Source organism: Lineus longissimus, chromosome 15 (assembly GCF_910592395.1).
Source record: "Lineus longissimus chromosome 15, tnLinLong1.2, whole genome shotgun sequence".
In the NCBI taxonomy this organism is placed as follows: Eukaryota; Metazoa; Nemertea; class Pilidiophora; order Heteronemertea; family Lineidae; genus Lineus; species Lineus longissimus.
The window spans coordinates 2,106,179-2,177,940 of record NC_088322.1 but is presented as its reverse complement, the minus strand read 5'-3'; the positions used below and the strand labels follow the sequence as shown (position 1 = coordinate 2,177,940).

Genomic DNA, 71,762 nt, shown 5'->3' with positions numbered 1-71,762 from the left:
AGGAAGTACTTTATGATAGTTTGCGAAATTTTGATTAATTCTAGGTGGAAAGTAATATTTTTCGCATATTTGTTGGGAAAAAAATTGAAAATCCTCCAATTTTCAACCCCCCTATGGACACTATGAATTTTTCTCCAATAAAGCTGAAATCTTGGGAATATAATCCAAAGAGTTATATCAACCACGTCTGAAGTCGGGAGTTTGTATCAAATGTATAGTTTCGGAGCTAGCGCAGCTAGAAAAGCCCCCAAAACCCACTTTCTCAGGAATTTACACTACGGGCTACGAGTGAAGCATTACAGATTTACCAAAATTTTCAACCTATAGATGGACACATCGAATTTCCATCCAAATCACTCCAAATTTTGCCAGTAAATACCTAGACATATATAGAATTATGTCAGAAGTCGGGAGTTGGGATTATTTTAACACCCCGCCCAAAAAGCCAACTTTATTGATATTTCCTATGCATTTTCCATTAGGCTTGCCAGGACCAATTAAGCAGGTGCACTAATTGGCTTAATTGGCTAGGCCCGCAATAGCTGGTAATGTCATATTACAAAAAGGGATTACCTTGACCAAAATGGTAATAGAGACCATCACAAAATTAGGGTTGGTCTTAACCGCATTTCTAAGGGAGAGTGTACTGCTAATTCATCATTCAATCTAGGATGTACAGACAGTTTCTTCTCACAGTGGTTAGAGTACCAGAGGAGTCTATCTCCAATAGGACAAAGTCCCGAGAACAGAGTTCGAATAGTAGAAGAAGAGTTGGATCATGTCTTACCAATCAAGGAATTCAAAGATAAACCTGAACTGTGCTTTGCTTGGTTTAACATTCGACCAATGTCTAAAACACAAAACAGGCAGAAGAGTGCTACAGTAGACTACACACTATTTAAGGATCAATTGTGCTGCTCATTTAACTTTATGGTCAATAAGCTTAATGAAAACTGGTTTGACTATCGAGACCAAAACGTGATAAACGAGTGGAGAAGGATAACAAACAAGTATTTTTGGGATAACCCAGAATTTAACGATATCCTTCTACTTAATTAATTTTCATCTTTATCTTCATCTGAATAAATGAATAGTTACACAAAACGACCACGTAATTGGAAAGAAAGATTAGAACGATTTCATAGAGAATTAGAGGCAGAAGTAGAGTCAAAGTTGGAGCCTGGTCCCGAAAAACCTTTAAAACCTGCTGGGTCAGAAAAACCTGCTGGGTCAGAAAAACCTTTAAAATTTAATGTACTTCAAAAACCTGTAGTGTCTGCAAGATCAACACTAAACACTAGAAATGTCAGAACAACTGATTCTAGTTATTCCCACTAATTAAATGGATGGAGACAACAAGGTTTATCCAGATTTAAGTAATTTAAACTCTGAAAGTCAATTAAACTATGAAAGGTCTGAAAAGCATACAGAAAGTAACCCTCAGGCTTTCAGACTACAACAAATATGTGATGTTAAGAGTTTCTTAGAAAGCGAGATTCAATTTAGAAGAAAGATATTTTCAAAGTACAAAGAAGCATTTAGCGTAATTACTGGCATTAGTCATAGTCTTAATTTTGTAAGCGTTGCGGCTGGCTCAGTTGGTGTGTCTGCACTGGCTGGTGTCATCACCGCACCGATAGGTTTAGCTTTGGGTGGTGTGACAATAGGAAGTGCCCTTTTTTCCTCATTTCTAAATTGGCAGAAGAAAAGCATACTTAAGAAAATTGAAAAGCATGAGAATATCAGAATGTTGGCCATTTCAAAACTGAACACAATCAATGATTTGGTCAGTAAAGCCTTAACCGATTCTCACATATCTACAGAGGAATTCGGTTTAATACTCAAGGAGAAGGAGAAATACATTTCGATGAAAAATGCCATTAGGAAAAAACAAAGGGAGACCAATTCCAATGTCGATGTGGAATCTTTAAAGAAGACTTTTTTAGAAGAAGGAAAAAAGATAGCTCAGATAGAGATGCTAGAAAAACTAAAAGTTCAGTAAATCAAACAGGACTAAATAGTCCTAATCCTAATGTGGTGTATCACTATCACTATCACCATGACTTCGGTGTTAGGGGTGAATTTCCGCCAGTGCCACTACCATCAGCGCCACCATATTCATTAGTTTAATAAAGATTTTGCACTCAAGCGAAGTTTGAATCGCTGTAATCTATGTAGCCTTCATAATACATTCCAAATGGTAACGTTCTTATTCCATCTTCAAGTATGAACCTCTTATCATCAAAAGGACTGAGGCTTTTTTTGTCAACTTCTTCCAAATAGATTTGGTGTTTATCTGATCTTAAGTGTCTCATCTTGTGGTAAAATGACATACTCTTTTCAAGACAATCAACATAGTCATCAAATGAGATATCTCTCTTTACTACATTCTTGGCAATACCCTTTAATTTCTTAGAATCGTAATCTTTTGACCTGTAAGCATACATCTTACTTCTCAGGGCAATGAATTCAGTCATCTCGACTCCTCCTAACTCATCCTTGAAATAACCTGGCACCTTCTTCTTACTGGTGTCATAAGCCCCTTTTCCACTATCAAAAATTGCCGGGCCTTGACCCGGGTCGAGCATGGCTCGGTTAAAAAAAGTGTAATGGAAATGGGTCGACCGGGCTCGGCACGGTGCCATTTCCATGTGGGCCGAACCCCCCAAAAGGACGTGAGCTCGACCCGGGTCGAGCACGGTTCGGCAATAAAAATCAGCAGTGGAAACGCGAACTGGGCCGGGCCAACTTATCTGAGTAATAGTGCGCAAGCTCACTAATGACCTTGACCGTTGTCATTCCCCGGTATTTCTGTCACTGTGCAGTTCTGTCGTAAGTTATTGATTTATATCGCTACAACATGCCAGCAGCAGCACCTTCAGCAACAACAAGAGGGGCAACATGGAGCGTTCCGTAAACGCTCCAGTTGATTACTATTTGGGGCGAGGAGACGATACAGGCTCAATTGGAGGGGGCTCGCCACAATAACCAGATATTTTCGCAAATCGCCGTGTCCCTCTCAATGTCAGGATTCGAAGGATGTGATGGCAAGCAGTGCCAGGAAAAAGTGAAAAAAATGAAAAAAAAGTATCGTGAAGTTCTTGATAACAATGGCCTCTTTAGAGAATTTTACTTACATTCCTCACTCAAAAAATAGGAGAGTAGCGCTGCTGACAGCGGCCGATGTGGACACCAGAATTTGGCCTGGATATTATTGCGCGCAATGGAAATGGTACAAAACAAGTGGGCCGGGTCCGGACCGAGCACGGCACAGTTGAACATTAACAGATTGTGCGGTAGTGGAAAAGGGCCTATAGAGTGGATGATCTTTTGGATAATTACTGAAGTCAAAATAGTGTTTCAACTCCTTTAAGTCTTTAGTTAAGTCATCAGTATTAATGTTAAGTACAAAGGAATCTGTATCTAGATACAGTAGTTCAATATTTTTCTCACCAAAGTACGGTTGAAGAACTTCATAATAGAATTCATACATTAATAATTTAGAAATTCAAGTACTGAAGCTCCTATGTAGATTGGTTTGTTGAATTTCATTGATGTTTTCCTCATGCTAATAGCAGCATTCTGTTCGTCAAATACGCATATCGATGAAAACCTGGGATTGGCCATTACACTCCTGGCTCTCTCCCCGTCCGTTACCAATTCTATTTCCACCCTGTTCCTTACATTCTCACAAGTCTTTCCGTAGAAAGCATTATTCATGAGCTTGAAATAGTCTTTCTCAAAATCAGTCTTAGAATCCATACGTCTTTTAGTATTAAAATCAATGTATGGTGCTAACTGTGTCGTGTCTACTTGCTCAGCTATGTCACAACCGGTCCTCCTGGAATTGGTCCTGGAGGAGACTACTTTATGTAACAACGACAACAGACACATTTATCGGAAAGCCAAGGGGTTTTCCTTTTTTCTGATGCTGTATAAGACAGCTTGATTTGAGGCTCCTGCATGAAAGGCATGCATTGTTTATTGGCGGGTTGAGGAGCAAAGTGATGTAAGTCATTTTGGCGGTATTGTTAAATGTATATTTACACCTCAGATGAGGTGTTTTTGCCTGCCAAAGGGGCAGCGGTTTCATGTAAAAATGGTGTTCGTCTGTGTTGTTCCCGGGTTTTAGTCACGTGCTTCGTGCGAACTGATTTGTCATCTATTCGGTCTTTATTGTCTAAATACCTCTGTTAGTACATTGATTAACATAAGTTAAACCATAGATCCTGTAATTGGAGGAAGTTCCTCTTGTTTTTAGGCTCAAGTAAGGGCACAACCCCTGTCCAATTTCTATCCTGTGTTGCATGTGCACAGTACAGTGTACATTGTTATAGTGCGTGGTGTTTCTCGCAGGTGGCAGCACCGTATGGTGTCTTCAAGACGTCCTGTCTTCAGGTTGTGACTTGATGAGATTTGTTTTTAGTTGTAGTTTAGAGATGTATTGACGCTGTCATGTTATTTGTCTTTACAGTTTCACCTCAGGCAATAGAGGTAAAATACAAGAGTTTACCAAATGAGAGTTATCTTCCTTTATAATCCTACGAGACCCGCAATAACGTCGTGAGCGGACGTTACAGTGAAAATCACTCCATACGAAGGGTGAAGAAGAAGATTGAAGATGGCGACTGCCAATCCTCTGGATCTGCTCACGCGAGCTGCTGCCCAGGAGATGGAGCGGTTGGATAGAGAAATAGCTGATCTAACACGTGAAATTACCATCAGAGATGTTAGTCCCATAGCTGCGACACCAGGACGTCGGAGACCAGTACGTCTGGAAGAGGAGGGGGTGGTCGCTGAACCGCCCAACTCAACACGGAATGACGATGCTGCGACTGGAACAGCTGCATCACCAACTCATCCAGCTCCTGCGAATGAGGCGGCTGCAGGGAGTGTTCCTGCTGCCGAGACCGAGCTGTTAGTGGCAGTAAAGGAACTTTGCACTATGTTGTGTCAGACTCAGAGAACATCCGGTAATGTCACAACCGGAGCAAACGAAAGCATGACTTCTGCAATTGAGCAATTGGCACTAAAAAGCGCACTACCACCACTTGAGGTAGTTAAGTTTACCGGGGATGCTACCGAGTATTTCCGCTTCATAACAAGATATGAAACGATGGTTGGGTCTCAAAACCTAACTGAGGCTCAAAAGATGGCGAGACTGTTGCAATTTGTTGATGGGCGGGCCAAGCGTTCCATAAGCGGTTTTGATGGTGTCCTAGGTGGTCTTGCCCAAGCATTAGAGACTTTAAAGAGACGCTTTGGTCAACCACATGTAGTGGCCGAGGCCTGTGTAGAAAAACTGATCGGGGGACCAAACCTTGATACAAACGATGTGCAGGGACTCTGTGACTTTGCTGATAAGTCGAGAACCTTGTTTGAGACTCTGAAAGGACTCAAGGCTGTTGGTGAAATGAACATGTCTAACATGCAGAAAATGTCCAGAAAAATGCCCGTTCGGCTGCAGGTGAAGTGGCGTGATGAGGCACAGCGTGTAAAACGAGACACGGGCAAGCTGCCTGGTGTAGAAGTCCTTGTCAGGTTCATCGAGAGGGCGGCGGAAGCTGTGAGTGACCCCGTCTTTGGTAAGATTGCTGACAATCGGTCAAATAGTGGTAAGCCGAAGACGACACAAGGAAAGCCGACATTCGGGGGTAAACAGGACAACGCTAGACCTGTTGCCTCTACGTTTGCTACCAGTACCAGCACCTCCTCATCACATCTGAAATGCTATGATTGCGGAGACAACCATAGGCTGGGGGACTGTGAAGTTTTCAAGGCCAAGGACCTGAAACAGCGTGCCGCTTTTGTTAAGACACACAACCTGTGTTTCAACTGTCTGGGAAGGTCCCATGTATCCAAGGACTGCAACGTTAAGGTGCAATGTCAAGTTTGTGGTAAAAAACACTCTACGTTACTACATCGCTACCAGGTGAGCGGAAATGCCAATTCAACTCGGCCTCAGCGAGTACAGCAACCAGTGAATGCCAATTCTACTGGGGTGTGCACTATAAATTCGAACGTCCTGCAACGCAACAGTGGGCAAGTGGCCCTTCAAGTGGTTCCGATAAGAATATACGGTGAAAGTGGTACAAGTCTTACTACTCTGGCCCTGCTTGATTCTTGTTGTCAGGACACATTTGTCAAAAAATCCCTAGCAGACAAACTACACCTCCACGTTGCAAGTTATGAGCCAATTGAGATTCAGACAATGACTGGCATTGGTACGGTTCTCAGTGGACATGTCGATTTTAGTGTAGAGGGGGCAAGTAACCCCATGAGAAGAGTTCAAATTCGAGGCAGGGCAGTAGAAGGCCTGACTGTTAACTCTGTTCATCCTGGTGACCTACAGAGGTGGGACCATCTCAAGGATATCAAAATGGTGGACGTGGAGATTCCTGAAGTGAACCTCATCTTGGGCGCCAACATCCCTGAGGTGTTGGTGCACATCGAATCCAGACTTGGAAGAAGTGGTGAACCATAAGCCGTAAGAACGATCCTTGGTTGGAGCGTCATTGGTCCGACTGGGAATGGTAAACGTAGTACATGCAGTGTGAACTTTGTAAGTAGCACACGCAATAGTTTTGCTGTCAGGACTGAGTTTGAAAAGGACAGTCAGTTGTCTCAATTTTTGGAATTATATAGCCTCGGTGTCAAGGAGAGCCCTGGGATGTCTGTTGAGGATAGGAGAGCTCTGAACATCCTACAAGAGAGCACCAAGCTGGTTGATGGCCGATTTGAAGTCGGGATGCTGTGGCGAGAGAAAGACTTGTGGCTCCCCAATAATAGGAGCACCGCTGAAGCCAGGCTGAACTCCCTAAGGCGCAAGTTGGGAAAGGACCCCGAGTTGAGTAAGAAGTACGCAGAGTTCATGGCTGGGCTGATAGAGAAAGGCTATGCAAGAAAACTTACCGTAGAAGAAACACAGACTACCACTGACAAGACTTGGTATTTGCCGCATCACTCGGTTGTGAATCCAAGAAAACCTGGAAAGGTGAGAGTGGTCTTCGATGCAGCCGCATCCCATCGCAACGTCGCCCTCAATGACCAGCTAATGCAGGGACCGGATTTGATCAGTAGCCTATTGGGAATCTTGATACGGTTCAGAGAGAGACCGGTGGGTCTCGTCGGAGACATTGAGGCAATGTTTCTCCAGGTGGCTGTGCCGGAGGAAGACACCGATTCGTTACGCTTCTTATGGTGGCATGACGGTAATGTGAATGGCCCGGTGGAAGAGTATAAGATGCAGAGACACATCTTCGGTGCCCGAGACTTTACCGGCATGCTGCAATTTTGCGTTGAAGGAGACAGCAAAATCATGCACTGGCTTTAGTGAGGGAGCCCGTGAAGCCGTCTTGAAGTCGTTCTATGTTGACGACAAGGTAGGATCTGTAGACACTGAGGACATTGGCATAGCTAGGATCCAAGAAGTTAGCGAAATAGTTGCTACTGGTGGGTTTCACATTCGAGGATGGATAAGCAACAGCTTGGCTGTCATGAAGTCTGTACCGGAGTCTGTTAGAGCAGGATCAGTGGTCAACCTGAACTTTGATGAGTCACCAGTAAATAGGACACTAGGCATGGAATGGGAGGTGAGACGAGACGTCTTCAAGTTCAGTGTAACGCTAGCTGAGAAACCAGCAACAAAGAGAGGTGTCCTGTCAACTCTCAGTTCCCTCTTTGACCCCATGGGACTCATCTGTCCTGCTGTCTTGAAGGCGAAAAACATCATGCAGAATCTCTGGAGACTGCAGATTGGTTGGGACGAGGATATTCCCCCAGAGGCGCAGCGAGTTTGGGATGAATGGAAAGCTGAATTGTCCAATTTAGCTAAGATAAACATCCCCAGATGTCACCTGTCACAATCCATGGACCACCTGCTGGAAGTATCCCTGCATAGCTTTTCCGACGGTTCCACCATTGGTTATGGGATGTGCTGTTATCTCAGAATGGTCTATGAGGATGGGACCATTCATTGTTCTCTCTTGTTGGGGAGAGCCAGGTGTGCTCCAGTGAAGACAACTTCAATACCAAGATTGGAGCTACAGGCGGCCAGGCTAGCAGTAAGGATCTGTCAAACCATCCAGGATGAGATAACGTACAACATCAGCTCCCTGGTGTTTTGGACTGACTCACAAACTGTCTTGAAATACATTGCCAATGACAGCAGACGTTTCAATGTCTATGTTGCTAATAGAGTGGCAGAAATCAGAGATGTGACGAGCGTTGATCAATGGAGACATTGCCCAGGAGTAGAAAATCCAGCCGATGACGCCTCCAGGGGACTGAGCCCTATGGACATGAACATGCAGCATCGTTGGTTTCGAGGACCGGAATTTCTATTGATGTCAGAAGATAGCTGGCCCCAGAACCATGCCGATGTGACAGACCTTTCAGCACAGGATCCAGAAGTAAAGCACTGTACAGCAGTCCATGTGACCAGTGTGACTGAAAACACTGAAGGAGAGGCTGTCCTGCAGTTGGTTGAAAGATCTAATTCCTGGCAAGAGCTGGTACAACAAGCAGCATTGGTCATGAGAATGGGACAAATATATGCCACCGAAGACGAGTGTACGCCCGAGACTGTGAAAGAAGCCACAGAATGGATCGTCAGAAATGTACAACGCCAATATTTCGCCGAGGAAATAAGAAGACTGCAGGAAGGGAATAATGTGAAGGCTAGTAGCAAAATTCAGAGCCTAAGTCCGGTGTTGATAGACGGCATTCTACGAGTGGGCGGGAGATTGGAAAATGCGCCGACACTGACTTCAAACGAGAAATATCCCATCATCTTACCCAAGGATAAGACTGGTCGATTGGTAATGCTTGATGCTCATCAGAGGCTGGCACATGCCGGGAGGGAACAGACCTTAGCAGAAACCAGAAAGGAGTTTTGGATATTAGGAGGACGTCATCTGGCTAAGAACATTATTAGAAACTGTTGCGATTGTCGTCGTAGAAACGCCAGACCAATGAAACAGGTGATGGCAGCGTTACCAGAATTCAGACTCGTTCCCTTCCAACCAGCTTTCACCACGACTGGATGTGACTTGTTCGGTCCCCTAGAGATCAAATGGGGCCGCAATACGACTATCAAGAGATGGGGCTGCCTATTTACGTGTTTAGTTACCCGAGCAGTGTATTTGGAGATGGTACAGTCTCTAAGTAGTGATTATTTTGTGCTGACACTGAGACAGTTTATCAGCAGGAGGGGACCTCCAGAAGAGATTCGATGTGACAATGGGTCAAATTTCACTGGCGCAGCCAAGGAGCTGGGGAAGGCCAGAGAAGAGTGGAATCAGCAGCAGATTGTGACGGAGATGCAACAGAAGGGCATTAAGTTCATATTTTTGCCCCCTAATGCCCCACATATGGCCGGTGTATGGGAACGTCTGGTTAAGGTTTCCAAGAGACACCTACAAGCACTTTCTGGTGGATATTTGTTGACAGACAACGGTCTTCGAACTCTGTTAGCTGAAGCTGAGGCCATCATGAATGGACGACCACTGTGTCCAGTATCAGAGGACCCAAAGGACTTTGAAGCGCTCACACCCAACCATTTTCTTGTTCAAAGAAAATTGGTAGGATTACCTCCAGGAGTTTTTGTCAAGGAAGACGGTCTCTTACGTAAGGAGTGGAGAAAGGTCCAATGGGCAGCAGAGCTCTTTTGGCAGAGGTGGTTAAAGGAATACCTACCGTCTCTTCAGCACCGGCAGAAATGGAGGACGACTCAACGAGATGTACGTGTTGGCGACCTTGTCCTTCTCGTGGAGGATGGAGTAAAACGAGGTCAGTGGCCCCTGGGCCGAGTCACCAAGGTTGTATGTGGCCAAGACAATCATGTCCGATCGGCATTTGTGAAGACCAAGCATACTGAATTGCATCGTCCAATCGTCAAAATGTGTCTCCTGGAAGCAGCTGAGGACGATTCTTCCAAGGATGATTCTGAGTAGGAGCAGTAATTATGAGACTTAAGACGATTCTCCGCTAGACGTAACGGGAGAAATTCATTCATTCTGGAGAAAACGTCATTGTGTTCAGAAACCTGTGTTTAGAAAGTTCTGTTTGATATTCAAGGGTTAAAATTATCTCTTTTGCATAAGCTCATGTTGCAATTTGAATCCAAGTTGACACCTTTAAGCCTTGCCTATTCATGGGATGCACATTTTTAGGGAAAACTGTTCATTCACTCAATATCAGTCAATAGTTGACTGTTTTCTGGGCGGATTCAATCTGTTAAAATTTGTCTATTGTCAAGGTTACAGGTTGTCAGTTTTGGAGGCAAATAGCACTCATGAGTTTTAGACTGTACCAGTGATCATTTGGTGATTTGTGAGGGTGCAAGTGAATTACTGCTCTCTATTTGAAATTCAAGGATAAAAGTTGCGGATTTACAGTAGTGGGATCAGTAACTGGAAATTCAGTACTTCAGTTGCGTAAATTGACTATGTTAGGGTGTAGGCGGATCGCTGCCCTCTTCATAGTCTTGGGGTTTGTTTCATGGTTATAATGTTTTATAAGTTCACCAATTCAACATGTTTGCAAGTGACAATTTCGTTATCATATATATTAGTGGACAATCAGCCGAGACACTGCCTTGAAGTCTGGATGTTTTGAGGCAACTATTTTATGGACAGTGAATGAAAGGATTCACCTGTTAGAGACCTAAGTTTGAGTAGCCTTTTCGGAGGCAGGTCACACCTGTAAGCTTCATTTGAACTTGTGTGATTCATGATTTGGATTCTAGTCTACTTTGAACTTGTGTGATTCATGATTTGGATTCTAGTCTACATTTTGGAATTACTCTAAAGTCACTTATATAAGGTTTATTGTGATGTTGGTTTTACAGACACTCCTGTTTGGTTTAACAAGCTCCTATAAGGTTAGTTCGCTTGTTGGGGCCGCTGTGTCGTGTCTACTTGCTCAGCTATGTCACAACCGGTCCTCCTGGAATTGGTCCTGGAGGAGACTACTTTATGTAACAACGACAACAGACACATTTATCGGAAAGCCAAGGGGTTTTCCTTTTTTCTGATGCTGTATAAGACAGCTTGATTTGAGGCTCCTGCATGAAAGGCATGCATTGTTTATTGGCGGGTTGAGGAGCAAAGTGATGTAAGTCATTTTGGCGGTATTGTTAAATGTATATTTACACCTCGGATGAGGTGTTTTTGCCTGCCAAAGGGGCAGCGGTTTCATGTAAAAATGGTGTTCGTCTGTGTTGTTCCCGGGTTTTAGTCACGTGCTTCGTGCGAACTGATTTGTCATCTATTCGGTCTTTATTGTCTAAATACCTCTGTTAGTACATTGATTAACATAAGTTAAACCATAGATCCTGTAATTGGAGGAAGTTCCTCTTGTTTTTAGGCTCAAGTAAGGGCACAACCCCTGTCCAATTTCTATCCTGTGTTGCATGTGCACAGTACAGTGTACATTGTTATAGTGCGTGGTGTTTCTCGCAGGTGGCAGCACCGTATGGTGTCTTCAAGACGTCCTGTCATCAGGTTGTGACTTGATGAGATTTGTTTTTAGTTGTAGTTTAGAGATGTATTGACGCTGTCATGTTATTTGTCTTTACAGTTTCACCTCAGGCAATAGAGGTAAAATACAAGAGTTTACCAAATGAGAGTTATCTTCCTTTATAATCCTACGAGACCCGCAATAACGTCGTGAGCGGACGTTACACTAACCACTTTGATTGTTTAAAACATATCACCGAATGAACCCTCTTAAGTACCATTCCGTGCTTGAGGTAAAAGTGTAGCATTCTGTAATGCACTATGTAATTAGTTTTATCCTTTTGTGTTAGTATTAGTTTCTCTACATTTGATCTTTTATCATCGCCCAGTAACTCTCTCTGGTAAGGACTTAATTCATCATCTTCAATAAAGAGAGATTCGGGACAGAATGGAAAGTTCCTTGACTTAAATTTAATACTTCCTGGATACTCCAAATACACCTCTAAGAAGTAGCCTACTTCACTATCACTTGGAATTGCCATAATCTGCTCTTTACTAATAACATTCATGTTAAGTGGATCAATATCTATCATTTCAAAACTACCATAGGGTTGAGGTTCCATCATAGACCAGCCATAGGGATTATTTGCGTCTACGTAGAGTAGTTTGTGGTGTTCATCTGCCTTGACATGTCTAGTTCCCATAACACCCGAAATCCCACCTCGTATTGCTTTCTCAAAAGTAAGTAAGATGTTGGTATCAGTCAGTAGTTCTAGGTTTATTCCTGTGTACTTCAAACCAGCTTGCCAGGTTAGGCCTGGTGCCGAGTAACAGTGACATGGATCTATCTGAAAGTAGTTCAAATTGACATCCCTGAATTTCTCAAATAAATCAGCTAAAAGGATCACATCAGTTTTGAGGTAGAGGTGAATGAACTCATCGTGATTCCTGATCTTGAAATGATCCCATATTACCTTACCTAAAGGTTGCTTACAGTAATAACATTGTGTTTCTAATTGATATCTCTGCCAGTCGGACTTCGTCCTAAGAGCAGAGCTTGAGTCTTCATCTATCATTGTTAGAGGAAAGTTACAGTTCAATAAATTAGAGATTTGTTCTTCCAGCCTGATTAACCAGTTACAGAACACATCTATAACATCAGCACCCCTGTGAGACACATACTGGCTACTGTAAAGTTGTGGGTAGTCTGAGTGAACATAAACACCAACAGCTGATGCATGTTGTTTGAATAGTTTTTTAGTGGTAACAGTGGTATCTGTCTGAGTTGTGTTATCATTGACTGTTGTGCTTATCGCTTCGAAATCAGCATAGATTACAAAGGGAACTCTATTTTTAAATGAGTGTTTTTCAAATTTAAGCTGTAACCATTTACTGTTAGGTGGAGGCAGACTAATCTTACAGTAATCGTGTTCTCCACATTTCTTTTTATGATTGTCTAGTGTAGACTTCCTGTAAAAGTAATTCATGCATCTCCTGCAAAGATACACTCTATGAGCGAGTGACCTGAAGAAAAGATTGATGTCTCTTATGTACATGAAATGGTCCTTGAAATAGAGCAGATCAATGACATCATCATCGTCATAATTCTTGGACAGGTAGAGAGGTTCTAGTTTTGCGGCATAAATGCTTTTAGCCCATTCGTTCTCTAACTTGAACACATTAATTTTGAGATTATTATCACTCTCTATCTTAGGGATATCCTTTTGAATACATACAGGAAATGAGTCTATTTTGATATCAGTAGTTTTCGAACTCTGTTCTCGTGACGAAGTCATTTCTAGCATATCAGTAGTGATATTGAATGTACTCTCAGGATTTTCTTTTAGATATTTAGCGGCCAATAAAGACCAGAGAAAACATTTATTGTCATTCGACTCCACATTGATTACAGCTTTTGTTTTAAATGGTAATTTAGTGTAATGACCACCTTTACACCTCTTGTAAGAACAGATGGTCATGTTACAAGACTCTATTTTGTTCAGTGTAAGTCCAGACCCTTGAAAGTACCTTTCCTCAATCTGTGTCTTAATGTAGTTTAACTGGTTGGTTATGGCATAAATTGCCTGGTTCCTTGAAATTATGCTTTCCATTGGAGACTGTATGGGGTGTGTCGAGCTATGCTCTCTGGACGTAGTCCGGGTTACACTTTTACCTTGACGATCAAACTGAGCAAATACTGATATGCTTATTTTGTGATGGTAATCATTGAGTTGAAATAATACCTCCTCTAATTTCTCTCTGTATTCATACACTTGTTTAGCTTCTCTGTCAATCTTCAAACTAATGGTGACTACAGGCTTGCCAAATTGTTTTACTATTTCTACTCCACTCACTTTCTTTATGCCATCTAGCTCATTTTCCTCAAATGCAAGTTTCTTATCCATACTTTTAGTGATCAGTGATGGGGCTCGGGGTTGAGCAATAGGGACATAATCCGGATTTAATTTGGTCAGGTGACCTTTGGTTCTCCTGTGAATGCCCATATTATTGTATGATATGTACTTGTCACATGTAGTGCAAAGTATTTTCTGATTCTTATCAGTCATTCTATTTTATTAGACTAAAATTTATTAAATTCAATAAATCTCTTGAATTAAATAGAAATGGACTTCATAATCAGTGAACAAGAATGTAATGAAGCCAAATTTGAGTACTGCTTAACAGACCAATTAGACATAAAATCCATTACTTTGAAATCGATAACCTTTTACAATTCATGGTGGACAGGTGATTTTCTGCCGAAATAACCAGAATTACAACAAATGAGCCCTTAGATAAACAATTATGGTGTATGGATGAATTTAGGACATTATTTGCTCCTGGACTTGAAACAGATACACTTGAAAAGGAAGTCATGAAAGTTTGCGAACGGTTTTTGGAAAATGAATCTACCACAACTAAAGAAACCATTACTAAATCCACATTTCCATACTCTCGACATTTTAGTTTAAGTGAGTTTTGTGAGGTTTGGCAAAATACATAAAAGAAATTGGAATAAGCCACGTGAAAATTTACTGTGATAACAATAATTACATAAGCCTTGAACTTACAGAGGATAAAGAGTACCCTCTGAAAGTATACAAGTTAGATAAAAATGAAAAAATCAAGATTGAGAGAAACACAGAAGGTTTTCAAATAAGAAAAACCATAAGAGAGGTGATAGAAAAACAGCTCACAGTGGTGAATGAGTGGTTTGGCTTTAAGAAAACTAAATTCACCAAGAAAGGAAAATACTACTCCACAAGACCACTCAACTTTTACAGGAAATATCTATTCCTGCAAGCTAATTTGGTTGACAAAGCTAAGACCCTCTACAACAATAAACCATCTGACATTTTCTGCATCATACCTGTAGAAGATGGTGACCAAATAAAAATGCAGCGATACGAACCGAATTGTAAGAAAACGATAAATAAGTGTACTAATCACATAAAATTCGAAATCACTGATGAGAATGGTAAGCTAGTTAATTTCAGAGGAACAGAGGTTTCTTTAGAGTTAAGAATAGAGTTAAACTCTTGTGGTGAAGACAAGCACCTCGGACCACCTGATGAGATCATTCCATTAAAGGAATAGTACATTTCTTCTCTTTAACTACAGGTTTAACAAGAGGGCTAATTGACCCCTTCCTGAGTGACCCTTCATGACTGCTTCATTCTAGCCTGATCGCTGCTCTTTACTTTTTAGGAAGTTTCTTAAACATGATAAATGCTGCTAAAATAATTGCACCTAAACCTACATAGACATAGGTATTACTGGTAGATTCACGCAGTGATACATCAGTATTTTGAGATTGTGGTTCTTCTTCCTCTACTTCTTCTTCCTCCTTTTCCACAACTCTGTTGTTTGGTGAGGAGTACTGTACTTTAAATGTCGTCTTATCCTTTTTCATCCTCTTAAATTCCTGAGATCTTCTACCCAGTTCTCTAGACCATGCTAATTGTTTCTCTGATCGAGGTTTCTTAGACACTGAAACTTTAGTAGTATCAGTTACAGTTTCAAGCTTTCAATCATTCCAGCAGCCAGGTTGCACTTCCTGTGGCCACTCCCCCTCAGGATAGGACTTTGAATGTGGAAGCACCCCCCTTTACCCCGGTGTCACCAAGGGGAAACGACCGAGAAATGGGATTGGAAGCAGTCATTTCCAAGTTTACAGAGCAAATAAATCTTTCACGTCTACCCACTCCGAAGCCAGCAATATTTTCTGGGAACCCCTTGGAATATCCAGCCTGGAACGCGGCTTTTGAGACCCTAATTGAAAGCAGAGGCATACCCCCCGCGGAACGGATGCACTACCTTAAAAAATACCTAGGCGGACCAGCAAAGGAGGCGGTTGAGGGATATTTCTTCCTGTCAGAGGTTGATTCTTTCAGCGAGGCAAGGAAAATCCTAAAGAAACGTTTTGGTGATCCGTTTGTTATAGGAAATGCTTTTAGGGAGAAAGTAAAAGCCTGGAAGGTTGTTGAATCGAGCGATGGACCAGGATTGCGGAAATTGGCGGACTTTCTACGTCAATGCGCTGCCGCCATGAGAGTGGCCATATACACACTCGGAATTCTAAATGATAAAAGAGAAAGTATGGAGATTTTGAAGAAGCTCCCAAATTGGCTTGCAAGCCGTTGGAATCGTAGTGTTTATAGATGGGTCAAGAGTCGGAGGGAGAGGGCTACGAGAGAAGGGACCTCTTTGGAAGAGGTGCCAGACTACCCCCCCCCCCCCTTTGAATTTTTCTTGGAATTTATGGAGGAAGAAGCAGAACTGCAATGTGATCCGGTGACGTCAATTGGTGCATTGAGGAAACCAGGAACAGAAAACAAGAGGCTGTCCAACACCAAGGTGTTCACGAAAGGGACAGAGGCTAGAGCCTTAGCTACTGGCACTACAGGAGCTATTGGGGGAAATGCAGGACACACTGGGAGCTCAGTTGTCAAAAGCTGCCTTTTCTGTAAACAGAGTCACGACTTGGATTCTTGTGGGAAGCTTCAGAAAGAACCAATGAAGAAACGAAAAGACTTCATTTTCAAGAATGGTGTTTGTTATGGATGTTTAAAGAAGGGTGCCCATCGTGCGAAGGATTGTAAAAACCGGATCAAGTGCCGTCAGTGTCAGAAGCTTCATCCTACCATCCTACATGGGGACCAGAAGACTGATCCTAAGGAGACACAGAAACCGGAACCCGGACAAGACCCCCGACAGAAGAGGCGACGACCCAGAAAAACGTGGTGCATGGCCAGGGGAAGAGTAAATCATCAATGATCTTGCCAGTGTGGTTATCGCATAAGGACAAACCAGGTGAGTATATGACCTACTGTATGTTAGACAGCCAATCAGACACTACCTTTATCTTGGAGCAGACTTTGAGTAAACTGGACATGAAAGGAACCCCTACTAAACTGAACTTGTCCACCATGTCTAAGGAGAGACAGACAGTGGAGACTAGCAGGGTGAAAGGACTTCTTGTGAGAGGACTAAACAGTGAGCTCAAGATCAAACTTCCTGCTACTTACACACGCGAGATCATGCCGTCGAATCGCGACCATATTCCAACACCAAGCATCGCACGTGAATGGCCACATCTATGTGACATAGCAGAAAAGTTTCATCCCCAGCAATCCTGTGAAGTTGGTTTGTTGATAGGCTACAACTGTGCCAGAGCTTTGACACCGAGAGAGGTTGTTTGCGGAGCTGGTGATGAACCCTTTGCCCAAAAGACGGACCTAGGATGGGGAATCGTGGGCAATGTAGGACCAAGCAAGAATCCGGAGGATGTTTTCGGAACTAGCCATTGTCTCAAGACCTTCGATACTCAGTCGGATAAGTTGGTTTTGGCTGTCCAGACAATAGGGATTGATGAGGACCCTACCCCGAAACAGTTGTTCGAAGTGTTGACAAGGGACATAAAGTACGGAGATGAGGGTGAGGACAAGATGTCACAGGAGGACAGGAAGTTTCTTAATATATTGGAGGAAGGCATACATCGGACCAAGGATGGACGTTATGAAATGCCACTCCCTTTGAAGACACCTGCCCCTGTTTTGCCCAACAACAAATCCCAGGCAGAGAAGCGTCTCAGACAATTGAGAGCCAGGTTGAGCAAGGATGAGACATATCGGACCAAATACACAGATTTCATGAATGATATGCTGGATAGCGGACATGCTTCAAAAGTTCCTCAGGATGAAGTAGACTCAGATAATCCAACGTGGTATATCCCGCATTTTGGAGTTGTCAACCCTGAAAAGAATGACAAAGTGCCCATCGTCTTCGATTGTAGTGCACGGTACAAAGACACATCACTGAATGATAATCTGCTCCAAGGACCAGATCTTACAAACAACCTCCTAGGAGTACTTATGCGTTTCCGGCAGGAGCCAGTGGCACTTCAGTGTGACATCAAGAAGATGTTTCTGAATTTTAGAGTGAACCCTGAACACAGAGATATGTTGAGATTCCTGTGGTGGCCAGACGGAGACTTGGAAAAGGAACCCACCATCTACCGTATGAATGTACACCTATTTGGAGCGACTTCGTCCCCAGGATGTGCCAATTTTGCCCTGAGACGTATGGCAGAAGACTACGAAGATGAGTTTGGCTCCGTCATTTCAGATTTTGTGAAAAGGAACTATTATATGGATGATGGAATAGGTTCGACCAAAACCGATGAGGAGGCAATAGGATTGTTCACTAAGAATAAAGCCATGTGTGGAAAAATAGGCCTGGAACTCCACAAAGTATTGTCTAATTCACCAGGAGTGATGCAGAGCATCGCAAAGGAAGATTTGGCACAGGGAGTAAAGGATCTGGATCTGTCAGTGGATACCCTACCTATAGAAAGGACACTAGGAGTATTTTGGTGCATTGAAAAGGACATCTTTCAATTTCGGATCACTTTAAAAGACAGGCCCTTTACTAGGAGAGGAGTATTGGCGACCATTGGATCAGTCTATGGCCCTCTAGGGATGGCAGCGCCTGTTGTTCTTGTGGGAAAGAGGATCTTACAGGAGCTGTGTGCGGATGGGGCTGATTGGGACGACCCTCTCCCAGAGAATTTGCGAGCAAAATGGGAGACCTGGATTTGGAACATGTGAGCATGCCCAGATGTTACAAGCCTCAGGATTTTGGAGAGCCGAATCTAATTCAACTGCATCACTTCTCAGATGCAAGCCAGCAAGGGCTAGGACAGTGTTCTTTCCTTAGGATGGTAAACTCTCAAGGCCAGGTGCACTGCAGCTACGTGGTGGGAAAAGCCAGGGTGACACCTATCAAAACAGTGACCATGCCCCGTCTGGAGTTAACAGCAGCGGTGATGTCAGCCAAGGCATCAGTCACACTTGGCAAAGAACTGGAATATAAAGTAGCAGATGAACTTTTCTGGACGGATAGTCAAATCGTGATAGGATATATCGCCAATGAGGCTAGGAGATTTGGTGTGTTTGTAGCAAACCGAGTTCAGCAAATAAAGGATCGGACAGAAACTGAGCAGTGGAAACATGTGAGAGGAGAGGAGAATCCTGCTGACGAAGGGTCGAGAGGTCTAACAGTGGAGGAAATGAAGGAATCCAAATGGCTAAAGGGACCCGGATTTCTCTGGGAGCAGGAGCTCCCCAAAAACACCATGACAGGAGATGTCACGCTCAGTCCTGACGACCCAGAAGTTAGGAAAGCCTGTGTTCATGCTGTGAGTGCAGAGGAGACAGGACCCAGCCCCCTAGATGACAAATGGCTCAGGAGATTTTCAAGTTTAGGAAAGGCCAAGAGGATTCTAGCACTGTGCTTGAGTTTCATTCAAAGATGCCGAAATAAAGCCAAGGGGACAGATGGACCGGTAGTAAATGTAGCAGCCTTGGAGGAGAGCGAGAGAGTTCTTGTCAGGATTGTGCAAAACGAAGCGTTTGAAGAAGAAATACAAGCTCTCAAGAAGGATGAGCCCAATGGAATCAGAAGGACCTCTCCCCTCTATCATTTGGATCCATACTTGGACAAAGAGGGAATTGTCAGGCTGGGTGGCAGATTGAGGAGAGCAAAAATCAGCCACAAGCACCCCATCATACTACCCAAGAAAAGTCAGTTGGGAAAACTGGTTGCATATCATCACCAAGAAACATGCGCTCACGGTGGCCGTGGGATGACCATAAATGAGATCCGGGCAAATGGTTACTGGATCCTAGGCATCATAACTGCAGTGTCTCCATTAATCCATAGATGTGTAAGATGTAGGAAGGCAAGACGCAATGTTGAAACTCCCAAGATGGCTGACCTACCCGTGGATAGGATAGAGGCAGGGGAAGGACCTTTTGAGTGTCGTGCCCTTGATATTTTCGGACCATGGACTATCCGGGAAAAGAGGAGTGATCTGAAAAGATATGGTCTGATGATAACTTGTTTGGCTGTCAGGGCAGTGCACATAGAAACATTGAACTCCATGACAACGGATAGTTTTATCAATGCCTTGAGACGATTCTGTGCTATCAGGGGTCCGTGCCGTCTGATTCGGTCAGATCGGGGCAGCAACATAGCAGGGGCAGATACGGAGTTGAGAAAAGCTTGGGAGGTTATGGACCACGAGAAAATACGGGACCATCTACTTACAGAAGGGGTTGATTATCATTATATGATGCCTAAGTTTGAGATGAGCTTCCCTAAGTCCAGTCATATGAATGGCGCTGTCGAGAGACAAATCCGAACAGTACGAGCAATCCTGAACCAGCTGTTGCAAAATAGAGCCCAACAACTGGATGATGAGGCGATAAGGACCTTCATGGCTGAGGCAATGGCAATCGTCAATTGCAGGCCATTGACAGTGGAAAATTTGGAGGATCCGGGATCATTGCGCCCATTGACCCCAAATCACATACTTACGATGAAGTCAAGACCAGTACTCCCCCCACCTGGTAACTTTGAGAAGGCAGACTTGTACTTGGCGAAGAGATGGAGGCGTGTGCAGGTTCTAGCTGAGGAATTCTGGGACCGATGGAGGAGAGAGTTCATTTTAAATCTTCAGCAGCGTCGGAAATGGTGTGAATCCCGTGAAAATCTTCGAAAGGGAGATATTGTAATCGAGAAGGACGAAGATGTACCAAGAAACTGCTGGAAATTGGCGCGAATTACAGAAACCCACCCCAGTGAAGACGGCACGATTGTCACCGGAGACCGGAATCTGGCCCATGATGGGAGACGAGTCAAACCATTGGTAAGTTATGACAGGCCAGTGACCAAGCTGGTCCTTCTGTTGTCGGAAGAGTAAGTAGGTCCAATGCTTGCCTAATCATGGCTCCTGTGAGCGATTCATTGCTTGGCTGTCTGATAGGGTTGGCACTTTGGTAGTTGCATGTAGGTCAGTCTTCCCGGCTGCTTTCTTTGGGGTAGTAATAAGTGAGTTGCTAGTAAGAGAGGACATGAATTATGTCATTGTTTAGTTACCCTGAGTCTAGAGTGAAATTTGAGCTGCAGGATGAGCTCCTGTAATCCGTCACCTCTGCCAGGTCCGTCAGGAAGGGGTGAGTATCTTCTTCTGGTTAGTCATTTATGATGTATAGCATGAATCACTTTCGGGAGCGGAGTTCTCCTTTTCAACAGTGTTTAGGTTGCTGAACTGGTAGTGATTTTGCTGTAAAGATCACCTCCAGGTCACAGCCTGCCAAAGTTGGCATCACTTGTTGTCTTGTGATAGATATCAAACTTGCAGCATAGTTGTGATGTTAAGAAACTGTCATAGCGATTGCCATTTGCCAAAGATAATCAGATTTTAGGTTCAGTACAACTTAAAGCTGAACCGGGTTTTGTTTTTTCTAGTCTTTCTATTTTGTTCAGCGAAAGTTTAAAGCTGAACTGGTTGTAAATATGTTTTGGTCTAAGGTTACGATACTTTTGTTACCCTTTCTGTGGATTAAAAAAATCATAGATGATTTTGGAGGGGTGTGTAGTTGCGCTTCAATAATTTGAAAGTGCGCCCTGGTGCGAAAACTTCCGGATACGGAACCTAGGTGATTGCGCGCATGCGCTCTGGGCATTAGCCATTGTTTGCGTTTTTTGTCCCAGCGTCCCAGCGAGACTCCTTTTAAATACACGAATTTGAGACAATCCAAGAGGTATGTTGGCATTGTGCTAGGCCTACGTGAAAGATTAATATGTACAGATCTCCCGTATCTTGTCCCCAGAATATGACTTTTGGTGCAGCTCGAGTATTTGAGAACTTTGTGAAGCGAACCTGTCTTCGACAGGCCCACATTTTTCCCGCCACTGACGTGTGAGAGTTTTCAGTAAAACCCCTGGTTTATCGCCCTTTTGAGGCGGTTTCATGTATTTTGTCACGGTCTTTGCATGCCTGACGTTGCTTACTGAGAACCCCAGTATGTTTTAGTGCCTGTTTTTGTCAGAAACGAGTATTTAGCCGAAGCCATGCTCTATTTCTTGAGGTCACGTGACCGCGCACTTCTGGCCATTTGCTTTGGATAGTTCGCCACTAGGGTTGTAGATGGCACCACTGAGCCTTAGAGAATTTCTAAGAGAAACTTTGGTTTTTCTTGCTAACCTAGCTGTAGTTTTGGAGACTACCCTCTTATAGAAAATCGTGTAGCCTTTAATGAACCTTTTGCCTTATTGTATTGTATTTGTTTGGTTACAGATTTCACGACTCCTTTTGTACCGACTCTTTGGAGCGGATTGATGTTAACTCATGATATCAGCATTTGAGCAAATAAAGACCAGTCTTTATAGTAACCATACGAGTCCGTCGAGTCCTTGGAACCAGATAGTCCCTGCTGGGTGCTGCGGCCACAGACCTAGAGTTGTAAATGTCATTACAAAAGCTGTTATTATGGCGCTAATGGTTTCACCATACGTCTTAAAAAGTAACTTTATTCTGTCCTTTCGAGGAATAGTTGAATCTGGTTTCTTTAGAACATCAACAATTAAACGTTTAATTCTTCTAGTTTGTGACTCCCTGTCATTGTCTAACCTCCATACCTTTGACATTTCCTCATGCAATTTGTCATTTAGTTCATCTATTTGCTTTTTCAACTCCCCCGTATCTTCATAATCTTCTTCTACAGACTCTAAGTAGTCTCTTGTTAAATTACGAAGTTTATTTTCTAATTCCTCTATTTGCATGTCCTGATCCATCTTTACTGCAGCTAGATCATCACCAGCCTGTTTTAACCCTCTAAGTTCTCTCAAGGCAGATTCAGTAAAACCCAGTGTTTTAAGTTCATCATCATTAGAATCTATCAGTTTATCTATTGGTTGGTTTGAACTGTTTACCTCATTAATTAATATATCTGTTTGAGTGGATGCAGATTTAGGTTCCCTTACTGATTCCGGGCCTTCCATAGGTGCCATTCTAGGTCCTTCCATAGGTGCTGGTTCATCAGGTGCAATCATACCTTTTAATTAATTAACAAAATTAGTACCAAACTTATTCTTTAATGTTCTTTCAGCATAGAAGTCTCCATCACCCTTAGTTAAAGGAATTAACTTGGTAATAATGTATCCATCATTATTACGATATTCAAATAAATTTTCGTTTTCTAGTTTATCTTTTATCAAATCAAGTTCATAATTTTGCGGAATGTAATAAAGTTTGTTTCCAGAGTAACTAATGTGTGGTGCAAGATTACTCAATTTTTTCTTGTCATATTTCCATTTTGTTTCTTCCAATGCTTTTGCAAGTTTATCCTCTACTTCATCGTAACTTAACTCCTTTTCCATCAATTCAGGGGCAATACCTCTTGCTCTATCTGGAAGTCTAGTGAATGAAGTTTCAGTAGTAAGATTTGTATTACCTGTGTTGTATGTTGTGCCGTCATCTTGAAAAAATCTATTGGTTTCACCTGTATTAGGATCATCCACATTATGAATGCGATAATTCTCTAATTCATCCATTTGGATATCTTCACTTCCTTCAGCCATAATTACTTATTTATCTAACCATAAAAACAATCAATGTACCAACAACTGAGTAAAGCATGAATTTAATTGTTTCATGAGTATCATCCTCCCTCTCAACTTTGGTGTCCCGTTTAGTAGTAGGAGTATTATTTGATGTTTCAGTTGTTTTTGGTGAATCAACATTACTCTTTGGTGTATGACTGGTCTTGACAGTATCAACACTACTCTTAACTCTTATTTTCTTAGAACTATTTCCTTCCATCAGTGGTGGTAAGGTCTTTTTGTGGTTAATGTCATTCTTACCAGGTTTAGCATTTTTTGGTGCTATTAAAATGTTATTATTGTAGTTATCCAGCTTACCAATAACGAGTACCATATTTGACCCTATGACATACAATCCTGGTGCTATTACATAGTCTAGTCTTGTATGAGTGTCACTCACTGCTTTTTTGGTATCTTTGAATTGAAGTGGGAATATCAGGATGTTGATTAATCGAGTCCTTTAATAGTTTGTTAAATTCCTTCTGAGCATCCAATTCTGTACCTGGTACTCCAATTATTGGTGTTCTGGTCAACGCCTGAGCACCCAGAATACAGTAAACATATGTGTCATTCAACCTCTCTATTCCAGGATTAGAGAAACCATTTGATTTTAATATCATGAATTGTTGATAGGTTTGACATTCATTTTGTGTAATTACATCAAATACATTCTTGTGTTGTTTCACATGATACTTAATGAAGGTATCTGGATATTTGAAATTGGCCATTCCAGCATCCCAATCAGATTCAAACATTGGTGGCATTCTATTCTCGTGAACTTGCATTAGGAAGAAATTGATTTTAGAATCATTGATGTAATATCCGGGATCAGTTATGTTCGGGTTGTAATCCGATACACTCCAGGAAGTCCACCCCTCATTACTTTCAAACACTGAAAAATCATATTCGTCTTTTAAACCAAATTCACTCAGTAACCCTCCTAGTTTCCTACGGTTAATGTTATTGTTTGTCTCATTGAAATCACTTTCACCTGGAATTGGTATCTCTAGATTCTTCATGATCTTCAATATTTGATAGTAAACATGAAATCTGTAAATTGACCTTATCAATGGGTCACTGTGATTCAAGTGATCATCTATTGAAATACCACAACCGGTAGTAGCAAACCAAACAGCCATGTTAAATTGGTTCTGGTAAAACGATAATGGATTCTTTTCTTGTCTTTCTTATTTTTCAGGCTCAAAAACCCAGGTGTTATCTTAGTTTCTTGTAGTCTGAAGAAATTGTTACTGTTAACAGTTACTTCTAAATTAAAGAAGTCATAGGTGAAGTTACTTTTATGTTGATTTGCTATTGGATAATACATTTAATTTACTTGAATTTTTCCTTGAGTTTTGGATAATGAAGACAGTAAAAAGGCCATGTATTTTAAGGAATTAACCCATTGAGCTGTAGTATTCCCTAAGAATGTAGATAATGAGGTGGTTGGTTCTTAGGGGTTTCTAAGCTAATTTGAGGCAAAAAGGCCTGTAAGGGATTTTGTAAAAATAGCTTCAAAATACCTAGATTCCTATCACCTCATTATCTACATTCTAGGAAACTTTGTCATTTTATCCATTTTACGTATTTGGTAAGTTTGGCAGGTTTTTGGGGAAAAAAAAATTTTTTAAAAATTAAAAAAACCAAAGACCCCCCAGTGTTAACAGAAATTTTCCATGTTGGGTTTTTGGTAGTGTTTGTGGGTTAAAACAATGAATTCTTGACAAATGTACATGAATAATGATGAAGAGTGAAGTTTTTCACCCATGATTCTAGGTTTTGTCGTAGATAGTCGTACATTCGTTTCCCTATTACTGCGACGAATGCACTCCCGTGGACAGCGCAGACGGATAGCGCCGAATTTTTGAGCGCTAACGCGAAGCGCGGAAAAAATTCTTTAAGCACAATATCACGGGAGGGCATTTGTCGCGGGCGTCAATGATGCACCTTTCAACGCCCCGGGACCCTCGGACTTTGGGCCTCGTATTTCGGGCGTTGAAAGGGACATTATACCTACTACTCACAACTACTCTCTAGTACAACGAGCACATGACATCGTTTTACCAACCATTTTGTCAGTGAAGTTTGGATATGAAAATCAATTATTTTTTGTAACATTTCATAGAGCAATTGGTGTAACCAACGTTTTTTTGCACTTCGGCACATGACGAAACTACTCAATAGAGGTTCTTCACGTGATGTCACGGTGTGACGTTTAGACGGGCCACCTGCCAATGCATTTTCCTTACGTCTTGACATGTTGACAACTAAAATGGCTGCGCTGAACCATTGTCAACTTCATCATGTGACGTCAGTGAAGAACCTCTTTAGTCTTTACATGTGATTTTTCTAAAAAAAATGTCCCTCTGGTGGCATTATTCATGCAGGTTATTTGTACTATTTTATGGACGGTTGTTATCACTTAGCCCATTTGATGTAAGATGATCTTCATAAACCCATGCAGGTGGGCAAGACCAAGAAAGCTATAGCTTGAACATATTTCTTTGTTTCTTTTTAGGGCATATTTTGAAGCACTTCATCGGTGAAGGTGGGAATGCTCTGAAAACATCGCTGATAAACGTTAAGATCACGCAGGCTATCAAGTACCTGAAAAAGCAAGCAGATCAAGATACTAGTAGTGGAAAGTAGTCATTTGGCTATAAACTTTTGGACTGTAGTGTTGATGCAGCTTGGATTTTTTCTTGGGATACTATTTTAATTGTGACTGTTGGATTTTGGACTGTTGATACAGCTAGAATTGTGTGAGTGAGGTGATGATTGGAAGGTGATATTAAATGTTCTATTCTGGTAAGTCATGTCTTCTTCATACCATTTTTTATCAATTTATCAAGTGCTTCTATAGACTCGGAACCCTGCAGTCCAGCTTAATTAGATCGCGGCATCTATCATCCTCATCCCGTGGCCTTGCTATTGCTGAAGACTGGCTTAAGCAGTGGTAATGTACGGTATATGAAGGGCAAGACATAACACTTCAGGGAGAGTGTAAATGCTCCCAAGCTGTCCTTTTGCAGCAATCGACATTACAAGGAGGCTCTGGAGGAGGATAAGCGAGAAAATCAGTATCTCTTTTACACATGTAAAAAGGAGGAGAATATCTGATGTGTAAAACTTGTAAAGCAGATGTAAATGACTTTTACATGTCTGAAAGGACATTTACTTTTACATGTGTGAAAGGACTTTTACATGTGTGAAAGGACTTTTACATGTGTGAAAAGGAGAATATCTGATGTGTAAAACTTTTCGAAAGTTTTACACGTGTAACGGGCAAATTTTACATACCAGGGACCTGTTTCATAAAGCTTAATGGAGTTCCTCTAGGCCTAAAGGCACGTTAACGACGTTCCTTAAAGGACCTAGCCATTTCATAAAGCTTCCATTAACTATCTAGGTTAATGGTGGCTTTAACAAGCGTTTCAGGTAGTGCCATTAACCTTCCTTTAGTTAACAGAGTTCCTTTAAATCTGAAGGGGGTTCGGGGTTCCTTCAAGCTTCCTTTACGAGTTTTTTCTGCCTTCGGACGTCGAGCAGAGTGGACGTGCCATCATGCTGCGCTTAATACGAGAGCGTGAGAGACGCTCTATTCGGCGGGAGAGGATATTCCGTGATCGATTTGACCCGATTGATTCGATGCGGGAGGATTTATTTATGAAACGATACAGATTTCAAAAAAACATTTGCATCGATTTTTGTAGAGAGCTTTCGGCGGAGCTTCAACATCCGACAGAGAGGAACCACGCCCTTACTGTGTCAATGCAAGTATGCACTGCGTTGCGTTTTTTTGCCAGTGGCAATAACCAGTCGAGTGTTGGGGACAATCATCACATTAGTGTGTCAAGCACTTCACGATGCATAAATGCAGTTTCCTCTGCTTTGGCGGCTCGTATCGATCAACACGTGTACTTCCCGAACAATCTACAGCATGTGAAGGCGAAGTTTTTCGAAAAAACGGAATTTCCCCGCGTGATTGGGTCGATTGATTGGACCCACGTCCGCATCAGCAAACCAAGCATCAACGAAAATATATACGTGAATCGAAAGGGGTTTCACAGCATCAATGCGATGCTTGTGTTTGACTGGGACATGATAATAAATAACTGTGTAGCCCGTTTTCCTGGTGGAACACACGATTCCTACGTCCTTCACAGTTCAGCACTAGGCCGAGAATTCGAGAGAAATCCACCAAATGGTTGGCTGTTGGGAGATTCTGGGTATCCTTCCAAGAGATGGATTATGACACCTCTTGGTAATGCTCAAACACGACAGAAAAAACATTATCAACGGAGGCAATGTAAAGCTAGGAGCATCATTGAGCGTTGCAATGGATTGTTGAAGCAACTCTTCAGATGCCTCAGGAAGGAGCTACATTACACTCATGCAAAAGCATCTATGGTAATTCAGTCTTGCTGTGCTCTTCACAATGTTTCCGTCAGATACAAGTTGCCAGTCTTACATGATCCGGATAGTACAGACGATGATTCCTCTGATAGTGATGCTGGGGATGACGAGTTTCCTCCAAGGTACAATGACATGAACGGAAACCAAATAAGAGAGGAATTGGTTGCAACATTGTAGACTGATTCATGGGGATAAGGGACCATCTCAAAGTAAAAGTAAAGCCAAAAATATTCGTTTATTTATCAATGACCCCCCCCCCCTTTAAAAGTTTGGTTGTCATTTGCCAAAATGCTTGTCAAACACGCTGCACGAAGGGCCTATATCCAACATAGTTACATCACATAACGAACCGGCAGAGTGCCTCTGAGCAGATATTACCGCATTTCAATTGAATTCCGACTAAGCGTTCGAGTAAATTTTAATGGGCGCTTGGTGGGTGAACCGTAGATTCACCTGCTAAAGGAAGGGCAGGCTAAAGGTACCTTCAAGCCACTTTGTGAAACGCTCTGATTTTGTTCCTTTAAATTTTAAATAACTCCTTCCTTTATGGTTCCTTAAAGGAACTCCTTTAAAAAGTTTTATGAAACAGGTCCCAGGACTTTTACATGTGTAAAAGTATTTACACATTATGTGTTTTACACGTGTAACATTTCCGTAAGGGCTAACATGCCTAATAAGATTTCACGATCTTTCACACAGGTTTTTGATTTGACCTACTTTCAAGGTCATAGAGGTCAAACTCTTCAAATTTCATTAGGGTGGTGCGTTTCATCATTATTTGGCATAGACTCTTCAAATTTGGTGTGTTAATGCCTATTTGGCATCTCTACATGTTGGCATAGATAAAGGTCAATTTGACCTACCTTTCAGGTGTTGGTGGGACTCTAAGTCATGAAATCCAAAGTGGATCATATGATACCAAGAAACCTTCAATGTTCTAATGTATATCATAATTGTTTAGATCAATCTTAACATAATGCTTGAAACATTTGGACGTTGACCTGATTTCCACGGTCACAGAGATCAAACTCAAAAGATTTCCGTATAGTGGCAAGTTATGTCATTATTTGTCCTAGCCTGTAATCGATTGTAGACGCCTCTTAATAGTAAGCATCTCTACATATTGATTTGGGTCAATGTGATCTACTTTCAGGTGTAACTAGGTCAAGGTCATAAATTCCAATGTTGGTCTATCAGTGAAACCTAGCCCTATCATTTTGTCTCCTACTAAATCATTACCAAGTGAGCACAATGTCTCCAGGACATTTCATTACCTTTAGATGAGGAAATTGTATCTATTTTTGTGCCCTCGAACCTGTTAGTGTTACCATTTCCACAAGACCATGATTTACATAATTTACTGGAGGGCACTGTGAAAAATCATTGATTTTGCCTTTACTTGGGGACAACTTGTAGGCTTGATGTAGGCTTCAGGTGACTGTTTCATGTCCCAGTGGTAAAATGTGTTTTAAAGTAACTCCAGGTAAAATAAAGCTAGGGGAGAGGAGGGTTAGTTCAGCCGGAGTGTAGGGGTGAGGGTTAGTTTAGCCATCACTCGTGCATGTATATTGTTTAAATGTATTGTTAGTCACCCATTTTTTTAAAATCACCTCTGCTCTGGGGAAGCCATAAGAGGGGGTGGATCAACTTACCCTCTGGCTTGACTAACCCTCCTCTCACCTACTTAATTACCATTGGTAGAATGTTTTGAAATATGATCCCGCTACAGAAAAAATGTTGTTTGAAAGTATGTATCTTTTGATATCAATCATCAATATCGATGTAAAGTTTTAGTTTTTGTAATTTTTATTGTTGCATCTTTTGATATCAATCAACCATATGGATGTAAAGTTTTAGTTTTTGTAATTTTTATTGTTGCCAAATAAAATACTTAAAAGATATTTGACTTTGTATACTTATTTGATATCATCCCATGAATGTACAATTTTACAGAAAAATCTGTAGGGTAAATTTACAGACAAGTCCTGGCAGCTAGGTTTCACGAACTTTACTGTATTTTCACAGACATGGTTGTAAAAGTACAAAATCAGTGTAACATATTTTTACAGAATTATTTGTACTTTTACAAATTAGTCATCCAATTTACAGATGGTCTGTACAATGAGATTACAGTATAACTGTTATTTTATATCACAGATTTGATGTAATTTTACTAGTTCTGTGAAAATCCAGTAAAGTTCGTGAAACCCAGCTGCCAGGACTTTTCTGTAAATTTATCAGATATTTTTTTAACAGTGTGTGTAGTGCCCCTGCCATGGCCATGTTTTCTGACATGCTTTGCTATTCTTCTGAAATATTATTCTTTGCCAAAACAACTGCACTGTCTCCATTTTTACTTTTCAGAGGTTTCAAAACAAAATTTGGAACTAGAATTTGCTGCCTACCAGATACTTCCAGATGAGGAAGTCCCCAAGTGTGACAGAATGGATCAAACATGGGTTCAAATAGCCAAATTGGTGGATGCTGAGGGAGTACCTAGATTTGAAAACTTGGCAAAGGTCATGATCACAATCTTGACCATCCCCCATAGCAACGCAGCTTGCGAACGGGACTTCTCTGGTGTAAGGCACCAGAAAACATGGAAGAGGTCCTCCCTTGGAGCAGAGAATGTTGAAGCCCTCATGTTGGTTAGGAGCAAGGTAGGGGTAGCACAGAACAGGGATTACTCAGTGGAGAAACTGAAGGAGATCAAATCAACCTACTATGAACAGAAAAAAAAGGAGACTAGCTAATAACTGGTCTATCTACATCAAGAGAAGTGTTGTGCTGGAATATTTGTTTCTGAGGAAATATGCATTTTGACTGTGTATTACTGCTGTTTGTTGCCTCCCTGACAGAGAGGTTTTGAGTCAGTTATTCAGATATTATGTTGTTGAAGTTGTTACTACCTCAAGAGAGGTGTAGTGCAGGGTAGTACCTCAAGAGAGGAGTTGTGCAAGAAGTCTTCATTGTGACTGTGATTTACTGATGCTTTGCTCATAGTCAAACCGTACATTTTGAAGTGCTGAGTGCTGTTAAACAGCTCATAGAATGTGTAGAAAGGCTTAGACATACATTTTGGTAATTGTACTGGGAGGAATTGCTATTGTAAGCATAAATAAAAGGAACTTGTAAAATTGTACTCAAAGACTCAGGTTTTTACTAAAAAATCTGGGAAATTTATAATATTGTACTCAGAGGTTTTTTCAAAGGTACCCAGCCCTGAGTAATATAGGGCGAAACCCGATACATGATACCGCTTGGTCACTACAGTAGTCTTACATGTAAATGTACATGCTTATACACTGTGCGTGTTTATCACCTAAAAAATTTCAGTAAAAGTCCATAAATAGCACGTTGTAAGTGGAAGATCGATATGTTTTGCCAGTAACCCATCAATATATGACATTCTGTGGTGATACATTGACATTTTTGGTCATTTCTATCCATAAAAATAGGTGGTTGTGCTGAAATTTTAGATTCGAAGATGGTGGGTTAATTCTGGTTCGTGGGGGGTTAATTCAACTAAAATGGCCTAAAATCGTGTATATATGAATGTATTCTACCAAATATATAACACGTGTAGTGCATGAAATACAACTTTTTGTATCTCTTTTTTCAAAACTTCTTTACCTAGTCAAAATCGTGATTTGGCTTTAAAACTTCAGCGAGCAGCAGGTAGAAAATTGTAGGATCCGTAGTAGCTAAAGGGTTAAATGGTCCTGTATTAACCTAGTCTAGCCAACATCTTCACCCATCCATGGAATTTAATATGCATCCCATATTTCTTAATATTTATGTAGGCCCACAACAGTTTTTTGGGGGATGTACATGAATGTAGGTATTTCATGTATTTGGTGGATATATCTCCTGTTGGTGTTGCAATATTATTAATCATATATTGGACCCTTCAAAAATATAGAGGTCACAACCTTTTTTGTTCTTCACAATGTCAGCTTCCTCAGATTTACATAACCTGTTGCCTCTCTGAGGTTTAAGTGCTTCTTGAAGGCAACGGTGAAATGAATCTGTGAACGTGGACATCAGGAGATTTTTAAAAAGGTGTAATTCCCATTAAAAAGTGTCACAACCTTTTCATTCGTTCTTCACAATGTCAGCTTCCTCAGATTTACATAACCTGTTGCCTCTCTGAGGTTTAAGTGCTTCTTGAAGGCAACGGTGAAATGAATCTGTGAACATGACATCAGGAGAATTTCGCAAAGGGTGTAATTCTTCTTTTCCACCAATTAAAAATGTCATTATGTCATCTTTCACAGTATGATGCTGTCAGAAATTTTACTGACCTGGCGTGATAGGGCCTAGTTGCTAATGCAAGACACTCTTTCTCTTTTATCTGCAACTCAGAGCAAATTGTGCACCTGTAGGCCTACATGGTCTAGAAATGAAACCCTACCCAACAGGATCTAGGATTGCCAGCCAAAATATATACATTGTACATGTTTATGTTTCAAAGTCACCAGTGTTCTTGTTCTGGTCACTGGTGTCTGTGATAGGGCAATTAATTACCAACTTGCCCATTTCATGGAGAGATGAAAAAACGGGAAAAGCTGGGAAAAAACGGCCCAATTCACCTGCCATACCATATCATCTTATCCATAGTGCTAGCAATAGCATACCAAACTGGTATATCCATGTATATGCATCTCTTCGAGGGGGCGGGTTGTGGGGACGTTAAAAATATTTTATCAATGAAATTAGTATTTGGGTGTTTAAAGGCATGAAATGTACTATCATTCCCAGTCTTTGGGCACCCAATCTGAAGGATAATTATCAAATACAAGTAGCTTGCTTATAACACTGGTTCAGAAGTAGGCCGAAATACTTTTAACTGAGACAAACCCCCTATTACAGGTACAAACTCCAATAAACTTGGAGAATGGAAAAGAGGAAGAAAGGCTGCTCGAAATAAGCAGCTACGGCAAAACAAAAAGAGAAAGAACGCTGAACATATTTTGCAATTAAAATCGCAGTCTAAAGACCAGGCCTACCAGCTAAAGCAGAAAGATGAGATTATCCGCCATTTGCATAATCGGAAAGTTGCAACATCTTTCCAAAGCTTGCGCCATTTGAAAAGTGTTAGAACCGTCATCGGACTTCATCGATCAAATGATCAACACGAAGAAAGCCGTCGACAGGCAACTGCAGCTGTGCTTGGTCGTTTAGATGGAAAGCCCATTATAGTGCAAACGGGAATGATTGTCTTAGAAAGCCATTTTGGGAAGTGTATGTTGCCAGATCAAAATTCATCAATGGATTAGATGTTGCTGTAAAAAAGGCTGTTGGTGGAACACTCCGTTTGGAATCTAGGGTTTTGCTACATCTTCAGGGTGGACACAAGTCGATACCATATCTGTTTGGAATCATAGATGAACAGACCATCATAATGGAGTTAATCTCCAGGGAGGAGTGCACACTTTATTACTATGCATGTAAGCCTACAAGACTCGAAAAAACAGCAATGGCTAAAAAATTTATTTGACGTCATAATGGCATTGGATTTCATTCATTCAAGAGGAATACTGCACAATGACTTGCATTCAAAAAATGTCTTGATAGAGTTGCGAAGTCTTGTCCCAAAAGTGATTGATTTCGGAAGTGCAACTCTTGTTGAAAAACCCAGGTCCTATTTTCTCGATGCCGAACAACGAAACATATAAAACAGAACTCACACCCACCTAGCATGGGAATTAAGAAATGTGATGGGGGCATCGCAGAATCCACTAACAGATATATATTCCTATGGCAATATCTTGAGGCTGGTACAACAGCAATGCCCATACATTGAAAAAATTTCAAGAAATTGCACGGACCATACTGTAGTAGGTCGACAGCCAGCGGCAGCAGCTGTAGGTGTAACAACCGAAAATCGTGGATCGATACCCTATTTATAACTACAACACGTCTGGATATGTGAATGTGGTGTTTATTTCTAAATGTTGCACTATTTACTATGAATCACAAGTTGTATGGGGTGTGCTTGTAGAGCATACACTATATACAAAGCACTACAGTCATGCTGACTCTCTACTTAGTTTCTTAAATTACAGAGATGTAGGCCTACTACCTACGAAATAAAGAACAGGGGGATTTTAGTAATATTTAGCTTGGACCATTGGGGGAGGCATAGCCAGGTTCATCACCTTAAAGTTGAACAAAATTGGAAATTAGATGAAGAAGAAGAAAAACATGGTCATGGAAGACATGTTGGAATTTTGTGACACCAGATTGAGGCTCAGTTCAATCAGGTCACAGGCCTACAAGCCTACAAAGGGTGTAACAAAAACTGAGGCCCAAATACAAAATGACCTAGCTACATAGGGGAATACATTAAAGCATTACTGTAAAGGCAGACATGTTCATATAACTCTACGACCTACTATTACTAATATGAATGAGGAGGGTAATAATTGTATACAAAGAAACATGGCATAGGCCTTCACTTTTTATAAATTTCTGTGTAAAGTATGTTTCGGTTGGACCTATAACAGCATTTTTCATTCAGTATCTTGCAGATTCGAATCGTGATGGGTTACGTGTGTTATATATGCAAGAGGGAGGACATACCAACGTCAAGAAAAGTATCGACCCATCTACGAGGATTCCATGGATTCCATGGCATCATCATTTTTATTACGCCTGAGTAGTTCGATAGCCACCTTAGCACTTGTAAAAGATGTGGTAAATGGAACTACAACGCTATTTGAGGAAACAATGAATTCTATTCAACATCAGATCAGAGACATTTTCGCTACCCATGATATAGGTCTTGATAGTCCTGACGTTGAGACACTACTTGCTAGAATTCAGGAATTTCGAAAGTTCTTTCAATCAGAACTGAACCTTAATCTTCCGGAAGAACGGGCAATCGGCTTCAGGTTTGATCAAGTGTACGACAAGATTAGTGGCCAATATTTGCAAAAAAAGAGTAACAGAAACACTCCAAAGCGTGCCACTTGAGCCTGTTTTGAAGCTGATCCTTAACCCCAAGGTTAAGCATTTTATCAGAACAGAACAAAGAAACACCAATGGTATGATGTTAGGATACCAAGATGGTGAACAGTTTCAGCAACACCCGTTATACATGGATCATCCAAACGCCCTTCGGTTACAACTATATTATGATGACGTTGAAGTCACCAATCCCATTGGTAGTAAAACCAAAATCCATAAATTGGGGCTGTTTTACCTTTCTTTGCAGAACCTACCAAAACAACTAAATTCAGCTATGTTAAGCATTCATTTGCTTGCAGTGTATGCACTCGACCTTAAAAAGAAGAATGGTTTTGATAAAGTTCTGAAACCCTTCGTTGAGAGTGTTAAACAATTGGAATCAGATAACGGTATGGTCGTTGACCAAAATGGAGAACCTGTGTGCCTCAGAGGGACACTTACAAATGTATCTGTGGACACATTGGCAGCTCACGACATGTTTGGCTTCTTAAGTCCATCAGCAAATTACCTTTGCCGCCTCTGTTATGCCACTAGGGCTGAAATACAAACAAACTTTACTGAAACTGATTTTGAAATGAGAACGATTGAACAGCACGATGACTGTGTCAGAAGAGAAGGAGACGGTAGAAATCCAACTGGCGTAAAGAAGGCATGTTGCCTAAATGAACTCCGTTATTTCCATGTTGTAACTAACTACGGCTTTGACGTGATGCATGATTTGTTTGAGGGTGTTTGCCCATTTGAGGTAAAACTAGTGCTGAATAGGGTAATATATATAGACAAACTGCTTACATTGGGTGACTTTAAAGTTTTGAGTTCGTGTTAGTGTACTGTTAGGTGTTAGTGCTGGTGTCAGTGTTAATCTACAGCTCTAAACACCTGACTTGAGTAAACACCGTCATTAACACTCAGTGTTAACACCCAGGCCCGAACTTATAAAAGGTGTTTTTCTCTTTGACAAGTCTAAATCGCCTAGACAAGTCTTAATCTATCGTTTAGCATAAACAGCTACTACAGAAGGATGTTTAGTTTGGACGTGTCTAAAACTGTCATCCAAGATAGACTAGGGTGTGTAAATAACAAAGGAATTGAAAAACATACCTGGGGGCTTGTTTTGCAGCTGTTTAAGCTTATGATTCATACATGTAGAGGAGGTTACGGCGTGTGGTCGGCAGAATGGATGCTCTTGCTATACTTGAATTTGCACAAGACGAACGAGAGGAGCATGAAAATGAAATTCAGAGAAGACGCATGAGGGTGTTCAGGGACAGAGAAAATCCTTTAGAGGAACTGTCAGACCCGAAGTTCTTGAGGCGCTTTCGAATTTCTAAAGAAACATTTCGATGGCTACTCGATCTCATCAGTGAAGACCTACGTCGCCCAACTCGGCGAAACAAAGCACTTACACCACTTTTGCAACTGGCGATTGCTCTTCGTTTTTATGCAAATGGTGCATTTCAACATGTCACTGGAGATACCTGTGGTGTGTCACAATGGGCCTGCGGCGAAGCTATCCATCGAGTCACAAGGGAAATATGTGATAGAAAGGGAAATTTTATAACTTTTCCCGAAACCCAGGCGGAACGACTAAGGGTGCAGCAAGGATTCCGCGATATTGCGCAATTCCCAAGTGTAATTGGTGCTCTCGATGGTTCGCACGTTCCCATCGCAAACCAAGGAGGAATTAATGCCCAGCGTTTCATGCATCGAAAGGGTTACTATAGCCTGAACTGCCAACTTGTTTGTGACCATGAGTTATGCTTCACCAATGTCGTCTCCAGATGGTACGGCTCTGCGCACGATTCCAGAATCTTTGAGGAATCACGACTTTGCCAAAGATTCAGAGCAGGAGAGCTCCAGGGTATTTTGCTGGGTGACCCAGCATACACGTGCACCAGATATATGTTGACTCTGGTTCGTGAACCAAGAAACGTTGCAGAGCGGAATTACAATCAAGCCCAAAGGAGGACAAGAGGGGTCATCGAGAGAGCGTTTGGGGTTTGGAAAAGACGATTCCACGCTGTTGGTAGGGGAAATACCCTTCGATGTTCAGTAAGTAAATCCAGGAGATTTAAAAAATTTCACCCCACCACTCACCTATATTTGACATCGACCTCATGCTTACAAGCCTCACCTAACCTGAACCACACCATAGGACTCCGAATGGCCTACATTGTTGAAAAAACGGTACCGTCTGAATACTAAAAAATGGTGCTGGGTTCAACACCAAAATTTTGTATTCATTAAGGACCTATACCGTTTTTTGGTGTTGACTTCCTCAACACCATAATTTGGTACTGGGGCGATACTATAATTTGGTACTGAGCTGGTACCATTAAATGGTATTGAATCAGTCAGTACCAAAAACTGGTATTGACATTTGAGTGAATACAAATAAATGGTATTCAGAATTTCCGGTACCATTTTGGAATACCAAATTACGATATTCAGACCTGGTCAATACAATTTTTCGGTGCCGGGCTAATACCGTTTTTTTACAGTGTAATGGCTTCCAACAGAATGGTGAACCCTGAATTTTTATCGGTGTACCCCCATTTCGCCTACACCCATTTCGCCTACACCCATTTCGCCTATTACCCATTTCGCCTACCCCCATTTCGCCTACCCCCATTTCGCCTACCCCCATTTCGCCTATTCACCATTTCGCCTACACCCATTTCGCCTACTCACCATTACGCCTACTCACCATTTCGCCTACTAAAAAGGAAAAGAGTGGTGTGCGCTGGACATTTAAACAATTTTACGAATTGTTGAGCTTGGTTTTTTTCCTTCATATTATAGCATATTTCCCAGTTAAACTTTACCATACTTTATCGTTCCAACCCGGCCTCTTGAGACAAGACCACCATTGATTTTTTAAGCCTTTTTCCAGTTAAATTGTCACAGTTTGACCGCCTTGCATCAAATAATGCTTCGGGTTGTGAATCTGAAATTTGGATATGACATTCCAGACAGTCAGGCGAGTAAATGGTGAAATTTTATTAAAACTGGTGGTTGTCCACAAATGTTTTTTCTTCAAATTGGACAAATTTGAGAGACCATGATATTTCCACTGTTTTCAGCCAAATCATGACCCTACTCATGACACTACTCAGTTCGTCTGATAGTATTTAGTTGGTATTTAGTTGGATAAACTGCATATTTCTAAAAGCGTTACAAAATTCTGGCACCAATAGACATTTCAAATTAGACTAGAAGGCTGAAACATCTTTTGAATTTGAAGTCACTATCATAAAACATTTGAAATGATGTAGGCAAAATGGGTAATAGGCGAAATGGTGAATAGGCGAAATGGGTGTAGGCGAAACGGTGAGTAGGCGAAATGGTGAGTGGGCGAAATGGGTGTAGGCGAAACGGTGAGTAGGCGAAATGGTGAGTAGGCGAAACGGGAAAATTTTGTAGGCGAAATGGGTGTAGGCGAAATGGGGATGAACCTTTTTATCTGCTTGGATACCAGTTCGCGATCGGTTATACTAACTGGCATGATTTTTTTAGTTGCAGCACAATATGGCCATAATCATCGCCACAGCATGTCTCCACAACTTGGCCATTCGCAGAAACGATCCACTTCCAGATGATTATCATGGTGATGCCAATATGCGCCGAGAGCCAGCAGAGGAAGCGCATCATCATGAAGCTAACCTACGAGGCAACTTATTTCGCCAAAGATTCATAAGACAACACTTCCAGTAAGTTTTTATAACCTTTATTTCATTCATCATGTCATATAGGATACATCCATAGGCTACAGGTCAATGCGGAGTTTTCGAATTTGTTTCTTGTAGTAGTCCATCTTCGCCTCGTAGGCACGCTTCTTAAATTTTGCTGCCTCCTGCTGCAAATTAAGCAAACTCATTTTTTGTTCATGTTCATCTTTCAGGTAGGCAAGTGCTTGGTCGGTCTTCGTTAAGACAGGAGATTCATCGGACATGGTAGCCCTCTTCTCAAGGCTGGAAAGAAGAATGCAAAGTCATTTAGCAACGCGTGTGGTCAGGAACTCCAAAGTGTTGGAGGTCCATAGTGTAAAGTGATTAGATTTGACTGATACATCGTTGTATTCCATTCACTGCTTACCTTTTACTAGAACGTGGTTTCCTGGGGGTTGCGGCAGAGCTGTTGTGAAGATCGTAGTTACCTCCAGTATATTCAACTTCCCCATCCACATCTTTCAGGAATGTTTCCGCGGCTGGAGTGCAGCTGAAAAATAATGAAGGATATATTTTATTTTTATAACGACTGTGGAGAATGGCGGGCCTTATAACAACCCAATAGAATGTCATAATAAAGTATCATGATAACTAATCACTTTTCGCATTGTTATTTTATTTCTTTTCTATTTCGGAAAGTAGTTTATTTTTCAAGGGATGAGTTGATGTCATTTGGATAGTAATTCAGTATAAGTAAATCTCATTTCGTTTTTGCTGCATATACCTTTGCCTGTTTTTTATGAAAGTTAATTCAAACAGATGACCAATATTTACCTTGCCAGATCGTCAGCGCTTGTTGATGGTAAGGGTTCATCAATGACGTCATCAGCAACTACAGGAACGGAAGGGGCATCGTCATCCACAGGATTATGTAGTTGTTGCAGATCCCCAGGTGTGATATTCAGAATGGCAAGGATTTCGTCATCTACCTCCCCTACAGTGGCCGTCCCCCCTCCAGTTTTACCAGGTTTGATCTTTTTCTCACGGGCTACGGCCTTGGCCTTGATCTTCATTCGTCTCCAAAGGTCTTTCAGGTCCTTCGATGCGCACGGTGGACGTTCGGGAAATAAGGCATTCATTTCCCCTGCTATCTTCTCCCATGCTGCCTGTTTTCTCTTGTTTGCCTGGATATCCGTTCGCTTGTCTTCAACGATACCTTCATGAGCTCTTACCAGCTCAATTAGAGCTCTCCGCTGGTCCGGAGTGAAATTCTCACTTCTCTTTCTTCCCAACATTGCCGAGCGATGTACGTCACTTTACGGCCTATGGGCTGAATGCTGTGCAAAGGAGTTCAGTTGAGGTCAACCCCATTCACCAAGTATTACATGATCGTCTGAACAAAGGAAATGCGATCTATGCTTCACATTGCATCACCAGCTGGACTAGTCTAGCTAGACAGACGTCCTTCTGTGGTTCAAATTTCCGATGAACACCAGTGTTTTGTAGGACATGTCTACCTCTAGTCTTACAAATGTTTAGGCTTAAACAGGTCCAAGTTAAACAAAAGAAAAACACGCTTTATAAGTTCGGCCCCCAGTGTTTACACTGGGTGTTAGTGTTGGTGTCAGTGTTAATCTGTACCCCCAAACACCACGTCTCAATTAACACGGATGTCAACACTCAGTGTTAACACCGTGTTCCAGTGGGTGTTGGTGTTAGGGAATCCCAATTTTCGCAATTTGTAGTTTCACTTTAGCTGTCAAGTCAAAGACAAAGGTAAGGAACATAGGAGGCCTAATTATGAAAAGTCGAACTAAACAGAGATGTAACCAGTAACCTCATCAACCACATCTATGTTTTGTCGCTTCATTCATGGCATTGCATGGTGTAGTTTCACTTTGTAAAGTGCCAGGAAGGCTAGATATTTCCATCCAAATCCATGTTCATGATGTAGGCTATGCATACAATACACACACACACACACGTGTAGGGCCTATGTGTGTATTGTAATGTAAAAAGCAAAGGATTTATGCAACCCTAATTTGCTCTCTTGCTCTTAGTTGGGACCCTAATTTAGTGATCACCAAGAGAGCCTGGTAGGCCTACGTGGTCTATTGGCCACCACGGAAACCAAGTACTGAATACAACTTCCCAATGATGATAGTTTGATTTATTTCAATTAAAATAGTACATGTAGGCTATTGAGAATCGAATAGTGAAATAATTTAGGATGTTACAGCTTCTTATGTTCTCAGATCTTTCGCAACCTACAGACTTAGTTATGGATTGTACGCTTGTACAATTTGTCAATAGCAACGGCCTGTATTCTTACCAAGTTATATTGAAACCTATAGGCCCTATAACCAAGCATGCATGTTATTGAAGAACACCTGTTTTTGCTAAACACCCTTCGTCAATTCGAGCCAAATACTTTACCTTATTAAACTGAATTTCATCTGTTTCAGCATGGCAACTAAGCGTTTCGCTTGGACCACTGAGAAGATGGAGTCGGTCCTTAGAATGCTTATGGACCGGCATGACGAGTACCTCCGCCTCAAAAAACATGGTAAATCACAAGATATTTACGAGCACATTGCTAAGGATATTGGAGCCGACACCAAGTTGATCAAGGACCTTCTCAAAAACCTTGGGCGTGACTATCGCAAAATAGTACAAAGTATGGCAGCCTCGGGAGCTGAAACAGAAGTTCCTGAACTCCGCAATTCTACCAATTTGTTTGAAACATTTGAAGAGTACTACCGTCTTTATTTCCCCGTTGGAGGAGCGGTTAAACCTGATATCATCGTCACAGCCACAAAGGTTTCAAAGCCAGGATCATCTTTCTTACCCAAAGTTCCCCGTGAAAAAAGGAAGTTGCAGGATAATACCGAGGAAGAAGATGACTATAACGAAGAAGAAGATGATGATGATATGAGTGCAAGTACAAGTCGCGCCAGTAGCCGCACTACCAGTCCATGTCCAGTTCCAACTTTCGGCAAAGCTTCAAGTTATGGTTCTTCCCCCAGTGAATCGAAGGGTAAACAGCCCGTCAAGAAAGCCAGAAATGCCGACTTTCTTGATAATTCAACTCAATTTCAGGAAACCTATCTTGATTTGATCCGAGAGCAAAATGCGCATCTCTCCAGAATGGGTGATGAAATAGAGATGATAAAGGTAGCCATCTTCAGTGCGACTGGTGTAGGCATACAAAATGTAGCAACAGAAGAGGGTCCTGACCCAAACACCTGCAACAAATATTAATATCATTAAATAACCCAGCCATAAAGTCACAGAGTGATCATCCTTGACATAATCATTTCTAAGGAGGTAATCTCCCTTCTTGGTACTAACAGAAGATTTGGATCACTGTATCAGCGATTGGGACTACGGGTAATTAATATCAGCATTTTGAGAGAATAATCTCAGTAATTTATTTTTGTATAAGATTCACGTTTAATTTCTACCAGTCAGACTTTTTCAGTTGAACAAACTTTGAGGTGTGAAAGAAACCCTTCATTACAACTATAGCATTTTGTACACTTCTCAAAAGGATTAAAATGTTTGTATATTGCATTTCACATGTGACTAACAGTAATTGCAATAAAGTCAGTTATTTTTGTTACAAGCTATTATATTGTTTTCTTCAAAGAAAATTAGTGAAACGATTGTGCAGTTGGCATATAGCTACAGTGCACTTAGCAGCAAAAAGCGGTCCTGACTTGGCTGGGAAACGATTCTCTTTAAGCTGGCTCATCCTCCACTTTAATTCCGTCGCCCCAATACTACGTTCTACAATCTGGCGAATTCTTGTACATGCGTTGTTGTAAGCCAGCTGTTGCGGAGCTAGATTTCTTCCAACCACAGTAGTGATGACACGTGGGTGTAGGTTCCTGTAGGCAGGGTCACCGAGCACGACAACATCTTCTGGAAGTGTATTAAGAAAGGCAAACAACTCCACGGACCATTCTGCACAAGTTTTATCGTGAGCTGCACCTGGCAAACCACTGATGACATGTCGCACCTTCCCTCTCCTATCCACAACATATTGGACATTTATCGAGTCGCAGGCTTTCCCGGGGCGTCCACAGTAATAGGCATTCCCGGCATGGTCAGGGCGTTGGATTTTAACGATTTGTCCATCGATAAAAAGAATCACACGAAGATTCTGTCCATTTGGATCCTGAATGGGTTGGGCCAGATCATCAAACTCTTCTGGCATCGGAAATGAAATATGCTGGGCAGAAGTGTCGTACAGGAAATCTGCCACTTCATGAGTGTATCTATGGGCTGTACTTGTTGCCACACCTTGGGTACGGGCCACCTGCCTGAAATATCCTCCTGATGCCAAATACGACAAGAACATTTCAACACGCCTTTGAGATGCATGTCGCAAAGCACGAGGGTTGGTTGCTGCTCTATGTGCCCAGAATTCTTCTGCCACCCGATCAATTTCTCTCTCGTTCAACCTCATGTGGTCCTCCACAGCTTCACTGCTTTCTGCAGCGCTCCGCCTGAAGTTTGGGCCCCTGTGATTAACTATTCCAGCCACAACTTGTTGAAATGGAACGAACAACATGGCTGCTAACACCACAAACTTTATACTCCAGCCGGTGTTAACCCCTAAGAGGTTAGTGTTAGTGCTAATAGAAAATGCATTGCAAATTTCCGAAAAAAAACACCAAGTACGGTTTAAGCTAACACCGGGTGTTCCAGTCAGTGTAAAATTTACACTAACACCCTACTTTAAACTCCGTTCACACCAACACCAAGGGTAAACTGTGACGGAGCGGGGATTTAGGCTATTGCACGGGCCTGGTCACAAATTAGAAAAAGACGGCTGAATGTATAGTTATTTACATGTATTAAAAATTAACAAGAACAAGAAAAATATATTTATAAAATTAACATTTCACCGCTCAAATCCAACAACTAAAAGTCTGTTTACACATTACCAAAGTCCAAAGCTCCCTCCACTCCGGCTCCACTCCCTGGGCGCGGTCAATTCCCAACAACGGCTCCTTCACCTACCACCGGTCTCCCAACACGTAACACACGTTACACACGTCTCTCCGAACTCCTCTCCCGTTACCACACGACAACACACGACACAAAAGTGTCCGTCCCGACACGCAGTCGGTCCAAGGCTACTCCAGTAGCCACCAAGCACGACGCTGGTTTACAAATTAACGGTCTGGCGACACCTTGGCCGCAAAGCCAACTCACGGTTCGCCGACACGATGGCAGCAATGCCAAGGCGCTCCAACCCGCGGCTGGACGCAAATAACAGGTGAGAACACCACGACTCTCCGACACATAGCCGGTTCACATTCCACCAGGAATGACGACCACGTTGGTCAAACGGAATTGAGTTCGGCACGTACAATGTACAACTTCTCCTTACAGAGGCCAGCCAGGAACTGCCCACACCCAGTCCAGCTCCAACTAATGAACCCAAGAGTTATATAAGTCTATGTCCATGAGTAATCACACAAGTAATATATATATAAGGTGATAGGAATGTAGGTATTTTGAAGCTATTTTGACAAAATCCCTTACAGGCCTTTTTGCTTCAAAATAGCTTAAAACCCCTAAGAACCAGCCACCTCATTATCATATTACTTAGGGAATACACTGGTAGTCAATGGGTTAATGTAATCATGACTTACTGTATTCCAACAGAAAGTACAGGTCAAGAGCTTTCCAAGGATACCTCATTTGCAAATATCCATTGAGAAATGGCAGAGAAATTGACCCTATTCCCCTGCATTTGCCACACTGAATGAGAGATCACATGACAGCTGTGACGCGCATAATAAATAGGCGCTCTTATTACCTTAAACAGATGTTACTTTAAATAGGCATAAATGTTATTGATCGAATAGAAAGTGGGAATAGCCTAGTGGGATAACATACCTAGTGGGATAACTTACCATGCAGAATACCCGGGTTCGAGTCTGGCCTATGTCAAGCTTGTTTACTGCGTCGGTTGTTTAGTTACATGTTACAATGAAAGATGTCGCTGACAATCGGTTGCCAAGGATGACAACTTCCTGTTGTGATTGTTGTCATTGTACAATGTTGTTTGCCCGTAGCTATCAAAACATTGTCCGTTGCTAAGATGACAGGAATTATGGGTGATGAACATGACAGGAATTATGGGTAATGAACATGACAACGAGTTGTTGTCATTGTACAACCAGCAAACAAGTGTTTGCCGGTTGCCAAGGAAGTTGAGATTGTTGTCATTGTACAACGAGCAAACACTGGTTTGCCCAAACTGTGATCGTTTGCGCATGTCCGTTTCCAAGATGACCGGAATTATGGAGACTGCATGCCACCTATAGTGTATGTGCATGATCAAGCCAACACACCGCAGTTGTGTGTGTGATTTATCAGTGTAGTAAGTGGAATGACTGTACCAGTTTGACACCATGTGGCGCCACAGTAAAGAGCAATACTACAGTGGCGCCAAGTGTTTTTTAGAGTCCTGCTCTTGGAACTATTATTAATTTTACGAGTAAATAAATACAAGATGGCCACTGGATATTTATTAAATACAGATAGAGCACATAGAATTCCACTCGGTTTGAAAGCTGAGAGGAAGCATCACATCATTACTCATAATCCCTCTTCTGCTAATCCCAAAGAAACTTTGTATGTTAGAATACCGGCACTGAGAGAGAATACATTTTTTGTACCTAAATCTCTTTATTTGTCTGCTGATGTAACCATTTCTGGTGATTCTAAAAGTAGTGTTGTAAATAATCTTGGTAGAAATCTAATCTCAAAGATGGTGGTTAAGTGGGGAACAGAGCAGATATTTGACCTTGACGAATACAGCCATTTTTCTACATTTAAAGATCTGTGGCTAACTGGACAAGAAAGAAATGATAGAGTTTTTCAGGGTATTCAATCAGAAAATCTTAGAGAATTTAGATCAGGAGTAGCTGAAGCTGATGTCACTGGTGAAACAGCTAATGAAAAGACACTAAAGGAAGTGTTTGATAAGAAGTACAAAATACCATTAGATTTTGAATTATTTCACCATCATGCTCCATTTTACAAGTTTCCAATTCAAGAAGATGTGATTATTGAAATAACTTTAGCACCAAAGGAGCAAATCATAGTCACAGCAACCACAGCTAGCATGGGCTACAAACTTGAAAATATCAGTTTTGAATACGACACGGTTACTAATAAGATGATTGCAAATCAACTGAGCAATAAGTACAACTCTGGTTTCTCGATATTTTATGATTGGGTAGACCATTTTAAAACAGTTAATGTTACTGCTAATTAAACACTGATTAATGAGAACATCAACTTTCCAAGAATGTCAATTAAAGGATTATTGTTATTATTTGTGTCTGACTATGTAGATGGAGCTAGAGATTCAGAGAAATTTGAAAACCCTAACATAAGTAAAGTACAAATCACAATTGAGGGTGTTGCCAATCAGGTGTTCCCAGAAGGAATGAGAATGATGGATCAATGGGAGGAGATCAAGAAACACTTCATGTCTGAAGATTTGAAGAAAACTCATGACTGTAACATGACAATGGAGAAATACTATGGTGATTCTAATCACTATGGTTTATGGTTGGACCTGAGAACTTCTGAAGACAATAGTCTACACGGATCAGGAAAGAAGCTCCAGAACACAAAAGATGGTATTCAATTATCTATTACAAAGAAATCTGGAAAGGGACCATACAAAATGCACATATTCGTGGTTTCTGATGCCCAGGTAAACATCCAGAATTCTCAGATTGCTTCACTCCAGCACTAAGGTGCTGCAAGAACAAAGTTCGCTACAACACTAAGGTGTTGCAAGAACAAAGTTCGCTCCAACACTAAGGTGTTGCAAGAACAAAGTTCGCTACAACATTAGATTTTCATCCTAATTAAATGGATACACCTGGAAAGAAAGATATCATAAATACACTGTATCAAAGTTTACTGTTGGCATCAACAACAATTGGTTACTCTATGTTACTGAAAAGGTTCTTGAGAATCAATATCGGTCCCCCAAGTCAGGCCAACCTAGAGGAAATTATTAAACTGGGTGGAACTGTAGCTATTAGTAATGGAACATTAGAGTACCTTTACGATCAAGGAATCCTACCCAGAAATATTATGAAGTAAGAATAATTTACTTATTTGATAAAAGGTAAATTTGAAAACGAAAATTTACTTAACTAAATGGTAACTGTAATGAACATCGATTCCAGCGACTACCCGGATCAGAGTTCAAGTGATTTAACAGTCAATCTCAAGACTGAAATTCAAGATGCATGTAGCATCACTTTAACTTTTGCAGTAATACCTTGTACATTTTACAACATCAGTGCGGCCAGGGAGAATAACCGAATCAAAGTTAAGGGGTTTGATGTGGCAGAGATTACGCTACCAGATGGTCTCTATGACCTACAGAGCTTTTCAAAAGTATTTGCGGATAAGTTGAAAGAAAATAGTATGAGTCGAGGTGCTGTCAGATTTGACCTTGAAGAACCAACAGGTAAGGCCATCTTACACTTCCTAAAGAGAAAAAATGAGGAGCATTATCAGATCTATTTTATTGGTAAAAGCAATGAGTTATTTGGCATGAAAACAGAATGGCCTTACCCTTCAGACAATAAAAGTAAGGATGATGTTGTAAGCGAGAAACCCATCAATTTTAGACCAATTAACCAATTTGTTTTTCACTGTGACATAATCGAATCTAATAGTGTATTAAGTAATGGTGAAACATCTGATGTGCTAACCACAAGACCAATAAAAGAAGCTAATTTTGGGGATTTAATAGCATACACCTTTGAGAAACCAATAGCAATTCCCTGTAAACCAAGATTCAATAAGCTGAATATTCGCTTAACGGATGAAAAAGGTGACATCATCGATCTTAGTGGTCATGATGTACAGTACCAATTGGTATTAACACATCATTGAAATTAAATTCGTTGAAATTAAATGGCTGGCATTGGCATGTTATTTGGATCTGCAATAATCAATGGATTAGCATTTACTGGATCTGGTTACCTTTTCAGGTCACTAGATAAAAACGGTTATGAAGATGAAGTGAAAAGACATGATTTGGCTCAGGAGCAATTACAAAAAGCTTCAACCGAATGGGAGGAGCATAGAAAGAGTACTATTGACTTTGTTAATCTTGAATTAAAGAGAGAAAGAGACGCTTCTTTTGATTTTAACAATACTGATTCAGCACTTACTGTTTACAATCATTTACATCCCGATAGAACTATAGTAAATGTACTACCTCAGAGACCACAATTAAGTGATTATTACCAACCTAGTGATGAAATGAAGAAATACGAGTACCTATGGATTATCCTAGGACTTAGTGGTTTAGGATTAATAATTTATTATTTTACTAGGGTTAGAAAGACTAAGACCATTGATGAGAAGCGGGACTAAGATTTTTGATGTGAAAGAGTAAATCTAAATGGATGTTGTAGTCTAATGATCAGTTTTGATCCTTTTTTCATCTTAAGTTCTTCTATGTAGTACTGTCTTTTCTCCTTAGGAATAACACTGTTTTCTTCTAAGGCATCTTTCATGGCTGATTCATCCTTATTAAAAAATAATACTAAAATTCTTATGTTCTCTCTGTAGTCCTTGACAACTGAATTGTACTTCTGAACTAGTAACCAAACAGTAAGATTGTAGTGCCTGCCAGAAAAGGCAAGATTACATAACTCGGACACCTTCTTTTTTGTGTCTCTCAAATTAGCACAGTCATCAATTAGGAATAATGTGTTAGAACCAGCAAAGGTCAGAGTAGCAAATTGAAGCACAAGGTCCAAATTACTGGCCACCGCTTCGGGATTAACTATGTAGACGCTCTTGTCTTGGTAAATCCATTTCCTGTCATATGTCTTATTGTTGAAATATGTTGGACAGAAAATGACTATGTTTTGGAATTTGTGTCGATACTCCTTTTCTAAGAGGTCAAGGGCAAAATATGTCTTACCACAATTGGTGACACCAGAAATTAGCATGTTATGTGGCTCGTAAATAAATACTTCACCCATTTAAATGGATGTAAAGGATGACACACAGCAGTATCTAAGGGATTTGTACTACAACCCCGATAGTCCCGTGGCTTACAGTTCTTTGAGTAAGATGTGGAAACAGGTCAAGGAAGATGGTAAACTTATTAAACAAAAAGAAGTTAAAGAATTTCTAGAAACACTACCAACTCACCAACTACACAAACCGAGCATTAAGAAATTCACCTTCAGGAAAACAATGGTATCGTACATCGATCAACAGTGACAAGCCGACCTGGTTGACATGCAGAAATTCGAGAGTAAGAATAAAGGTTTCAGATTCATTTTGACAGTAATTGACCTATTCAGTCGCTATGCTTGGGCTCTAGCAGTTAAGAGCAAGAGAGGAGAAGAAATAAGAGATGCATTTAAAGTGATATTTGAGGAAGCTAAACTAGAGAAAATCCAGTTTGATGACGGTACAGAATTTTACAACAAACACTTCAAGGAACTCTTAACAGAAAATGACATAGAATGGTTCTCTACAAAATCTGATAAGAAGGCAGCGGTAGTAGAAAGATTCAACAGGACTCTTAAAGAAAAAATGTGGCGTTATTTCACTGCTAAGGAGACAGACAAGTGGATCAACGTACTGGATGACTTGGTCAGTGGCTACAACAACACATTTCACTCATCAATAGGTATGAAACCTGTAGACGCCAGAAAGATGGAAAACGAAGGAGCTGTGTGGTACAATCTTTACGGTCTTCACCTCAAAGAAACCTTTGGTGATCCAAAGTACAAAGTAGGTGACAGTGTAAGAATTTCAAAGTACAAGTCCATTTTCGGTAAAGGTTACATGCCCAACTTCACTGAGGAAGTATTCCAAATCAAACAGATCATCTTCACTCACCCTATCGTCTACAAACTTGAAGATTATCATAAAGAGGAAATTCAAGGATATTTCTATGAAGAGGAATTGAGTTATGTTCCTAATCCTGACCAGCTAGAGTACAAGATAGAGAAAATCTTGAGGTACAAGACCAGTAAAGGTAAAAAATACGGATTAGTGAAGTGGAAGGGATACAGTGATAAATTCAATGAATGGTTACCAATTTCAGGAATAAAAAGCCTAAAGGTCTAAATCCTAAAAGTCTAAAAGCCTAAAAGACTAAAAAAAACGTAATTTAAAATCTTTTTATCCTTTAAATCAAGCTAGAAATGGAAGGACAGATATTTAACGTTAACTATGGTACTGTCAATGTTTATCAGTATCCTGTTAATCAGTATCATGTTTATCAGTATCCTGTTAATCAGTAGAGACCTTTCGCTACGCCGTTCCGAGAACCGCTACACCGAGAACGTTTCTCGTTCCCGATCCCGTTCCCGGAATCACTGAAACGCGTTCCGCATGGCCGTCACCGAGAAACAGTTTGGTTTCTATGGAGATCGTCAAAATGGCGGCAAACTTGAGACGCCTTGCAAATTTCGCAATTGAAGATGATGAATTTATGGCATTTTATATCGAAAATGAAGTCTTAGGAGGCAAGGAAAGTACGTTTGATCCGAACTGGCCGCGTTTCGATCTAGATAGACTCTCCGATGCACAAAGCTACGACAAATTCAGGTTCGAAAAGGATGAGATTCGTCACCTCGTCCAGGTTCTTCGAATCCCTCCTGTAGTTGTTTGCCAAAATCGATGCGTAATTACTGGCGAGGACGCTCTATGTATGTGTCTGAGACGGCTTTCGTATCCTAATAGGCTATGCGACAATCAGGAACTTTTTGGAAGGCCAGCGTCCGTGTTGTCGCAAGCGATAAACGAAACGATCGACTTCATCTATACTGAACATGGCCATCTTATTAGGGATCTGAATCAGCCGTGGCTAGATGCAGAACACCTTCGCACCTACGCAGATGCGATCAACGATTTGGGAGCACCGCTACCAGATTGCTTCGGATTCATTGACGGCACCGTTCGTCCTATCTGTAGACCAATTCAGTTTCAACGTGCTGTGTACAATGGGCATAAGAGAGTCCATTCCATAAAGTTCCAGTCGCTAACTTTACCCAATGGTATAATAGCAAACCTGTGGGGACCAGTTGAAGGCAGGCGACACGATGCCGCTCTTTTAAGAGAAAGTGGTCTTGGCCAACAGCTCGACATGTTGCCAAGAACTGATGACGGAGGACACTTTTACATCTACGGAGATCCGGCGTATCCTATCCGCCCCTGGCTCATATCGCCCTTCAGGGAAGGTGCTCTTGGATTGAATGCCAACGAGCGTGCTTTCAATCAGGCCATGTCCGCTCCCAGAGTCGCAGTTGAGTGGGCATTTGGGAAAATCCTGCAGAATTGGGCGTTCGTGGATTTCAAAAAGAACTTGAAAGTCTTTCTGCAACCTGTAGCAAAGTATTACCTAGTTGCAGGACTACTCACGAATCTGCACACCTGTCTTCGTGATTCCCAGACAGGCATGTACTTTGACGTAGCACCACCATCCATTGAGGAATACATAGGCATACCCCGGTAATTCAACACTTGACATCAGCCACGTGCTGTGAAAACGGCAAGACTCTTCACGTTGGTCACAATTTTCGAACAGGACATGTTCCAGAGACATGTTGTGGTTGTTAACCTTGTGGATGAATTATACATACTTGACTTTCCGTTTCAGTACTTCTCATGAATAGGGCCAGTTACTAGGACGCCACAACCGTCAGATGGCGTGGGCCGGAGTTAAATGCAGTGTTGGACAAAAATAACCTAAGTAACTAATATAACTAAATAATCAACAAGATCTATTTTGTATTCTTGTAAATACTGTTACATATACAATAAATGTATAAAACTACCAAAACATCAACAACATAATTTCAACACCCATCTTCAGGGGGTCTGGGGCCAGTTTTACTGGAAGGAGTACCAAACATAAAAGACCTGATACAGTACTGTGCAAAGGTACAAAAACTGAGACACCCCCAAAGCCCAAGCCATATTTGGACAAAATCCCTAGGTAAACATGAAATGGCCAGGGCCATTGTGCTCACCTCACGTGGAGGAAAGATGGATAAAGAGCATAGTATTGTGTCATGTAGTGTTAGGTTTGATGTAGGTCCAAGCAATTACAATTTCCCCAAAATGGCCAATTTACAGTACATTCGACCTCTTGTGACCTTGAAAAGTAGGTCAAATCAAAGAAGACCCGGGTGACACATTGAATGGTTGTTAGAATTAGATGTACCTATGATATAAAATTGGTGCCAATCGGGCAAGTCATTACTAGGAATAATGGCATTTTGAAGAATTTAGGATTTGGCCCCCCTCCTTGGAGGCCAAACGGCAAATCAGATCGCACCAAACTTCAGTACCTGAGATCATCTGACCAAGGGGTACATGTGTACTTAATTTGTGATCAATAGTCATTGCAGTTAAGAAACGTGCCATAGTTACAGCCTGACGGCGAATTTACGCCATTTGACCTCTGTGACCTTGACAAGAAGGTCAAATTAAAAACCTGTGTGACATATACTGTATGGTGGTTAGATGTACCCATGATATCGAGTTGGTGGCAATCGGGCAAGAAGTTAAGGAATAATCACATTTTTAAGGTTTTTGGATTTTGCCCCCTGGTGGTCAAGTGGTGAATCATATTGGACCAAACTTCGGTCCCTGAGATCACCTGACTAAGGGGTGAATGTGTACCAAATTTGGTATCAATAGTCATTGCAGTTTAGAAACGTGCCATCGTTACATCCTAACGGCCAATTTACACCAAAAACCCGGAGGATATATGATGCACCTTTGCTAGAAGTACCTACCATATTTTTTTCAAAATTTCCCGACTACTATTAAGGGAGATATTGCATATTTTCACTTTTAACGTTTGGCCCCCTGGTGGCCAAACTATGAAACGAATCGGACCGAAACTTGGTCTCCAAGGTGTCATTACATAAGGGTACACGTGTACCAAGTTTCAACTCAATAACTCGTTACGAAACGTGCCCTGCTAACGGACGACGGACGACGACGACGACGACGACGACGACGACGACGACGGACGCGACGGTATGGGATAAGCTCACCTCTGCTAAGAGGTGAGCTAATGCGTGATGACTACTTCTCCTTTATAACTTGTAATAGTCCCTGGAGTAGATTTACAAGTCCCTCTTTTTCCTTCCTTTCCAGCTCCATCCTCTCACGTCTCTCCTCCTTCATCATCTCCATTTCATGTTTTTTGAATGCAAGTTCCTCCCTCCGCACCTCCAGCTCAATCATCTTCATGTGGGCATACTCGTGTGCAACCCCCTTCTTGCTCTTCTTTGGTGTAGCTGCTGTAGGCTTCCCAATTTGATCTGCAATAAGAATTTGGCATTCATCATGATTGTTACTCCATTACCACAAAACAGGACTGAAATTAAAGTTGTGTAGTAGAACTAGTCACAGACAGCCCCACCATTTTGTCTGTACATCATGTTCAGGGCAAATCAGCAGTATTAGTTCAAAGTTGTGTTTCACAGGCGGCTCTACTGGTTAAAACCATGTGCTTTTTGGTTCATACATCTTAGTTGGCCTTAAGAGAAAGGAATAAGAAAACTTGACTTACCTTCATTGGCAACAAGGGTCTGCATTGCCCTCTTCCGGATAACCAAACCAGCATTTGCCAGGTCCTCTTCTTTTTCTTTTGTGTCCTTCTTGGCTCCTTTGGCTTTGGTCTTCTCTGATTCAATCAACTCCATTATTTCGGTCAGCAGCACCTCCCTCTCGGTGTACTCTTCAGCAGTACCTGATCTGCAAGCAAAGAATTGGAAAATCGGAAATGTGACACAAAATTTATACACAACAGAGTGAAACAAATTACTACATTGAAATTGAATGAAAGCAAGGCAGATAGACCTCTACTACCAGTATGCTAATGCACAGGGACATTTGGGGAATTGCGACATCCAAGGGTACTTAAAGACGATTAATAAAATGAGTGTCTGTAGATTTTTTTTTTCAAACCAGCTCACAACTTACTTCCTGAGGGATGAAAGCTCCTCATTTTTGAATGCTTTTATCAACTTATCTGCCCTCTCCTTGACAGACCGTGAGTTCACAGGCAGTGTCCCGGGGTCGTTTCTTCTCCAGTGTCAATTTCAATGATTACCATGGCAACAGTGTAAGCCACGCCTAAAGTCTACAAATAGCGGAAACAGTCTATTCTGTCCTAGGCCTCTTTGCAGCACGTCCTCTTGGTGTCTTCTTAGGACGACCCCGTCCACGATTTGGAGCAGCTCGGCCTCGACCAGGAGTTGGAGTAGCGACTTGTGGCACCGGAACTGGAAGTACATCCTCAGGAGGACCATCACGTTGTTGATCAACATCCATTGCAGCAGCTGGTTTTGGGCACACGAGATCCTTGCACTCGTCCGACACAAACTCTCGGATATCGTTGTACAGGTACGCAACACGTTGCTCATTTAAACCTTTCGGAACAATGACCTCAGGTTTCCCCTGCCCAACATCAGCACGATCACATTTGAGAATGTTCTGACTGACAGTGTTAGATTCACTCATGTAGCGAGTGTTGACAGAGCCATCCTGGAGGAACTCGATGTGGTGGAGCGGCTTGATCTCTGGCAGCTTTCGATAGAACTGGCTCAGGTAAGTGTCCCATTGCCTGACAGGGACAATGACATCTCCAGCTTCATTGCCACAGAGCTGTGTGAGGAGAACTTCGCGTGGGGAAGCATCAACGGCAACTTGTTCTATGTCAGCCAGGCAGTCCACCTTCGTTGATCGAAACTTTCGTTTGAACAGACCAAACATAGAATCTGGGGCAAACTTGGTGTGCCCTGCCAACATAAACGACAACTTGACCCCAGAGTGTCGGCCAGTCAGCACTCGCCAAGACAGGTACTGCACCATCGCATTGTTTTTGTTTTGACCAGAACAGTTGTCTGCATGAAGATGGGCCACTGTTTCCTTCAAACCGTAATTGTCAAAGAAGAAATCCAACAGAGAGATTACACAGTTCGCACCCTTGCCGACGTTGGTGGCTTCATCCAGCAAGAAGATCACCATCTTGGGTATGCCTTCTGTCATCATCCCAAATACACCACATTTTCTCGGCGTCTTGAAGAAAATGGGTCCTGGCTGCATCGGGTCGTGTGGATAATGGATCTGCTGGGCGAAGTCAAAGCTGTAATGAACCTGAAAAAGATTGAACAGACTTTTATGTTTGATGTTGATATGAACATGAGTAATGCAATCTAACGATAATGTTATTTTAAGCCAATGTTTCTGTCAGGTACATGTACTCACCTCAGCCTCAACTGATGAATCTGGTATGTTGTTCCCAAGACGGTTCGGGTCAGTGATGCTATGCTGGTCAATGGCATCTTTGCAGTCTTTCACCTTGGCATTGTACAGGCTTCTTTCTTTAGTGGCATCCAAGAGATGTTGCTCTGCTGTTTTTAGGGCATCAGACTTTTCTGTAGTTGTCCGATTGACAGACTTCAACAGCAGCTTGCTGTTCTGCTGGCACGTCCAACAAAGATCAGTCATCGGCTTCATTGGAAGAATGTATGGAACGTATTCTTTCCACAGCCGATAGAATGTCTTGTCACCCACAGCCTTATCTCCCCGTGCGACAACGGATCTTGAATAAAGACGGTACACGCCCGCCTTGCTGACCGATGAAGGTAAAAGTCTGAGATCATCCCTCTTGTAACCCGGGATTCGACCCGGCAAGAGTACTGCATTTTCTTCGGCAAAATTGTTTATGAATGTTACTACACGTTCAATATCTGGGACAGTCAATGCATGCTTCACTTGTTTTCCCTTGTTCTTGTGGATGCGTTCAACCACACCATTGTTCACATAATGGTGCATCACATTAGAAAGTCTGTCTTTGTTTATCCCATGAATGAACATGAATGTCTCCTTGCAGATCTTGCGATGCTCATGGAAGTAGTCCAATCTGTACAACACACGCGCTTTCTGCTCCTTCTTTTTCGATTTGACTGTTTCATTGGAACGATGAAGGTTACTTCGGATTTGGCCCAGCAGAATAAAGTCAAGTTCTTTGTTATCAAGCTCAAGATGTTGCATCCGTAGCAATGAAAGTTCATCGGTGTCGAAGGACCGGGAGCATGGTTCTCCGGCGGAAAACTTGCATTTACACGAGAAGAGAGCATGCAGTTTGGCGTCACAATTCCCAGCAGATGAATGGAAGTCTTGACCTCCACGTGTTGCAAAATCAAGACGTACTTTTGCTATGCTTTCTGCCTGGGGTTCCACGACAACAAGGGGTTCATCACCATCATCTTCGACCACTATGGACTCTGCTGAAATAAAAATGAACATCATTAGTTGAGGCAATTTACCTTGTGTAGGCCCTACTAGTAAAATTTGTACACAATAGTGCAATTGTTGGCTTTCTAGCACATTTTTAAACAGGTTTAGACACTCCCAATGCTGTTTGAAAACATTGCTGTACATTTTGTGTACATTGGTGTACAGTTGTGTACATTAATGTACAGCGAGATATGGAACACAACAAACTAACCTTCTAACACATCCTCCTCCGATTCAAAGTCACTTCCTGGATCCTCATCCCCAAAATAGTCTTCTATCAGTCCAGCAAACTCCTCATTTGAAGTGATACCACCAAGATTTATGGCACAAAGTTCGTTTAAACACCTGGCAATATTCGAGGAGAGACAAGACCACAATTGATTTTTTAAGCCTTTTAGCAGTTAAATTGTCAATGTTTGACCGCGACGCATCAAAGAACGCGTGGTGTTGTGAATCTGAAATTTAGATTATGTTATTCCGGACAGTCGGGCAAGTAAATGGTGAAAAATAAAATGGTGATTGACCAGGGAAATTTTTTTTTAATCGACAAATTAGACAGACTTTGATATTTCCACTCTTTTCAGCCAACTGGCAGAAAAAACTCAAAACACGCCCCCTATTACCCAATTAGCAAAATTCGAAATTAATTTTTTCATCAAATAATTTCTTTATATCTGTAGACTTGCCACAACAAATATTTTTTCAATACCTCTCCAAATATGTACTTGAGAGTAAAAAACATGCACTCGTCTAATAGATAGGCCTGGACCCTCCAACCTATGAATATTCATTAGTGGTCTTGTCTCAATGAAGGTACATTTCAGGGGTTAACATTTTGAGATTTTTTTCAAACTAATGTACATGACATCCCACAACTCTCCAACAAAGGAAAGTCATATCTGGACATTTTTGGAGAAATGAGAGACATTTCAAAGAGTGGAACAACTGTGCCAAAGCGACGAAAGAGGACAAAATCGACAAAAAGTCATGATTTTGCACCCAACAGCACCAAATTCAAAGACCTGCCCTGGCCAGAATAAGCAAGCTATGGAGCTGAAACTTTAGGATGTGATTTAGTAATATCTTTGCTGCTTAGGGCACAACTTTCAGAATCAAGGCCTAAGTAGTTTCAAAGAAATTACAAAATGAATGGCAACACAACAAGACTTGTAAAAATGAAACCGAACTTAGACCGGGGTTAGGTTGACTCTTATTTGGGTCAAATTAAGTTTTTTTCTCATTATTTTAGCTTGTTTTGACCTTAAATCATCAGCAATACAATATTCTAAATGAATTAGAGTGATTTGAGCACATTCAAATTTTTCACTATATTGACCCAAAATGTAGTGTAATGAAGGTACATTTCAGGGGTTAACATTTTGAGATTTTTTTCAAACTAATGTACATGACATCCCACAACTCTCCAACAAAGGAAAGTCATATCTGGACATTTTTGGAGAAATGAGAGACATTTCAAAGAGTGGTACAACTGTGCCAAAGCGACGAAAGAGGACAAAATCGACAAAAAGTCATGATTTTGCACCCAACAGCACCAAATTCAAAGACCTGCCCTGGCCAGAATAAGCAAGCTATGGAGCTGAAACTTTAGGATGTGATTTAGTAATATCTTTGCTGCTTAGGGCACAACTTTCAGAATCAAGGCCTAAGTAGTTTCAAAGAAATTACAAAATGAATGGCAACACAACAAGACTTGTAAAAATGAAACCGAACTTAGACCGGGGTTAGGTTGACTCTTATTTGGGTCAAATTAAGTTTTTTTCTCATTATTTTAGCTTGTTTTGACCTTAAATCATCAGCAATACAATATTCTAAATGAATTAGAGTGATTTGAGCACATTCAAATTTTTCACTATATTGACCCAAAATGTAGTGTAAATAAGGTACATTTCAGGGGTTAACATTTTGAGATTTTTTTCAAACTAATGTACATGACATCCCACAACTCTCCAACAAAGGAAAGTCATATCTGGACATTTTTGGAGAAATGAGAGACATTTCAAAGAGTGGTACAACTGTGCCAAAGCGACGAAAGAGGACAAAATCGACAAAAAGTCATGATTTTGCACCCAACAGCACCAAATTCAAAGACCTGCCCTGGCCAGAATAAGCAAGCTATGGAGCTGAAACTTTAGGATGTGATTTAGGAATATCTTTGCTGCTTAGGGCACAACTTTCAGAATCAAGGCCTAAGTAGTTTCAAAGAAATTACAAAATGAATGGCAACACAACAAGACTTGTAAAAATGAAACCGAACTTAGACCGGGGTTAGGTTGACTCTTATTTGGGTCAAATTAAGTTTTTTTCTCATTATTTTAGCTTGTTTTGACCTTAAATCATCAGCAATACAATATTCTAAATAAATTAGAGTGATTTGAGCACATTCAAATTTTTCACTATATTGACCCAAAATGTAGTGTAAATAGAGACAAGACCACAATTGATTTTTTAAGCCTTTTAGCAGTTAAATTGTCAATGTTTGACCGCGACGCATCAAAGAACGCGTGGTGTTGTGAATCTGAAATTTAGATTATGTTATTCCGGACAGTCGGGCAAGTAAATGGTGAAAAATAAAATGGTGATTGACCAGGGAAATTTTTTTTTAATCGACAAATTAGACAGACTTTGATATTTCCACTCTTTTCAGCCAACTGGCAGAAAAAACTCAAAACACGCCCCCTATTACCCAATTAGCAAAATTCGAAATTAATTTTTTCATCAAATAATTTCTTTATATCTGTAGACTTGCCACAACAAATATTTTTTCAATACCTCTCCAAATATGTACTTGAGAGTAAAAAACATGCACTCGTCTAATAGATAGGCCTGGACCCTCCAACCTATGAATATTCATTAGTGGTCTTGTCTCAATGAAGGTACATTTCAGGGGTTAACATTTTGAGATTTTTTTCAAACTAATGTACATGACATCCCACAACTCTCCAACAAAGGAAAGTCATATCTGGACATTTTTGGAGAAATGAGAGACATTTCAAAGAGTGGAACAACTGTGCCAAAGCGACGAAAGAGGACAAAATCGACAAAAAGTCATGATTTTGCACCCAACAGCACCAAATTCAAAGACCTGCCCTGGCCAGAATAAGCAAGCTATGGAGCTGAAACTTAAGGATGTGATTTAGTAATATCTTTGCTGCTTAGGGCACAACTTTCAGAATCAAGGCCTAAGTAGTTTCAAAGAAATTACAAAATGAATGGCAACACAACAAGACTTGTAAAAATGAAACCGAACTTAGACCGGGGTTAGGTTGACTCTTATTTGGGTCAAATTAAGTTTTTTTCTCATTATTTTAGCTTGTTTTGACCTTAAATCATCAGCAATACAATATTCTAAATGAATTAGAGTGATTTGAGCACATTCAAATTTTTCACTATATTGACCCAAAATGTAGTGTAAATGAAGGTACATTTCAGGGGTTAACATTTTGAGATTTTTTTCAAACTAATGTACATGACATCCCACAACTCTCCAACAAAGGAAAGTCATATCTGGACATTTTTGGAGAAATGAGAGACATTTCAAAGAGTGGTACAACTGTGCCAAAGCGACGAAAGAGGACAAAATCGACAAAAAGTCATGATTTTGCACCCAACAGCACCAAATTCAAAGACCTGCCCTGGCCAGAATAAGCAAGCTATAGAGCTGAAACTTTAGGATGTGATTTAGTAATATCTTTGTTGCTTAGGGCACAACTTTCAGAATCAAGGCCTAAGTAGTTTCAAAGAAATTACAAAATGAATGGCAACACAACAAGACTTGTAAAAATGAAACCGAACTTAGACCGGGGTTAGGTTGACTCTTATTTGGGTCAAATTAAGTTTTTTTCTCATTATTTTAGCTTGTTTTGACCTTAAATCATCAGCAATACAATATTCTAAATGAATTAGAGTGATTTGAGCACATTCAAATTTTTCACTATATTGACCCAAAATGTAGTGTAATGAAGGTACATTTCAGGGGTTAACATTTTGAGATTTTTTTCAAACTAATGTACATGACATCCCACAACTCTCCAACAAAGGAAAGTCATATCTGGACATTTTTGGAGAAATGAGAGACATTTCAAAGAGTGGTACAACTGTGCCAAAGCGACGAAAGAGGACAAAATCGACAAAAAGTCATGATTTTGCACCCAACAGCACCAAATTCAAAGACCTGCCCTGGCCAGAATAAGCAAGCTATGGAGCTGAAACTTTAGGATGTGATTTAGTAATATCTTTGCTGCTTAGGGCACAACTTTCAGAATCAAGGCCTAAGTAGTTTCAAAGAAATTACAAAATGAATGACAACACAACAAGACTTGTAAAAATGAAACCGAACTTAGACCGGGGTTAGGTTGACTCTTATTTGGGTCAAATTAAGTTTTTTTCTCATTATTTTAGCTTGTTTTGACCTTAAATCATCAGCAATACAATATTCTAAATGAATTAGAGTGATTTGAGCACATTCAAATTTTTCACTATATTGACCCAAAATGTAGTGTAAATAAGGTACATTTCAGGGGTTAACATTTTGAGATTTTTTTCAAACTAATGTACATGACATCCCACAACTCTCCAACAAAGGAAAGTCATATCTGGACATTTTTGGAGAAATGAGAGACATTTCAAAGAGTGGTACAACTGTGCCAAAGCGACGAAAGAGGACAAAATCGACAAAAAGTCATGATTTTGCACCCAACAGCACCAAATTCAAAGACCTGCCCTGGCCAGAATAAGCAAGCTATGGAGCTGAAACTTTAGGATGTGATTTAGTAATATCTTTGCTGCTTAGGGCACAACTTTCAGAATCAAGGCCTAAGTAGTTTCAAAGAAATTACAAAATGAATGGCAACACAACAAGACTTGTAAAAATGAAACCGAACTTAGACCGGGGTTAGGTTGACTCTTATTTGGGTCAAATTAAGTTTTTTTCTCATTATTTTAGCTTGTTTTGACCTTAAATCATCAGCAATACAATATTCTAAATAAATTAGAGTGATTTGAGCACATTCAAATTTTTCACTATATTGACCCAAAATGTAGTGTAAATAGAGACAAGACCACAATTGATTTTTTAAGCCTTTTAGCAGTTAAATTGTCAATGTTTGACCGCGACGCATCAAAGAACGCGTGGTGTTGTGAATCTGAAATTTAGATTATGTTATTCCGGACAGTCGGGCAAGTAAATGGTGAAAAATAAAATGGTGATTGACCAGGGAAATTTTTTTTTAATCGACAAATTAGACAGACTTTGATATTTCCACTCTTTTCAGCCAACTGGCAGAAAAAACTCAAAACACGCCCCCTATTACCCAATTAGCAAAATTCGAAATTAATTTTTTCATCAAATAATTTCTTTATATCTGTAGACTTGCCACAACAAATATTTTTTCAATACCTCTCCAAATATGTACTTGAGAGTAAAAAACATGCACTCGTCTAATAGATAGGCCTGGACCCTCCAACCTATGAATATTCATTAGTGGTCTTGTCTCAATGAAGGTACATTTCAGGGGTTAACATTTTGAGATTTTTTTCAAACTAATGTACATGACATCCCACAACTCTCCAACAAAGGAAAGTCATATCTGGACATTTTTGGAGAAATGAGAGACATTTCAAAGAGTGGAACAACTGTGCCAAAGCGACGAAAGAGGACAAAATCGACAAAAAGTCATGATTTTGCACCCAACAGCACCAAATTCAAAGACCTGCCCTGGCCAGAATAAGCAAGCTATGGAGCTGAAACTTTAGGATGTGATTTAGTAATATCTTTGCTGCTTAGGGCACAACTTTCAGAATCAAGGCCTAAGTAGTTTCAAAGAAATTACAAAATGAATGGCAACACAACAAGACTTGTAAAAATGAAACCGAACTTAGACCGGGGTTAGGTTGACTCTTATTTGGGTCAAATTAAGTTTTTTTCTCATTATTTTAGCTTGTTTTGACCTTAAATCATCAGCAATACAATATTCTAAATGAATTAGAGTGATTTGAGCACATTCAAATTTTTCACTATATTGACCCAAAATGTAGTGTAAATGAAGGTACATTTCAGGGGTTAACATTTTGAGATTTTTTTCAAACTAATGTACATGACATCCCACAACTCTCCAACAAAGGAAAGTCATATCTGGACATTTTTGGAGAAATGAGAGACATTTCAAAGAGTGGTACAACTGTGCCAAAGCGACGAAAGAGGACAAAATCGACAAAAAGTCATGATTTTGCACCCAACAGCACCAAATTCAAAGACCTGCCCTGGCCAGAATAAGCAAGCTATGGAGCTGAAACTTTAGGATGTGATTTAGTAATATCTTTGCTGCTTAGGGCACAACTTTCAGAATCAAGGCCTAAGTAGTTTCAAAGAAATTACAAAATGAATGGCAACACAACAAGACTTGTAAAAATGAAACCGAACTTAGACCGGGGTTAGGTTGACTCTTATTTGGGTCAAATTAAGTTTTTTTCTCATTATTTTAGCTTGTTTTGACCTTAAATCATTAGCAATACAATATTCTAAATGAATTAGAGTGATTTGAGCACATTCAAATTTTTCACTATATTGACCCAAAATGTAGTGTAAATAGAGACAAGACCACAATTGATTTTTTAAGCCTTTTAGCAGTTAAATTGTCAATGTTTGACCGCGACGCATCAAAGAACGCGTGGTGTTGTGAATCTGAAATTTAGATTATGTTATTCCGGACAGTCGGGCAAGTAAATGGTGAAAAATAAAATGGTGATTGACCAGGGAAATTTTTTTTTAATCGACAAATTAGACAGACTTTGATATTTCCACTCTTTTCAGCCAACTGGCAGAAAAAACTCAAAACACGCCCCCTATTACCCAATTAGCAAAATTCGAAATTAATTTTTTCATCAAATAATTTCTTTATATCTGTAGACTTGCCACAACAAATATTTTTTCAATACCTCTCCAAATATGTACTTGAGAGTAAAAAACATGCACTCGTCTAATAGATAGGCCTGGACCCTCCAACCTATGAATATTCATTAGTGGTCTTGTCTCAATGAAGGTACATTTCAGGGGTTAACATTTTGAGATTTTTTTCAAACTAATGTACATGACATCCCACAACTCTCCAACAAAGGAAAGTCATATCTGGACATTTTTGGAGAAATGAGAGACATTTCAAAGAGTGGTACAACTGTGCCAAAGCGACGAAAGAGGACAAAATCGACAAAAAGTCATGATTTTGCACCCAACAGCACCAAATTCAAAGACCTGCCCTGGCCAGAATAAGCAAGCTATGGAGCTGAAACTTTAGGATGTGATTTAGGAATATCTTTGCTGCTTAGGGCACAACTTTCAGAATCAAGGCCTAAGTAGTTTCAAAGAAATTACAAAATGAATGGCAACACAACAAGACTTGTAAAAAATGAAACCGAACTTAGACCGGGGTTAGGTTGACTCTTATTTGGGTCAAATTAAGTTTTTTTCTCATTATTTTAGCTTGTTTTGACCTTAAATCATCAGCAATACAATATTCTAAATAAATTAGAGTGATTTGAGCACATTCAAATTTTTCACTATATTGACCCAAAATGTAGTGTAAATAGAGACAAGACCACAATTGATTTTTTAAGCCTTTTAGCAGTTAAATTGTCAATGTTTGACCGCGACGCATCAAAGAACGCGTGGTGTTGTGAATCTGAAATTTAGATTATGTTATTCCGGACAGTCGGGCAAGTAAATGGTGAAAAATAAAATGGTGATTGACCAGGGAAATTTTTTTTTAATCGACAAATTAGACAGACTTTGATATTTCCACTCTTTTCAGCCAACTGGCAGAAAAAACTCAAAACACGCCCCCTATTACCCAATTAGCAAAATTCGAAATTAATTTTTTCATCAAATAATTTCTTTATATCTGTAGACTTGCCACAACAAATATTTTTTCAATACCTCTCCAAATATGTACTTGAGAGTAAAAAACATGCACTCGTCTAATAGATAGGCCTGGACCCTCCAACCTATGAATATTCATTAGTGGTCTTGTCTCAATGAAGGTACATTTCAGGGGTTAACATTTTGAGATTTTTTTCAAACTAATGTACATGACATCCCACAACTCTCCAACAAAGGAAAGTCATATCTGGACATTTTTGGAGAAATGAGAGACATTTCAAAGAGTGGTACAACTGTGCCAAAGCGACGAAAGAGGACAAAATCGACAAAAAGTCATGATTTTGCACCCAACAGCACCAAATTCAAAGACCTGCCCTGGCCAGAATAAGCAAGCTATGGAGCTGAAACTTTAGGATGTGATTTAGTAATATCTTTGCTGCTTAGGGCACAACTTTCAGAATCAAGGCCTAAGTAGTTTCAAAGAAATTACAAAATGAATGGCAACACAACAAGACTTGTAAAAATGAAACCGAACTTAGACCGGGGTTAGGTTGACTCTTATTTGGGTCAAATTAAGTTTTTTTCTCATTATTTTAGCTTGTTTTGACCTTAAATCATCAGCAATACAATATTCTAAATAAATTAGAGTGATTTGAGCACATTCAAATTTTTCACTATATTGACCCAAAATGTAGTGTAAATAGAGACAAGACCACAATTGATTTTTTAAGCCTTTTAGCAGTTAAATTGTCAATGTTTGACCGCGACGCATCAAAGAACGCGTGGTGTTGTGAATCTGAAATTTAGATTATGTTATTCCGGACAGTCGGGCAAGTAAATGGTGAAAAATAAAATGGTGATTGACCAGGGAAATTTTTTTTTAATCGACAAATTAGACAGACTTTGATATTTCCACTCTTTTCAGCCAACTGGCAGAAAAAACTCAAAACACGCCCCCTATTACCCAATTAGCAAAATTCGAAATTAATTTTTTCATCAAATAATTTCTTTATATCTGTAGACTTGCCACAACAAATATTTTTTCAATACCTCTCCAAATATGTACTTGAGAGTAAAAAACATGCACTCGTCTAATAGATAGGCCTGGACCCTCCAACCTATGAATATTCATTAGTGGTCTTGTCTCAATGAAGGTACATTTCAGGGGTTAACATTTTGAGATTTTTTTCAAACTAATGTACATGACATCCCACAACTCTCCAACAAAGGAAAGTCATATCTGGACATTTTTGGAGAAATGAGAGACATTTCAAAGAGTGGAACAACTGTGCCAAAGCGACGAAAGAGGACAAAATCGACAAAAAGTCATGATTTTGCACCCAACAGCACCAAATTCAAAGACCTGCCCTGGCCAGAATAAGCAAGCTATGGAGCTGAAACTTTAGGATGTGATTTAGTAATATCTTTGCTGCTTAGGGCACAACTTTCAGAATCAAGGCCTAAGTAGTTTCAAAGAAATTACAAAATGAATGGCAACACAACAAGACTTGTAAAAATGAAACCGAACTTAGACCGGGGTTAGGTTGACTCTTATTTGGGTCAAATTAAGTTTTTTTCTCATTATTTTAGCTTGTTTTGACCTTAAATCATCAGCAATACAATATTCTAAATGAATTAGAGTGATTTGAGCACATTCAAATTTTTCACTATATTGACCCAAAATGTAGTGTAAATGAAGGTACATTTCAGGGGTTAACATTTTGAGATTTTTTTCAAACTAATGTACATGACATCCCACAACTCTCCAACAAAGGAAAGTCATATCTGGACATTTTTGGAGAAATGAGAGACATTTCAAAGAGTGGTACAACTGTGCCAAAGCGACGAAAGAGGACAAAATCGACAAAAAGTCATGATTTTGCACCCAACAGCACCAAATTCAAAGACCTGCCCTGGCCAGAATAAGCAAGCTATGGAGCTGAAACTTTAGGATGTGATTTAGTAATATCTTTGCTGCTTAGGGCACAACTTTCAGAATCAAGGCCTAAGTAGTTTCAAAGAAATTACAAAATGAATGGCAACACAACAAGACTTGTAAAAATGAAACCGAACTTAGACCGGGGTTAGGTTGACTCTTATTTGGGTCAAATTAAGTTTTTTTCTCATTATTTTAGCTTGTTTTGACCTTAAATCATCAGCAATACAATATTCTAAATGAATTAGAGTGATTTGAGCACATTCAAATTTTTCACTATATTGACCCAAAATGTAGTGTAAATGAAGGTACATTTCAGGGGTTAACATTTTGAGATTTTTTTCAAACTAATGTACATGACATCCCACAACTCTCCAACAAAGGAAAGTCATATCTGGACATTTTTGGAGAAATGAGAGACATTTCAAAGAGTGGTACAACTGTGCCAAAGCGACGAAAGAGGACAAAATCGACAAAAAGTCATGATTTTGCACCCAACAGCACCAAATTCAAAGACCTGCCCTGGCCAGAATAAGCAAGCTATGGAGCTGAAACTTTAGGATGTGATTTAGTAATATCTTTGCTGCTTAGGGCACAACTTTCAGAATCAAGGCCTAAGTAGTTTCAAAGAAATTACAAAATGAATGGCAACACAACAAGACTTGTAAAAATGAAACCGAACTTAGACCGGGGTTAGGTTGACTCTTATTTGGGTCAAATTAAGTTTTTTTCTCATTATTTTAGCTTGTTTTGACCTTAAATCATCAGCAATACAATATTCTAAATGAATTAGAGTGATTTGAGCACATTCAAATTTTTCACTATATTGACCCAAAATGTAGTGTAAATAGAGACAAGACCACAATTGATTTTTTAAGCCTTTTAGCAGTTAAATTGTCAATGTTTGACCGCGACGCATCAAAGAACGCGTGGTGTTGTGAATCTGAAATTTAGATTATGTTATTCCGGACAGTCGGGCAAGTAAATGGTGAAAAATAAAATGGTGATTGACCAGGGAAATTTTTTTTTAATCGACAAATTAGACAGACTTTGATATTTCCACTCTTTTCAGCCAACTGGCAGAAAAAACTCAAAACACGCCCCCTATTACCCAATTAGCAAAATTCGAAATTAATTTTTTCATCAAATAATTTCTTTATATCTGTAGACTTGCCACAACAAATATTTTTTCAATACCTCTCCAAATATGTACTTGAGAGTAAAAAACATGCACTCGTCTAATAGATAGGCCTGGACCCTCCAACCTATGAATATTCATTAGTGGTCTTGTCTCAATGAAGGTACATTTCAGGGGTTAACATTTTGAGATTTTTTTCAAACTAATGTACATGACATCCCACAACTCTCCAACAAAGGAAAGTCATATCTGGACATTTTTGGAGAAATGAGAGACATTTCAAAGAGTGGAACAACTGTGCCAAAGCGACGAAAGAGGACAAAATCGACAAAAAGTCATGATTTTGCACCCAACAGCACCAAATTCAAAGACCTGCCCTGGCCAGAATAAGCAAGCTATGGAGCTGAAACTTTAGGATGTGATTTAGTAATATCTTTGCTGCTTAGGGCACAACTTTCAGAATCAAGGCCTAAGTAGTTTCAAAGAAATTACAAAATGAATGGCAACACAACAAGACTTGTAAAAATGAAACCGAACTTAGACCGGGGTTAGGTTGACTCTTATTTGGGTCAAATTAAGTTTTTTTCTCATTATTTTAGCTTGTTTTGACCTTAAATCATCAGCAATACAATATTCTAAATGAATTAGAGTGATTTGAGCACATTCAAATTTTTCACTATATTGACCCAAAATGTAGTGTAAATGAAGGTACATTTCAGGGGTTAACATTTTGAGATTTTTTTCAAACTAATGTACATGACATCCCACAACTCTCCAACAAAGGAAAGTCATATCTGGACATTTTTGGAGAAATGAGAGACATTTCAAAGAGTGGTACAACTGTGCCAAAGCGACGAAAGAGGACAAAATCGACAAAAAGTCATGATTTTGCACCCAACAGCACCAAATTCAAAGACCTGCCCTGGCCAGAATAAGCAAGCTATGGAGCTGAAACTTTAGGATGTGATTTAGTAATATCTTTGCTGCTTAGGGCACAACTTTCAGAATCAAGGCCTAAGTAGTTTCAAAGAAATTACAAAATGAATGGCAACACAACAAGACTTGTAAAAATGAAACCGAACTTAGACCGGGGTTAGGTTGACTCTTATTTGGGTCAAATTAAGTTTTTTTCTCATTATTTTAGCTTGTTTTGACCTTAAATCATCAGCAATACAATATTCTAAATGAATTAGAGTGATTTGAGCACATTCAAATTTTTCACTATATTGACCCAAAATGTAGTGTAAATGAAGGTACATTTCAGGGGTTAACATTTTGAGATTTTTTTCAAACTAATGTACATGACATCCCACAACTCTCCAACAAAGGAAAGTCATATCTGGACATTTTTGGAGAAATGAGAGACATTTCAAAGAGTGGTACAACTGTGCCAAAGCGACGAAAGAGGACAAAATCGACAAAAAGTCATGATTTTGCACCCAACAGCACCAAATTCAAAGACCTGCCCTGGCCAGAATAAGCAAGCTATGGAGCTGAAACTTTAGGATGTGATTTAGTAATATCTTTGCTGCTTAGGGCACAACTTTCAGAATCAAGGCCTAAGTAGTTTCAAAGAAATTACAAAATGAATGGCAACACAACAAGACTTGTAAGAATGAAACCGAACTTAGACCGGGGTTAGGTTGAGTCTTATTTGGGTCAAATTAAGTTTTTTTCTCATTATTTTAGCTTGTTTTGACCTTAAATCATCAGCAATACAATATTCTAAATGAATTAGAGTGATTTGAGCACATTCAAATTTTTCACTATATTGACCCAAAATGTAGTGTAAATAGAGACAAGACCACAATTGATTTTTTAAGCCTTTTAGCAGTTAAATTGTCAATGTTTGACCGCGACGCATCAAAGAACGCGTGGTGTTGTGAATCTGAAATTTAGATTATGTTATTCCGGACAGTCGGGCAAGTAAATGGTGAAAAATAAAATGGTGATTGACCAGGGAAATTTTTTTTTAATCGACAAATTAGACAGACTTTGATATTTCCACTCTTTTCAGCCAACTGGCAGAAAAAACTCAAAACACGCCCCCTATTACCCAATTAGCAAAATTCGAAATTAATTTTTTCATCAAATAATTTCTTTATATCTGTAGACTTGCCACAACAAATATTTTTTCAATACCTCTCCAAATATGTACTTGAGAGTAAAAAACATGCACTCGTCTAATAGATAGGCCTGGACCCTCCAACCTATGAATATTCATTAGTGGTCTTGTCTCAATGAAGGTACATTTCAGGGGTTAACATTTTGAGATTTTTTTCAAACTAATGTACATGACATCCCACAACTCTCCAACAAAGGAAAGTCATATCTGGACATTTTTTGGAGAAATGAGAGACATTTCAAAGAGTGGTACAACTGTGCCAAAGCGACGAAAGAGGACAAAATCGACAAAAAGTCATGATTTTGCACCCAACAGCACCAAATTCAAAGACCTGCCCTGGCCAGAATAAGCAAGCTATGGAGCTGAAACTTTAGGATGTGATTTAGTAATATCTTTGCTGCTTAGGGCACAACTTTCAGAATCAAGGCCTAAGTAGTTTCAAAGAAATTACAAAATGAATGGCAACACAACAAGACTTGTAAAAATGAAACCGAACTTAGACCGGGGTTAGGTTGACTCTTATTTGGGTCAAATTAAGTTTTTTTCTCATTATTTTAGCTTGTTTTGACCTTAAATCATCAGCAATACAATATTCTAAATGAATTAGAGTGATTTGAGCACATTCAAATTTTTCACTATATTGACCCAAAATGTAGTGTAAATGAAGGTACATTTCAGGGGTTAACATTTTGAGATTTTTTTCAAACTAATGTACATGACATCCCACAACTCTCCAACAAAGGAAAGTCATATCTGGACATTTTTGGAGAAATGAGAGACATTTCAAAGAGTGGTACAACTGTGCCAAAGCGACGAAAGAGGACAAAATCGACAAAAAGTCATGATTTTGCACCCAACAGCACCAAATTCAAAGACCTGCCCTGGCCAGAATAAGCAAGCTATGGAGCTGAAACTTTAGGATGTGATTTAGTAATATCTTTGCTGCTTAGGGCACAACTTTCAGAATCAAGGCCTAAGTAGTTTCAAAGAAATTACAAAATGAATGGCAACACAACAAGACTTGTAAAAATGAAACCGAACTTAGACCGGGGTTAGGTTGACTCTTATTTGGGTCAAATTAAGTTTTTTTCTCATTATTTTAGCTTGTTTTGACCTTAAATCATCAGCAATACAATATTCTAAATGAATTAGAGTGATTTGAGCACATTCAAATTTTTCACTATATTGACCCAAAATGTAGTGTAAATAGAGACAAGACCACAATTGATTTTTTAAGCCTTTTAGCAGTTAAATTGTCAATGTTTGACCGCGACGCATCAAAGAACGCGTGGTGTTGTGAATCTGAAATTTAGATTATGTTATTCCGGACAGTCGGGCAAGTAAATGGTGAAAAATAAAATGGTGATTGACCACGGAAATTTTTTTTTAATCGACAAATTAGACAGACTTTGATATTTCCACTCTTTTCAGCCAACTGGCAGAAAAAACTCAAAACACGCCCCCTATTACCCAATTAGCAAAATTCGAAATTAATTTTTTCATCAAATAATTTCTTTATATCTGTAGACTTGCCACAACAAATATTTTTTCAATACCTCTCCAAATATGTACTTGAGAGTAAAAAACATGCACTCGTCTAATAGATAGGCCTGGACCCTCCAACCTATGAATATTCATTAGTGGTCTTGTCTCAATGAAGGTACATTTCAGGGGTTAACATTTTGAGATTTTTTTCAAACTAATGTACATGACATCCCACAACTCTCCAACAAAGGAAAGTCATATCTGGACATTTTTGGAGAAATGAGAGACATTTCAAAGAGTGGTACAACTGTGCCAAAGCGACGAAAGAGGACAAAATCGACAAAAAGTCATGATTTTGCACCCAACAGCACCAAATTCAAAGACCTGCCCTGGCCAGAATAAGCAAGCTATGGAGCTGAAACTTTAGGATGTGATTTAGTAATATCTTTGCTGCTTAGGGCACAACTTTCAGAATCAAGGCCTAAGTAGTTTCAAAGAAATTACAAAATGAATGGCAACACAACAAGACTTGTAAAATGAAACCGAACTTAGACCGGGGTTAGGTTGACTCTTATTTGGGTCAAATTAAGTTTTTTTCTCATTATTTTAGCTTGTTTTGACCTTAAATCATCAGCAATACAATATTCTAAATGAATTAGAGTGATTTGAGCACATTCAAATTTTTCACTATATTGACCCAAAATGTAGTGTAAATAAGGTACATTTCAGGGGTTAACATTTTGAGATTTTTTTCAAACTAATGTACATGACATCCCACAACTCTCCAACAAAGGAAAGTCATATCTGGACATTTTTGGAGAAATGAGAGACATTTCAAAGAGTGGTACAACTGTGCCAAAGCGACGAAAGAGGACAAAATCGACAAAAAGTCATGATTTTGCACCCAACAGCACCAAATTCAAAGACCTGCCCTGGCCAGAATAAGCAAGCTATGGAGCTGAAACTTTAGGATGTGATTTAGTAATATCTTTGCTGCTTAGGGCACAACTTTCAGAATCAAGGCCTAAGTAGTTTCAAAGAAATTACAAAATGAATGGCAACACAACAAGACTTGTAAAAATGAAACCGAACTTAGACCGGGGTTAGGTTGACTCTTATTTGGGTCAAATTAAGTTTTTTTCTCATTATTTTAGCTTGTTTTGACCTTAAATCATCAGCAATACAATATTCTAAATGAATTAGAGTGATTTGAGCACATTCAAATTTTTCACTATATTGACCCAAAATGTAGTGTAAATAGAGACAAGACCACAATTGATTTTTTAAGCCTTTTAGCAGTTAAATTGTCAATGTTTGACCGCGACGCATCAAAGAACGCGTGGTGTTGTGAATCTGAAATTTAGATTATGT

General features: G+C 40.2%; 8 protein-coding genes across 8 annotated transcripts; 6 read left to right on the top strand and 2 right to left on the bottom strand.

Moving 5' to 3' along the window:
• Positions 1-4,621: 4,621 nt before the first annotated feature.
• On the top strand, positions 4,622-6,484 carry LOC135499971 (uncharacterized). Its single transcript, XM_064791049.1, has one exon. It carries the CDS (start codon positions 4,622-4,624, stop codon positions 6,482-6,484), a length of 1,863 nt encoding a protein of 620 aa, XP_064647119.1.
• A 186-nt stretch (positions 6,485-6,670) lies between these two features.
• Positions 6,671-7,333, top strand: LOC135499970 (uncharacterized). The gene has a single exon (XM_064791048.1). It carries the CDS (start codon positions 6,671-6,673, stop codon positions 7,331-7,333), a length of 663 nt encoding a protein of 220 aa, XP_064647118.1.
• A 163-nt stretch (positions 7,334-7,496) lies between these two features.
• Positions 7,497-9,953, top strand: LOC135499969 (uncharacterized). Its single transcript, XM_064791046.1, has one exon. The coding sequence runs from the start codon at positions 7,497-7,499 to the stop codon at positions 9,951-9,953; it is 2,457 nt and encodes an 818-aa protein (XP_064647116.1).
• Positions 9,954-15,602: 5,649 nt separating this feature from the next.
• LOC135499967 (uncharacterized) lies at positions 15,603-18,568 on the top strand. The gene is made up of 2 exons (XM_064791041.1): positions 15,603-16,721; positions 16,835-18,568. Exons 1-2 carry the CDS (start codon positions 15,603-15,605, stop codon positions 18,566-18,568), a joined length of 2,853 nt encoding a protein of 950 aa, XP_064647111.1.
• A 110-nt stretch (positions 18,569-18,678) lies between these two features.
• On the top strand, positions 18,679-20,724 carry LOC135499966 (uncharacterized). The gene has a single exon (XM_064791040.1). It carries the CDS (start codon positions 18,679-18,681, stop codon positions 20,722-20,724), a length of 2,046 nt encoding a protein of 681 aa, XP_064647110.1.
• A 6,248-nt stretch (positions 20,725-26,972) lies between these two features.
• On the top strand, positions 26,973-28,001 carry LOC135499965 (putative nuclease HARBI1). Its single transcript, XM_064791039.1, has one exon. The coding sequence runs from the start codon at positions 26,973-26,975 to the stop codon at positions 27,999-28,001; it is 1,029 nt and encodes a 342-aa protein (XP_064647109.1).
• Positions 28,002-52,524: 24,523 nt separating this feature from the next.
• Positions 52,525-53,561, bottom strand: LOC135499731 (uncharacterized). The gene is made up of 3 exons (XM_064790671.1): positions 53,495-53,561; positions 53,082-53,266; positions 52,525-52,830 (listed from the first exon to the last, which is right to left on the bottom strand). The coding sequence occupies exons 2-3, from the start codon at positions 53,212-53,214 to the stop codon at positions 52,592-52,594; spliced, it is 372 nt and encodes a 123-aa protein (XP_064646741.1). The 5' UTR covers positions 53,215-53,266; positions 53,495-53,561; the 3' UTR covers positions 52,525-52,591.
• Positions 53,522-55,057, bottom strand: LOC135499730 (uncharacterized). The gene is made up of 2 exons (XM_064790670.1): positions 54,782-55,057; positions 53,522-54,670 (listed from the first exon to the last, which is right to left on the bottom strand). Exons 1-2 carry the CDS (start codon positions 55,031-55,033, stop codon positions 53,675-53,677), a joined length of 1,248 nt encoding a protein of 415 aa, XP_064646740.1. The 5' UTR covers positions 55,034-55,057; the 3' UTR covers positions 53,522-53,674.
• Between the last annotated feature and the right edge of the window lie 16,705 nt (positions 55,058-71,762).

What these genes read in the sequence shown, in the direction of transcription:
- LOC135499971 (XM_064791049.1), top strand. Translation starts at nt 4,622, where the DNA reads ATGGCGACTGCCAATCCTCTGGATCTGCTCACGCGAGCTGCTGCCCAG.
- LOC135499970 (XM_064791048.1), top strand. Translation starts at nt 6,671, where the DNA reads ATGTCTGTTGAGGATAGGAGAGCTCTGAACATCCTACAAGAGAGCACC.
- LOC135499969 (XM_064791046.1), top strand. Translation starts at nt 7,497, where the DNA reads ATGAAGTCTGTACCGGAGTCTGTTAGAGCAGGATCAGTGGTCAACCTG.
- LOC135499967 (XM_064791041.1), top strand. Translation starts at nt 15,603, where the DNA reads ATGGGATTGGAAGCAGTCATTTCCAAGTTTACAGAGCAAATAAATCTT. An exon ending in GGTGCATGGCCAGGGGAAGA is followed by an intron (nt 16,722 to 16,834) that starts GTAAATCATCAA and finishes ATCTTGGAGCAG; the next exon opens with ACTTTGAGTAAACTGGACAT.
- LOC135499966 (XM_064791040.1), top strand. Translation starts at nt 18,679, where the DNA reads ATGGTAAACTCTCAAGGCCAGGTGCACTGCAGCTACGTGGTGGGAAAA.
- LOC135499965 (XM_064791039.1), top strand. Translation starts at nt 26,973, where the DNA reads ATGCTGCGCTTAATACGAGAGCGTGAGAGACGCTCTATTCGGCGGGAG.
- LOC135499731 (XM_064790671.1), bottom strand. Translation starts at nt 53,214, where the DNA reads ATGGAGTTGATTGAATCAGAGAAGACCAAAGCCAAAGGAGCCAAGAAG. An exon ending in GACCCTTGTTGCCAATGAAG is followed by an intron (nt 52,831 to 53,081) that starts GTAAGTCAAGTT and finishes TTCTTATTGCAG; the next exon opens with ATCAAATTGGGAAGCCTACA.
- LOC135499730 (XM_064790670.1), bottom strand. Translation starts at nt 55,033, where the DNA reads ATGAAGCCGATGACTGATCTTTGTTGGACGTGCCAGCAGAACAGCAAG. An exon ending in ATTCATCAGTTGAGGCTGAG is followed by an intron (nt 54,671 to 54,781) that starts GTGAGTACATGT and finishes AATCTTTTTCAG; the next exon opens with GTTCATTACAGCTTTGACTT.